General features: G+C 46.3%; 3 protein-coding genes across 4 annotated transcripts; 1 reads left to right on the top strand and 2 right to left on the bottom strand.

Moving 5' to 3' along the window:
• The first annotated feature begins 35,612 nt into the window (after positions 1-35,612).
• Positions 35,613-44,683, top strand: LOC127334950 (protein NRT1/ PTR FAMILY 4.3). Its single transcript, XM_051361513.2, has 5 exons — positions 35,613-35,987; positions 36,093-36,310; positions 42,083-42,520; positions 43,461-43,576; positions 43,670-44,683. The coding sequence occupies exons 1-5, from the start codon at positions 35,882-35,884 to the stop codon at positions 44,535-44,537; spliced, it is 1,746 nt and encodes a 581-aa protein (XP_051217473.1). The 5' UTR covers positions 35,613-35,881; the 3' UTR covers positions 44,538-44,683.
• On the bottom strand, positions 39,978-41,930 carry LOC127334951 (uncharacterized). Of its 2 annotated transcripts, none has more exons than XM_051361514.2 (2): positions 40,521-41,930; positions 39,978-40,284 (listed from the first exon to the last, which is right to left on the bottom strand). In XM_051361514.2, exons 1-2 carry the CDS (start codon positions 41,764-41,766, stop codon positions 40,247-40,249), a joined length of 1,284 nt encoding a protein of 427 aa, XP_051217474.1. In that variant the 5' UTR covers positions 41,767-41,930; the 3' UTR covers positions 39,978-40,246. The 2 variants fall into 2 exon arrangements, with proteins under 2 accessions (XP_051217474.1, XP_051217475.1); XM_051361515.2 differs by having other exon boundaries at positions 39,978-40,276.
• Positions 44,684-44,845: 162 nt separating the features above from the next.
• LOC127334952 (immune-associated nucleotide-binding protein 9-like) lies at positions 44,846-48,685 on the bottom strand. The gene is made up of 5 exons (XM_051361516.2): positions 48,185-48,685; positions 47,253-47,527; positions 46,956-47,120; positions 46,805-46,873; positions 44,846-45,257 (listed from the first exon to the last, which is right to left on the bottom strand). Exons 1-5 carry the CDS (start codon positions 48,435-48,437, stop codon positions 45,018-45,020), a joined length of 1,002 nt encoding a protein of 333 aa, XP_051217476.1. The 5' UTR covers positions 48,438-48,685; the 3' UTR covers positions 44,846-45,017.
• Positions 48,686-72,089: the final 23,404 nt, after the last annotated feature.

Here is a 72,089-nt window from a genome sequence, read left to right as displayed (position 1 = left end):
TATGAAGGTAGCTTTCGAGTTTGTCATGAAGGATGTCACGAGGCATGATAAGTGAAGATGATATTTTCCGCTCTCTACATAAGAGATACCTCTAGGCCCCTGGAGTTATCCGATCCAGAAATGCATGCACTATAAAAAAAACCTTACCCGGCGGATTTTTTTGGATGCAAAGCAAAAAAGTACCTACAAAATGTTTTTGACCGACGACTGTTATTTCTCAGCAACTATCAAGTCCGGAGGCCAATTTTACACCGTGATGTAGTTGATAACGGCACAAAATTGTGTTGTCGTAGGTGCCAAGAGTGACACTCTTTTATGCCGTACTACGGGAAAAGAGGCATTAATTATTGCACCGTCCATTGTAACCTCGGTTAGTTGTGGGTGCCATGAATGAGAAAGATTTATGTTGTTTAGTTTCCATATTTTAAAGTGGTGCTTTTGTTCGATGATGTTGTATGTTGTGCACCAGATAATGTTTGCCATTAGGGACTTCGAAGGGAATCATCGTTAAGTGTGGCTGGAGGTACGTGGGGGTCAACGTGACAACAATATGTCGCATCTTTCAATCTTATCTTAACAAGGGGTACGACGTACAATATCCTATGTACATAGCCACGAGGAGACCGTTAATTATTGGACGTGCGCGGCATGTGATGGGAGAAGGTAGTGGTTATAAGGGGTATGGAACACTGCTTCTGGGAGCACCTTTATTCAGGGCTCTCCTCACTTCACACACATGTAGGAGTAAACATATTAAATCCTAATAAATATAGTACACATCCTAGCGGTAAATCTATTACTCCCCAAGAATTCTTTACCCCCACCGACTTTCAAGCACTTCATAGCATTAACACTACCCCGTTTCTCTTTACATTTTTCTTTACCATTACTTTATTGTCTCTTTACAATCACTTTGTTTACCTTGAATAGAATTAAGAATAACTCTGAAATATAATTTACTGAAGAAATAAAATCATTACCAATCAGATCCACTATAGATTTGATACTTTTACTTTTGAAAACTAGCTACACACGATCTGTGATATTGTAGTCAACGTTACTAAATAATCTGTTGTATGTTAATGTACTGAGGCATTTAAATCTTGGTGCCTCCTACGAGAGCGTGCGGCGGATGGGTATACGTCGCAAGGCTTAAGGCATGATGGCTTTGGATGGCTTTGTTTTTGTTTCCGCTGCCATTTCAATTTGGTGTTTCGCCTAACGAGGCATTATGTATAACTTGGTGATGCATGTAAAATGCATACATGAATTTTGTAGTTTATTTTAAAATATTTATTATCTTGTAATTTTATTTCATTTATTGGTACTAACCTATTAATAGCTTCGAAACTGCACAAACTCCTTGTTTTACACTTTATTGTGTAGGAAAAACATAAATATAGAAGGAAATCCCTTATTATAGCGAAATCCGGAGTTTCCTGAAATCTGTCCCTGCAGAATACTTTTTAAAGATCTCCCAGAAAGTACCCAAGGTAGCCTCAAACGGAAACATGCTAGAAAGGAAATTTGTGTAGAATTTTCATACCTTCCGTTTGAAGTAAAGAACACCTCAAACAGAGTTCTTATGCAAAATCTGGACGTGTATTACTGAAGGATACACATGTAGTTTCGGGACGCAAAAATTTGTGGGGTGGTTGACTCAAACTCTTTCCATACTTGAGATTTGGCCAAGTCATAACTTTATGGGATCATAAAGAACAGAAGGGAGTTTTACGAAAGTTCTAGAGGTGTCCAAAAGCTCTTGGATCAAAGAGCATCTATCCTATGGCCAATATTGCATCTCCACATCTATATATTAAGGGGAAACCCTACTTTTGGAGCGGCGCATCCATTGTGACATAAATCCTCCTCATTAACAGCCGCCAAGGAGGAGGAGAATCTTCTCCACACTAGAACCAAGTCCAAAGAGAAGAAGGGGCAAGGGGTTGCTGCTCCCTAAGAGCTGTCGCCCCTCCAGGAGCCGCCGCCACGGGGATCGCCATCGCCATCTTCCATTGGGGCAGCACCTCTTCATCAACATCTATGGCACCTCTTCATCACCCCCTACCTTAATCTCTTGTCAAAAATTATGTGTGATGCAATCTATTGTTTTCCCATGATCTATTATGTCTCTATGTCTTTGGTTGAGTAGTGATTTGTTTATGACAATTGTGATATAATTTGTTGTTGGTTGCATACAATTATATGTTATCTTCTATGATGATCTTGTTGTACTAATATATGAGTTGACACATATGTTTGGGGATGCACAATTTTGTCACCGTTGCATGTTGATAGGATGATGGATATCCGAAGTTTGACAGAAACTGAATCCCAAGTCATAGAGATACATGTTGTATTAATTCATGGTTAATCAACAGAAGTATTATCATGGGTCCTTAGATCTTAAGTGGATCACCCAAGGTTTATCAAACTCAGGGAGGAAGAGGTCAAAGATATTCCTCTCAAGCAACCCTGCAATCACGATACAAGAAGTCTCTTGTGTCCCCAACACACCTAATACACTTGTCAGATGTATAGGTGCACTAGTTCGGCGAAGAGATAGTGAAATACAAGTGGTATGAATGAATATGAGCAGTAGTAACGGCGCTAGAAAAGTGCTTGCTGGCGTGCAGTTGATGGTAGTAATATTGCAGGAAGTAAAGATGCAGCAGAAGAGTAAACAAGCGATGATTGCAGTATTTGGAAACAAGGCCTAGGGATCATACTTTCACTAGTGGACACTCTCAACATTGATCACATAATAAATAAATAACTTCTCCTCACTTGTGCTACACATACTCTTGTTTGATAATGAACACCATTCGTTGTGTAGGGCTACAAGAGCTCCCTCAAGCCGGAGTTAACAAGCGCCACAACATTCGGCATTCATATTTAAGTAACCTTTAGAGCATAATAGATCTTTGCAACTTAAACCGAGTACTAACATAGCATACACACTATCACCTTTACACTATGAAGGGGGAATAAATCACATCAGTACTATCATAGTAATAATTAACTCCATAACCTACAAGAGATTATGATCATAACCTACGCCAAGTACTACACGATGCACACACTGTCACCATTACACCGTGAAGGAGGAATAGACTACTTTAATAACATCACAAGAGTAGCACATAGACTAATAGTGATACAAAGCTCATATGAATCTCAATCATGTAAGGCAGCTCATGAGATCATTGTATTGAAGTACATAGGAGAGAGATTAACCACATAGCTACCGGTACAGCCCTTAGCCTCGAGGGAGAACTACTCCCTCCTCATGGGAGACAGCAGCGGTGATGAAGATGGCGGTGGTGTCGATGGAGAAGCCTTTCGGGGGCACTTCCCCGTCCCAGCGGCGTGCCAGAACAGAGACTCCTGTCCCCCAGATCTTGGCTTCGCGATGGCGGCGGCTCTGGAAGGTTTCTCGTACCGTGGCTTTTTCGTATCGAAGATTTAGGTCAGGGACCTTTAAATAGGCGAAGGGGCGGAGTCGGAAGGCTGACGAGGCGGTGACACAATAGGGGGGCGCGGCCCAGGCCCTGGCCGCGCCACCCTGTCATTTGGTGGCCCTGTGCCCCCCCCTCTGCTGGCTCTCGGGTGTTCTGGAAGCTTCGTGGAAAAATAGGATGCTGGGCATTGATTTCGTCCGATTCCGAGAATATTTCCTTACTAGGATTTCTGAAACCAAAAATAGCAGAAAACAGAACTGGCCCTTCGGCATCTCGTCAATAGGTTAGTTTCGGAAAATGCATAATAATGACATATAATGTGTATAAAACATGTAGGTATTGTCATAAAACTAGCATGGAACATAAGAAATTATAGATACGTTTGGGACGTATCAAGCATCCCCAAGCTTAGTTCCTACTCGCCCTCGAGTAGGTAAACGATAACAGTGATAATTTCTTAAGTGACATGCTACCAACATAATCTTGATCAACATTATTGTAAAGCATATGAAGTGAATGAAGTGATAGTAAAGATAATGACTAAACAACTGAATCATATAGCAAAGACTTTTCATGAATAGTACTTTCAAGACAAGCATCAATAAGACTTGCATAAGAGTTACTCATAAAGCAATAAGTTCGAAGTAAAGGCATTGAAGCAACACAAAGGAAGATATAAGTTTTAGCAATTGCTTTCAACTTGTAACATGTATATCTCATGGATAGTTGTCAACATAAAGCAATATAACAAGTGCAATAGGTAAACATGTAAGAATCAATGCACACAGTTGACACAAGTGTTTGCTTTTAAGATAGAAAGAAGTAGGTAAACTGACTCAACATAAAGTAAAAGAATGGCCCTTCGCAGAGGGAAGCAGGGATTAAATCATGTGCTAGAGCTTTTCAAGTTTTGAAATCATATAGAGAGCATAAAAGTAAAGTTTTGAGAGGTGTTTGTTGTTGTCAACGAATGGTAATGGGTACTCTAACTACCTTATCAACCAGACTTTCAAGAGCGGCTCCCATGAAGGACGTTATCTCTACCAGCAAGGTAGATCATCCCTCTTCTCTTTTGTTTACACATGTACTTTAGTTTCATTATTTATGGATGACACTCCTCCCAACCTTTTGCTTACACAAGCCATGGCTAACCGAATCCTCGGGTGCCTTCCAACATTCACATACCATGGAGGAGTGTCTATTTGCAAAATTAAGTTGCTTACTGATAGATCAGGGCAAAGCATGTGAAGAGAATTATTAATGCAAGTTAATTAATTGGGGCTGGGAACCCCATTGCCAGCTCTTTTTGCAAAATTATTGGATAAGCGGATATGCCACTAGTCCATTGGTGAAAGTCTGTCAGAAGTAAATGACAAGATTGAAAGATAAAACACCACATACTTCCTCATGAGCTATAAAACATTGACACAAATAAGAGGTAATAGCTTTTGAATTGTTTAAAGGTAGCACATGAAGTATTTGCTTGGAATGGTAGAGAAATACCATGTAGTAGGTAGGTATGGTGGACACAAATGGCATAGTTTTTGGCTCAAGGATTTGGATGCACGAGAAGAATTCCTCTCAATACAAGGCTAGGCTAGCAAGGTTGTTTGAAGCAAACTCAAGTATAAAACGGTGCAGCAAGACTCACATATGAACATATTGTAAGCATTATAAGACTTTATATCGTCTTCCTTGTTGTTCAAACACCTTAACCAGAAAATATCTAGACTCTAGAGAAACTAATCATGCAAACCAAATTTTAACAAGCTCTATGTAGTTCTTCATTAATAGGTACAAAGTACATGATGCAAGAGCTTAAACATGATCTATATGAGCACAACAATTGCCAAGTATCAAATTATTCAAGACATTATACCAATTACCACATGCAGCATTTTCTGTTTCCAACCATATAACAATGAACGAAGCAGTTTCAACCTTCGCCATGAACATTAAGAGTAAAGCTAAGAACACATGTGTTCATATGCAACAGTGGAGCGTGTCTCTCTCCCACACAAGCATGAATTTATTCAGAGAATGAAAATAACAAAACGAAAATAAAAGCGCACAGACGCTCCAAGTAAAGTACATAAGATGTGACCGAATAAAAATATAGTTTCAAGAGAAGAAACCTGATAAATTGTTGATGAAGAAGGGGATGCCTTGGGCATCCCCAAGCTTAGATGCTTGAGTCTTCTTGAAATATGCAGGGATGAACCACGGGGGCATCCCCAACCTTAGACCTTTCACTCTTCTTGATCATAGTATATCACCCTCCTCTCTTGACCCTTGAAAACTTCCTCCACACCAAACTCAAAATAAACTCATTAGAGGGTTTGCATAATCAAAAAATCACATGTTCAGAGGTGACACAATCATTCTTAACACTTCTGGACATTGCCCAAAGCTACTGGAAGTTAATGGAACAAAGAAATCCATCCAACACAGCAAAAGAGGCAATGCGAAATAAAAGGCAGAATCTGTCAAAACAGAACAGTCTGTAAAGACGAATTTGTTTGAGGCACTGGACTTGCTCAGATGAAAATGCTCAAATTGAATGAAAGTTGCGTACATATCTGGGAATCACGCCCGTAAATTGGCAGATTTTTCTGAGTTACCTACAGAGAACCCTGCCCAAATTCGTGACAGACAGAAATCTGTTTCTGCGCAATAATCCAAATCTAGTATGAACCTTGCTATCAAAGACTTTACTTGGCACAACAATGCAATAAAATAAAGATAAGGAGAGGTTGCTACAGTAGTAACAACTTCCAAGACTCAACAAAACAGTAGCAAAATAAAAACATGCGTTATCTCCCAAGAAGTTCTTTCTTTATAGCCATTAAGATGGGCTCAGCAATTTTAATGATGCTCGCGCAAGAAATAAGAGTTGAAGCAAAAGAGAGCATCAAAAAGCAAATTCAAAACACATTTAAGTCTAACCCACTTCCTATGAAAAGGAATCTTGTACACAAACAAATTCATGAAGCATAATGCAACAAGCATAGAAAGATAAAACAAGTGTAACTTCAAGATTTTCAGCATATAGAGAGGTGTTTTAGTAACATGAAAATTTCTACAACCATATTTTCCTCTCTCATAAAGATTTTCAGTAGCATCATAAACAAACTCAACAATATAACTATCAAATAAAACATTCTTATCATGAGCTATATGCATAAAATTATTACTCTCCACATAAGCATAATCAATTTTATTAGTTGTAGTGGGAGCAAATTCAACAAAGTAGCTATCATTATTATTCTCATCATCAAATATAGGAGGTATAGTATCATCATAATAAACTTTATCCTCCATAGTAGGCGGCACCAGAAGACCACTATCATTATAATCATCATATATGGGAGGCATATCATAATCAACATAAACTTTCTCCTCAATACCCGGAGGGCTAAAGAGATCATTTTCATCAAAACCGACCTCCCCAAGCTTATAAGTTTCTATATTATTATCAACAATGGTGTTCAAAGCGTTCATACTAATATTACTACTAGCATGCAAATAAGATTCCATAGGTTTTTTAATTTTCGCATTAAACCATTCATGTCTTGACTCAGGAAACAGTTTAAAAAGCTCACAGATGTTTTCCATTATGCCTTACTAGTGTTTTACAAGAAACAAAAAGATGCAATTGCAGGATCTAAAGGAAATAGCTTCGAGCACACACACAACGGCAACAGAAAAGTACTTAGTTACCTGGGACCGGAGTATGAGTGCCTTTTACCTTTCCTCCCCGGCAACGGCGCCAGAAAAGTGCTTGATGTCTACGGGTGCTTCTATTCTTGTAGACAGTGTTGGGCCTCCAAGAGCAGAGGTTTGTAGAACAGCAGCAAGTTTCCCTTAAGTGGATCACCCAAGGTTTATCGAACTCAGGGAGGAAGAGGTCAAAGATATCCCTCTCAAGCAACCCTGCAATCACGATACAAGAAGTCTCTTGTGTCCCCAACACACCTAATACACTTGTCAGATGTATAGGTGCACTAGTTCGGTGATGAGATAGTGAAATACAAGTGGTATGAATGAATATGAGCAGTAGTAACGGCGCCAGAAAAGTGCTTGCTGGCGTGCAGTTGATGGTAGTAATATTGCAGGAAGTAAAGATGCAGCAGAACAGTAAACAAGCGATGATTGCAGTATTTGCAAACAAGGCCTAGGGATCATACTTTCACTAGTGGACACTCTCAACATTGATCACATAATAAATAAATAACTTCTCCTCACTTGTGCTACACATACTCTTGTTTGATAATGAACACCATTCGTTGTGTAGGGCTACAAGAGCTCCCTCAAGCCGGAGTTAACAAGCGCCACAACATTCGGCATTCATATTTAAGTAACCTTTAGAGCATAATAGATCTTTGCAACTTAAACCGAGTACTAACATAGCATACACACTGTCACCTTTACACTATGAAGGGGGAATAAATCACATCAGTACTATCATAGTAATAATTAACTCCATAACCTACAAGAGATTATGATCATAACCTACGCCAAGTACTACACGATGCACACACTGTCACCATTACACCGTGAAGGAGGAATAGACTACTTTAATAACATCACAAGAGTAGCACATAGACTAATAGTGATACAAAGCTCATATGAATCTCAATCATGTAAGGCAGCTCATGAGATCATTGTATTGAAGTACATAGGAGAGAGATTAACCACATAGCTACCGGTACAGCCCTTAGCCTCGAGGGAGAACTACTCCCTCCTCATGGGAGACAGCAGCGGTGATGAAGATGGCGGTGGTGTCGATGGAGAAGCCTTCCGGGGGCACTTCCCCGTCCCAGCGGCGTGCCGGAACAGAGACTCCTGTCCCCCAGATCTTGGCTTCGCGATGGCGGCGGCTCTGGAAGGTTTCTCGTACCGTGGCTTTTTCGTATCGAAGATTTAGGTCAGGGACCTTTAAATAGGCGAAGTGGCGGAGTCGGAAGGCTGACGAGGCGGTGACACAATAGGGGGGCGCGGCCCAGGCCCTGGCCGCGCCACCCTGTCATCTGGTGGCCCTGTGGCCCCCCTCTGCTGGCTCTCGGGTGTTCTGGAAGCTTCGTGGAAAAATAGGATGCTGGGCATTGATTTCGTCCGATTCCGAGAATATTTCCTTACTAGGATTTCTGAAACCAAAAACAGCAGAAAACAGGAACTGGCCCTTCGGCATCTCGTCAATAGGTTAGTTCCGGAAAATGCATAATAATGACATATAATGTGTATAAAACATGTAGGTATTGTCATAAAACTAGCATGGAATATAAGAAATTATAGATACGTTTGGGACGTATCAGACACTCAAATACTTATCAAATTATACTATAGTGATGCCCTGCACTTGGGGGTTATCACGCTTGGCCATGTTGGACATGTTTATATGAATTTAAATTTTAGGCAATGTAGTTGGTGTAAACTTGGATATCAGTTAGGTTTTCTTCACTGACACATTGATCATGGGATCCCGGTTGGATGCATAACCGGTATTTTGCACAACTAGTTTGGAGTCCCCACACATCTTCACTGGGGGAAGATCTTCTCTAGGTGATCTCTAGACCTATTTGTGGAACATCTACACCTTGAATTCTCACTGGAACCTTGGAAAGTCCACACATTCGATGCTCGACGATTGACACCTAACTTCTTTTTTTGCGGGGGACGCCTAACTTCTAGGAGATGTTGAATCTCCAAGAATAAGAAGTTTGATATTCTTGGTTGCAGCCTCCTCGTGTTTGATGCTCAGCTAAACACAAATGAAATCATTGTCTCTATGTATATGATTCGATATATGAGAGATAGGAGGGGATGAAGTGGATATGTAGATCACAAGAATCCTTGGAATTTTGTTCTAGTTCCACCAACCTTGTCCGTGGGAGGTAAGACTCTATTTATAGGTTGATGTAAGGATCTAGTCGTTGATAGTCATTGTATAAAATACTTGTGTACCAAGAATGTGTAACTGTCATGTACTCCCTCCGGTTGGATTAAATTGATGTGAGCTTACCAAAGGAAAACAACTACACACGTACTAACTCCGCGTCGATTAAAGAAGACCAGAGGGAGTAATATCTAGTTCTGATATCCGAGGTTATCCTCTGCGTGGACGTTGTCCTCTCTGATGAAGATGCAACTATGATTCAATCATCTAAAACCTCTGTAACAACCATGTGTTATAACTCTTGGGTGTCAACTTTTCATAACACGAGGCAATAATCTCAACACTGGTTTACTTCAGTCCGTGGCCGTGATTCAACCATGTGTTCAAACTAGGGTCTCAAGATATTCAGCTCAGACTGATACCTTCAAAGATGATTTTTGGGGGTTTAGGTATATTGTGTATATGGTATGTGCTTAAATAAGCATGCACAACAAATTTCAGATGATACCTTAAAGATCAAAACTGATAGTACGATTGTTCTTGTCACTCAAAGCTATAAAATAAAACTACATCTTCATATAACTCGGCTCCAAGTCTGTTGGTACGCTGGATCCTCTTGTTTCTTCAAGTATGTATTCGATCCTTCATGTCTTCAAACGGTACTACTTTCATCCCCGATGGTTCATCATGTGCGCTGAGGCACTCCTTATATAGGTAGCCTTTGCATCTAGTTCTTCAACTTCATTGTCACCACAACAGATAATCATCAAGGGCGTTCTGTTGAGTTCTTGTGTTGTCAAGAGGATGCACCTTGAGTCATTCATTGATTGTTGTGTTTGTATTATCGTTGCTACGTCATATAGATCACAAGGGTGTCAGTTTAATCGCTTAGATCTAGAAAATAGTTGTGTCTTGAGATCTTCATCTTGTCAGTCCTACAACATATAGAACACAAGAACACTAGTTGAATTGCCTGCATCAAACACATAGGTGCGTCTTGAGATCTTCGCTAATTATTGTTTTCTACTGCATGTTGATACAACAAATAGACCTCATCATCGCCATTGAGTTGCTTGTATCAATAGAATAGTCGCACTTTTGAGTTCTACATTGACCGGTAACTTCAATGTCATTAAGGATAGAACATATATACCTCGTTAGCACCATTGAGTTTCTTGTATATCAAACGGAAGGTTGCGCTTTTGAGTTTTAGGTTTTGTGTTGTTTTCAACGTTGTTTCGGCTTTTACAACCGATGGTCCTCATAAGCATCTGTTTATTTGCTTGAATCAAGCATATTGTTGCGCTTGTGAGCTCCTCTTAAGTAGTTGTATTTCACATATCATTGTTACATTAGAATTTTTTTGAGGACACTAGTTGGAGTGCTTGCATCAAGGAGATGGTTGCACCTTGAATACTCCATGTGGTGATGTCTCAACGACATCATCGCTACATCGGATGGTTCTCACACGCGCATGTTGAGTTGCTTGAATCGATCATATGGTTGCACTTGTGAGTACCTCATCGATTGTAGTTTTTAAAGATACCTTTGTTGCAGCAGATATACCTCAAGGAGCGTCAAATGGGTCTTGTCTTAAAGCAAGTGATTTTATCCCATGAGTTCATCATATAGTGATGCTTCATCGTTGGCCTTCCACCTGGTATGTTGACATAGATTGGCGTATGATGCTTAAGTAATTTTTGTGGTCTTGTTTTACTGGTACACCAACCATTTTGTGATTGTGTGCTCGTAAATACTAGATAGAATAGACAGTCTCTTAATTGTGTTGTCACCAATCATCGAAAACCAATTGGAGAGGACACTATATTCACTTTCTACAACCTTCTTTGTCCGCCCCTCCTCTTGCCTCTTCTTCATATTTCTTCTCACGCCTTAAAGTCTCCTTTTACCAATCACTCTAATCTCGGGTTACTACTCTCCCGTGATCTTCCTCTAGTCAAATTTTTGCTAACAACTGATCAGTGTTATCGAGTTCTGTTCGTTGTTCCCGTTCCTATGGATCATGGTGCATGACCGCTCTGATATTGTCATTGGGCAATGTTCTTGATGAATAGCTTCCATGTGTTATATTTTTCAGTAATTCAACACTGCTCGATCCAGGAGTGGAGGAAAGTTTGATGCCTATTCGATCGAGGATGGCAAGATAAAAAAAGAAAAGAGAATTGTTTTAGGTTTAAAAATAATAGACATTTTATACATGGTGGCATAGGCAAGTAATTTTCATTAACTCTAGTGGTCAATGCCTCTTTAGAAAACTATCTATCAGTTGTAATTTATCAATTTCTATATGGATGGTCTGGTAATTTGTTTTTATGGGGACTTCTAGCCTACGTCCCTATTTTTTTAGTATATTGCTTTAAGGATATCAGAACAATTAGTTGTAATTTATCAACTTACTAAATCAATGGTTAAATATTTTAGTACATATTAGATAACCTATTTACGATCAGATAAGATCCATAGGTTGTAATTTCCTAGAGGTTCCACTGAACATTGTGATGAGGACATCCCTACCTCACTACCACCTCCGTCATTACCAATTGAAGATGAACCTGCTGTGAAGCTCAAGTCCAATGAAGTCAGGATTGGACCAATGACACGAGCTCGTGCGAAGCTACTTAAACAACAGGTGAACTTGTTCCTAAAAGATACCTTGATTGATGAGAACTTTATACTACCTAAGTCCTATTACTTATGTATCATCAGGTATGAAGAGGAGACAAGCATCGCACGAGGAGGAGAGGAGCAGCTGGACGTGAAGATGGATGTGGAACTGGACAAGGAGCTGGACATGAAGATATCTCATGGACGCGCGAGGGAGGAGAGGGAGGCATGCGCGAGAGGAGAAGAAGAAGTCCAGGCCGGCCCAGCACCCGGTCAGACCGGCCGCCACGCCGGCGCGCCCGGTCGCTGGCCCGGTCCAACCGGGCGGCAGACCGGATTCGGCCCGGCGCCAACCGGGCTTTTCGCTGACTACAACCGGGCAGGGTACTGAGCCACACGTCCCGCCACCCGGTCGTCATCTGGTCCCTGGCCCGGTCCAGACCGGAGCGGCCGGTCCCAGGCCCGGTCGACCGGCCCCCAGACCGGCCATGTCCGAGTCTGTCTCGACCAGATCTATTCTGGGTCGGTTATTCTTGTATCTTTTCGACCAGAAGTTGTCCTGGACGCCTATATAAGTACCCAGGACACCCCCCTAGCTTCTTTAGAGCACGTTTAAGATATACCCTAGTTCTTAGTTGTTTGCTCTGCAAAACTATTGAATTCCCTACACCATATTGCTTGATATTGTGTAGATCCTGTTAAAGTCTTGTGTGATCTGCTGTTCCATTGGGAATTAGAAGGTTGCAACTTACCGCTTCGTGGTCGGTGGCTACGTGCGCAAGTGTGTGGAGTTGCGAATATCTTGCAGGGTTGAGAGCTATTGCATTGGCGACAGGGACCAATCGAGAGATCGCGTTGCGTCATACAAGTTATCATCCACTACATCGTCGTGTTCCTCCGCTGCTATCACCCCGTGATCATCATCACCACCGTTGCTTACTGAGAAGATCGGGCCACCCCTTATCATCTTGGTATCAGATTCTCGGGTTTCCTCAGTAAGCCATCCACAATCCACCCTATAGTTGAGTTGTGAGTGTTTTCCTATCCAGAAAAGGCCAAAAACATTAGGGTTAGGATTTGCCATAGCTTTAGATTGCACTAATTTCAAGTTTTAGGTGCTTTTCGTAGTTATTTTTGCGTATCTCTTTCTTCCATCTAGTATTATTAGGGTTTGAGTCTCCGTTATCATCTAGTTTTATCTTAGTGTGTCAGTTTTTGTTACTCCGAGTCCACATAGCATACAGTGTGCTTGTTCCCAACCATAGACACAGCCTATCGATATAAGTGACTAGGAACTTCCCCAGAAGAGACAAGTTTTACCGCTCGACAGGCTGCTCATTAGGGTTTTGGTGCTTTGCATATCTTGTTGGCCGTGTTATCAAGGAGTGTGTCATAAAAAAATAGAAAATAGAAAAGAAGCAAAAAGAGCTACATAGCTGCGTTACACAAAGAAAAATACAAAAAGAAAAGTGAAGTGCTAGTGGAATCAAGTGAAGGCCTAAGTTTTCTTTAACTGCACCCGAAGTTGACCAATCTTGTGCCTGTTCGTTGAGCTTTGCTAGCGTCTCTCGAGTGCATTGCAACCTTTCATCCATATAGTTGCATTGCCACATTTATCGCCTTGTGTGAGTATCTTTGGTTGTCTACGGTCAGCGCTAGACCTTGTTATTGGTGCAAATAGGTAGCCTACATACAGCCACACATATACCCTGCTTTGTCGTGTGATTGTTCTTATACCCTTGATATTCGCTTCGCTACATCTGTGCACTAGTGTTATCACCAGATTTTGGCCAAATCAGGAGATGGACCGTGCTTGAGATGGGCTTAGAGAATATACACGTGAAGCGTCTCTGAAGCGGCCTTGCACGAGAATTTGGGCTAAATTGCCCGTGTATCTGTACATTATAGTATATTATGGTAGTTTAGAATTAAAAGATAGAGTTTAGCCCGTACACGGTTAGGTGTATTTCCAAAGATAGAAAGTCTACGGACTATAAATATGTATCTAGGGTTATTGAGAAAGGAGGACAATCACGTTCACAACAAACCAATCTAGGCGCATCACCACCCCTTGTTTCGAGGGTTTCTCCCGGGTAAGCATCATGCTGCCTAGATCGCATCTTGCGATCTAGGCAGTACAAGTTTATTCGTTCTTGTAGTTGCTCGTGCTGAAGCCTTGTTGATGGCGAGCAACACCCTTATCTTAGATGTTTTGGGGTTTACGTCGACGTGTTATGTTATGCTTGCTTAGCTACGTTGCCCCTCGATATCTAGCCGCCCTTACACCTATTTTAGGTGTGAGGGCGGCATCTTGCTTTATCTTTGTTTAGTAGATCCGATCTGTTATAGTCGTTCCTTGTTCTACAAGGATTAGTTTAATATCTGCATGGTTAGGCCTTACAAACGGGTTGAACAATCCGGTAGTGCGTAAGATGTGGTTTATTAAACCCTAAAGGGATTGTTCTGGGGATCAACTTCATGTTGGTTTTTAGGCCTCGTTAGGGTTGGTTTTCCATCATCTTACGTATCTGCTAGGCTCAATTACGCGTAGGATGTTCCGGTTATGCAGTGAAAACCCTAGACTATCGTAGATTAGCTTAGCTTGATATTGATAAAGCATGATCCCCGTGTCATTGTAAATCTAACGTGAACCACGGGGCAATCGGCTCTTTGAGCCGATCCACAGAACAACTTAAGAGCCGATCGGGGCTCGTATTTAATGTTTACGTGTTTGCCATGCAGGAAACTAAACGAAGCAATCCATCACCTTCCTGACCAGGTATAGATCAGGTGGCACGCCCTCGCAACCGCCAGGACGTGTGCCAGAGCATTTGCGGGACGACGTTGAGGGACCAGGGCCCACCAGCAGTCTTGGCAGCCTCCCGGCTCTTCGTGTTGCTCGCCGCTGCTCGCCGGTGGGTTTTGGCAGGCAACACATTCTGGCACGTCCAGTGGGACAATCTGCGACAACTACGTCAACATCTGCAGCTGAGATGTCGGGCGAACCAGTCAAGTACGAAGATCTGCCTGAAGAGCACAAGAAGAAGTATGATGAGCTTAAAGCACTCTTCGAAGCCGATCTCATCGGCTCTTTCGAGAAAACCCGTTCACATGGCATTAGGTTCAAAGGATTCACACCTGAAGGCGTGCTCGATGGAGTAGATCTGTCTCTTCCTTCGGAAGAGCGCACCAGAGCCCTGCGCCAGGAAACCAATTATATGGTGGCTCATTCTCTACATCGTCATTCTGAGAGCCTGGTGAACGCTTTTGAGCGTGTTGCGCTGCGTGTGGTCCAGGAAATCATGAAGCATCAGTATTCTCCGTCAGGACCTACCTTAGGGACTCACCAAGGAGAAGTACCGTTCCACACCAGACCACAACTGCCATTCGCGCTTGCAGCTCCACAGCAACAAGGTTCACCGGCATACGTCGTCTACAAGGTTGGAGGTGATCCTGGCGATTACCAATTCTTGTATGAGCCGCCCAAGGAGATCCCACATGGGTACGTGTGCACATACGTGCCGGACTGCAACAACTGGGCGCACACGGACCAGATTACAGCAGGAGGGATTGCTGGAGCAGGAGGGAGTTCTGGAGCAGATGTTGAGAAACAGGCGTGGCTAGCTAAATATGCCACCGGAACGAGTCATGAAAGCTCAACCCCTGCAGCTCATACCATGGACCAGATCAGTGCAATCTTGAGAGACCAGTTCGGTATCCTGCCAAAGAAGAGAACAATCGGCTATTCCAAGCCGTATCCCAACGAGTTTGACCTGATCCCGCTGCCGCCCAAGTATCGGCTCCCTGACTTCACAAAATTCAGTGGAGCAGAAGGGTCTAGCTCAATTGAGCACGTGAGCCGATATTTGGCACAGTTGGGCATGGTTTCAGCATCAGACCAGCTGCGTGTAAGGTTCTTTGCGCAATCTCTCACGGGTCCAGCCTTTGGGTGGTACACCTCGTTGCCACCAGATTCAGTTCGGACGTGGAAGCAGCTGGAAGAGCAGTTTCACATACAATATCACTCAGAAGCTACCGAAGCTGGCATTGCCGATCTGACGCAGGTGCGGCAAAGACGGGGAGAAACGGTGTCTGAGTACATTCAATGTTTCAGAACTGTCAAGAATCGATGTTATTCGGTTCGTTTATCTCAGAAAGAAGCAGTCGAGCTGGCCGTGGCAGGCCTCGCAGCGCCACTCAAGGATCTGACTTTCCAAGTGGAGTACAATTCACTGGCGCATATGGTCCAGAAACTGACATCGTATGAGCAGCGCCACCCAGAATTGTACCAAGACAAGTTCAAGCGCCCGATAGGCCTGGTCGAGGCAGAAGAAGTTGAAGACTCTGCAGAAGATCAGGAAGTCGCCGTAGCTGAATGGACTCGGGTAGCAGTACCCGTGTCCTGCAAATGGGTGAAGCAACCAGGGCCTGCAAAAGGGTTTGACTTTGATATAAGCAAAACTGAGCAGATTTTCGATCTGCTGCTAAAGGAAAACAGCTGAAGTTACCCGAGGGCCATAAAATCCCTGCGGCACAAGAGTTGAACGGGAGACCATACTGCAAATGGCATCACACGTTCACCCACGCCACCAACGACTGCAAAGTATTGCGCGGACAGATTCAAATGGCGATAGAACAAGGCCGATTAATCTTCGGTCAGTTTGCCATGAAAGTGGACACGCATCCGTTCCCTGGCGTCAACCTGGTGGAACTCAACCATGCCACGAAGCGGCAGCCAGGTTTCTCGTTCGATATCAACATGGCAGGGCTTGTGAACCGCCATGGCAAGGATAAAGCAGAAAGCAGTCACTCCCGTGGCCAGGATAAAGAGGAGGCCGATCCACGCGACCGGCCCCAATATGATGACAGACGGTACCTGACCGAGGAAGAAGTGAGAAGCGTGCGGTATCAATGACCACTCTCCGCGCATCTCCTTAACAAATATGAGCATCAGGATGACCGACGTCGGCGATATGACATGGATGATGAAAGATATCGTCGGTCTGATGCAGTCAACAGGAAGTATCGTCGATATAATAGTGACGACGAAAGATATGAGCGTCACGCCAAGGGGAGGTCAAGAGAGCAGGAAGACGTGGACAGACACTGGGATTGTCCTTTCTTTAAGCACTGCTGGGACTCAGGAATGAGCCGATTGCCTACGATCGACAACTGCCCAGAATGTAGACAGCAGAGGAAGGGAACAAATGAAGTTTCAGTGTTCAAGCGTCTAGGGCCCCTCCCACGTCAGAGCAGACGAGATGAGTCATCTCGAGATGAAGATTTCGAGGAGTCAGAAGATGAGGAAGAAGATAGATACCACCGGCCAAGGTGGTGCCCTGATGGACTCAGCCATTCTCAGAAACGTAGGGTGCAGCGGCTACGAAACTTGGAAGAAGCCGAGGCGCAGTACCTGTACACGTTGAGGAAAGCACGGCCCGATCTGGCCGCAAAAATTCAGCAAACGTTGAAGACGGAGACGCGCCCGCCAAAGAAAGTGTGGCGCCCCAAGCAGACAAAAGCCGATGCAGAGGCATCGGCTGATACAAACATGGTGTTCATACTCCCGTCAGAGTTTGCTCCAAAGGACGAGGAAGTGTCAGTAGCACAGTTTGACTGCGGTCCACGGCCAGTTATCTTTGAAAAGCCACGAGAGAGGAGCTACAGGCACCTGAAGGCCCTATACCTAAAAGGTTATATCAATGGGCAGCCTGTCAACAAGATGTTGGTTGACACGGGAGCAGCAGTCAACATAATGCCATACTCCATGCTGCGACATTTGGGACGCTCTAACGAAGATCTAATCAAGACCAACGTCACATTAAGCGATTTCAATGGCCAAGCGTCAGAAGCACAAGGTGTTCTGAACGTAGATTTAACCGTGGGCTGAAAAACGATCCCTACGTCGTTCTTCATCGTCGACAGCAAAAGCACTTACGCTGTCCTGCTAGGAAGGGATTGGATTCACGCTAACTGCTGCATTCCATCCACAATGCACCAATGCATCATACAGTGGGATGGAGATGAAGTGGAGGTCGTGCATGCAGATGATTCGGTCGAGGTCTCCATAGCCGGCATGAATATTTGGGACTCGGCAGACCAAGAGCCGCTCTCCGGAATCAGTTTGGACGGCTGTGATCGCATCGAGGTGTCAAAAAACGGGGTGAGGCTGGTCTTATCCACCGGCCTGACGGAGTAGCGAGACTAAGATCAATGGACGTACGTGGCAAGGCCGATCCCTGCGATCGGCCCCAAAAAATAAAAAGCAATGAGTTTACCTCAAGCATGTCACGTGGTCATAGTAGAGCACCAATAAATTGTAAACCCTCATTGAGCATTACAATGATAAAGGAGGCCGATTCCAGCAATCGGCCAAAATTATCCTCAACATGCATTTTGCCTGTGTTCAGCATTGATCTAACAGGCGACGGAAAGCTAGGATACGGGTTTACATCAGCTGATGAGATAGAAGAGATTGACATTGGTCCTGGGGATAAGCCACGACCAACATTTATCAGCAAAAAGTTAGATCCACATCTGAGGGACCTGATGATAGCTTTGCTGAAAGAGTACCCAGATTGTTTTGCATGGGATTATACAGAGATGCCTGGGTTAGACAGGAGCATCATTGAGCATCGGCTCCCTCTGAAGAAAGGATTTCGGCCGTTCCAGCAGCGAGCACGACAAATGAAGGCCGAAATTCTGGTGGAAGTCAAGAAAGAGATCGAGAAAATGCTGAACGCCGGATTCATCAGGCCATGCAGGTACGCTGAGTGGATTTCTAACGTCGTACCTGTAGAGAAAAAAGATGGCCGATGGCGCGTCGCCATAGATTTTCGGGATCTCAACAGAGCCACTCCAAAGGATGAGTACCCAATGCCGGTAGCAGAGACACTGATCAATGCAGCTGCTGGTCATAAGGTTCTAAGTTTCATGGATGGCAATGCCGGCTATAACCAAATGTTCATGGCTCCAGAAGATATACACAAGACTGCATTCAGAGTACCAGGCTCGGTAGGCTTGTTTGAGTATGTAGTCATGACATATGGGCTGAAAAATGCCGGCGCAACGTACCAAAGAGCCATGAATTACATCTTTCATGATCTGATCGGCAAATTGGTGGAGATTTACATTGATGACGTGGTGGTCAAGTCTGTTGTGGTGGAAGGGCACTTGGAGGATTTGCGACATGTCCTGGACCGAACTAGAAAGTTCGGACTAAGAATGAATCCAAAGAAGTGTGCTTTTGGTGTGACAGCCGGTCAATTCTTGGGTTTCTTGGTTCATGAACGCGGAATTGAGATCGGCCTGAAAAGCCAAAAGGCGGTGCGAACAATGAAGCCACCTACCACGAAGAAAGAACTCCAGTGTCTCATCGGCAAAATCAACTTCGTTAGACGATTCATCTCCAATCTGTCAGGGCGAATCGAGCCATTCATGGGCTTGGTGAAAATTAAGGCTGATGAAGATTTTCGCTGGGGGCAGAGCAATAGCAAGCATTTGACGAGATCAAGGCATATCTAACAAAGCCACCTGTGTTGGTTCCGCCACAGAAGACAGGCCATTCTACATTTACTTGTCAGTAGCTGACACCTCCATCGCCTCAGTGGTGGTGCAAGTTTACGATGGTCTGGAGAGAGTAGTTTTCTACCTCAGCAGAAGGATGTTGGATGCAGAGACGAGGTACCCTGAGATCGAGAAGTTGTGCCTCTGTTTGTTTTTTACCTGCACCAAAGATTCAGCATATCTTGCTGTCAGCAGAAATTATCGTCATATGCAAATCAGACGTCATCAAGCATATGTTGTCGGCTCCTGTGTTGAAAGGCCGACTTGGTAAATGGATGTTTGCATTGTCGGAATTTGATATCCGGTATCAACCTGCAAAAGCAATCAAAGGACAGGCGTTGGCCGATCTTATCGCTGAACGGATAAACACTGATATAGCAGCACTCTCTGTGCGTGCATGGGCCATGTTCTTCGATGGATCGGTCTGTGAGGATGGTTGTGGCATCGGCGTGCTACTCGTGTCGCCTCGGGGGGCAACATATTCCTTCTCCATCAGGTTACCTATCCCTTGCACCAACAATGTCGCTGAGTATGAAGCAATTTGCAAGGGAATGGAGTTGCTGTTTGAAGCCGGGGCAGAAGCAGTGGAGATCTTTGGAGATTCCAAATTGGTGATTTCTCAACTCACGGAGGAATACAAATGTGAGAGCGAGTTGCTCTTCCCATTGTGGATGCAATGCCGTGAGCTGATGGCACAGTTCAGGTATATAAATTTCAATTGGATCCCAAGGTCGCAGAATACCGAGGCGAACGATCTCGCACAGATGGCATCAGGATACAAAGATGTAGCCGATGGAAGCGATGTCCAGGTGCAGTTCATGGAACTAGATGACTGGAGAGCCGATATTTTCAATTACTTGAAAGATTCGGCTCGGGGGGCACCTAAACGGATAAGATACAAGGCCATGAAGTACGTCCTAATTGGGGATGACATGTTCTACAGGACTTTGGAAGGGTTACTTCTTAAATGTTTGGGGCCAGCCGAGTCCAATCGGCTCTTACACGAGGTACATGAAGGTGCCTGTGGAACGCATCAATCGGCTCATAAGATGAAATGGCTGATCAGGCGATCGGGATTTTATTGGCCCACCATGCTTGAGGATTGTTTTAAGTACTATAAAGGGTGTCAAGCATGTCAGAAGTTTGAGAGTATTCAGATGGTACCTGCATCAGTGATGAATCCCATCATCAAACCTTGGCCATTTCGAGGTTGGGGCATGGATATGATCGGCAAAATTCATCCTCCATCGAGCAAAGGCCATGAGTGGGTTCTGGCCATCACAGATTACTTCACTAAATGGGTGGAGGCTGTCCCTATGAAGTCAGTAGCATCGAAAGATGTCATCAATTTCGTGTTGGAGCATGTCATTCATAGATTCGGGATTCCCCAGACTATCACGACCGATGGAGGTTCGATCTTCGTTTCTAAGGAGTTTAGAAAGTTCTGCGAAGATACGGGAATCAAGCTGATCCGATCGTCTCCATACTATGCTCAAGCAAATGGGCAGGCTGAAGCATCCAACAAGAGTCTGATCAAGCTGATTAAGAGGAAAATCGACGAGCATCCCAGACGTTGGCACGAGGTATTGTCAGAAGCGTTGTGGGCTTATCGCATGTCGTGTCACAGAGCAATAAAAACCTCGCCATATCATCTGGTCTATGGACAAGAAGCTGTGCTGCCCTGGGAAATCAAGGCTGGGTCGAGACGGATTACGTTTTAGAATGATTTAACTACTGAAGAGTATGCAGCCCTGATGAGTGACAGCATTGAGGATGTAACGGAACTCAGACTATGGTCGCTTGAGAAAATCAAGGAGAATAAAGCCAAGGTGGCTCGCGTGTATAATAAGAAGGTGAAACCAAAGGAGTTCCAAGTTGGTGATCTGGTATGGGAAGCTGTACTGCCGTTGGGGACTAAGAATAAAGTATATGGTAAATGGTCTCCAAATTGGCATAGCCCGTACAAAGTCGATCAGGTTTTGAAGGGTAATGCATACATGCTCGAGCAGTTGGATGGTGTGAAGTTCCCAGTGGCTGTCAATGGCCAGCATCTCAAGAAGTATTTCCCAAGTATGTGTGATGATGGGCAGTAAAATATGGAGGCCGATGCACGAAATCGGCCAGTAAATTTTTTTTGGGAAACGGCCGATGCACAGACATCGACTTTAGAATAAAACAGCCGATGCACAGACATCGACTTGAGAACAAAACAGCCGATGCATAGCCATCGACTTTAGAGTTACAAAATATTATGGTTAGATATCAAGATACAATCTGAATTCGAGGAGTTTGCTCGGATATCTGTCTAATTTGGTATTTTGAGTTTGGCCTTATGGGTGTTTGATGGTGAAAGACCGATACGTTGCTATCGGTTCTTGGTGCGTTGACTTGTTTTGACAATCGGGAGATTTGAAATTGAACAATTGAAGAATCAAATTGGAAGAACAGTTTTCATTGATTCGAAAAGGGATTTCTTACAAGGAAGAGCCGATGGCTCTCAAAAGGATCATCCGATGCTTAATGCACTACCACTACTTCCTAATCTACGGGCCATCGCTGCCCTCGTCGTCGCCGTCATAGCTGCCGTCGGCGCTGCTGCCGGCGGGCTCCTCGTCGCTGCTGATGAAGCCGCCGGCAGGGGCTTCATCCTCCTCGTCGTCGTCATCATCGTCGTCGTCCGACCCGGCGCGGAAGCGCTTGGCCGGTGGGTACCCCGCGGAGGATGAGTCCTCCTCCGTCTCCTCCGCCTCCCCGTCCTCCTCGTCGGAGGAGAGGTCCGCTTCCCATGAGAAGAGGTCGTCGTCGCTCGCAGCCTCCAGCTCCCCGTCCACGAGGAACCGGAGGTCTTCTTCCCCGTCGGTGAGGTGCTCGTCGTCCTCCAACTCGATGGAGGAGTCCCAATCTCGTGCGTCCCAGTACTCGGGGGCGAGGGCCTCGTAGATTGCCATCAGGTTGACCTCCGGCTCTAGCTCGCTGGAGGAGGAGGAGTCGAAGGAAAGGCCGGAAAAGGCAGAGGAGGAAGAGGAAGCCATAGATGCAGAGAAGGGTTTTTTGCCGATGGCTAGTACGGAGCAGGGGAATGAGGAGATGAACTGCTCAATGCGGTTAAATAAAAGGGGATATAGTGGGAATTTAATGCTTGAGCAGTTTTCGAGGATGCGGTGCCAAAACTGTCAATCGTGCAGAAGTTGAGAAGACAAGGTATCATGATGGAAAGATACTGAAGCGATTCTGCTCTGCCACGACATGACCCTACGAAGAAAAAACAGAGTGGTTTTGAAATTATCATTGCCAAAACCAGGGGGGCATGTGTTATCACCAGATTTTGGCCAAATCAGGAGATGGGCCGTGCTTGAGATGGGCTTAGAGAATATACACGTGAAGCGTCTCTGAAGCGGCCTTGCACGAGAATTTGGGCTAAATTGCCCGTGTATATGTACATTATAGTATATTATGGTAGTTTAGAATTAAAAGATAGAGTTTAGCCCGTACACGGTTAGGTGTATTTCCAAAGATAGAAAGTCTACGGACTATAAATATGTATCTAGGGTTATTGAGAAAGGAGGACAATCACGTTCACAACAAACCAATCTAGGCGCATCGCCACCCCTTGTTTCGAGGGTTTCTCACGGGTAAGCATCATGCTGCCTAGATCGCATCTTGCGATCTAGGCAATACAAGTTTATTCGTTCTTGGTGTTGCTCGTGCTGAAGCCTTGTTGATGGCGAGCAACACCCTTATCTTAGATGTTTTGGGGTTTACGTCGACGTGTTATGTTATGCTTGCTTAGCTACGTTGCCCCTCGATATCTAGCCGCCCGTACACCTATTTTAGGTGTGAGGGCGGCATCTTGCTTTATCTTTGTTTAGTAGATCCGATCTGTTATAGTCGTTCCTTGTTCTACAAGGATTAGTTTAATATCTGCATGGTTAGGCCTTACAAACGGGTTGAACGATCCGGTAGTGCGTAAGATGTGGTTTATTAAACCCTAAAGGGATTGTTTCGGGGATCAACTTCATGTTGGTTTTTAGGCCTCGTTAGGGTTGGTTTTCCATCATCTTACGTATCTGCTAGGCTCAATTACGCGTAGGATGTTCCGGTTATGCAGTGAAAACCCTAGACTATCGTAGATTAGCTTAGCTTGATATTGATAAAGCATGATCCCCGTGTCATTGTAAATCTAACGTGAACCACGGGGCAATCGGCTCTTTGAGCCGATCCACAGAACAACTTAAGAGCCGATCGGGGCTCGTATTTAATGTTTACGTGTTTGCCATGCAGGAAACTAAACGAAGCAATCCATCATCTTCCTGACCAGGTATAGGTCAGGTGGCATGCCCTCGCAACCGCCAGGACGTGTGCCAGAGCATTTGCGGGACGACGTCGAGGGACCAGGGCCCACCAGCAGTCTTGGCAGCCTCCCGGCTCTTCGTGTTGCTCGCCGCTGCTCGCCCGTGGGTTTTGGCAGGCAACAACTAGTTGTTCCTACAAGTGGTAAGCAACACTAATTTACTTTGGAATGGTAAGATCTCCTTTTCTTATCAGTTTTTGAGTGAGTTGTGAGAATACCACCATATATTTTGATTTAGTGCACTAACCTACTAATCATGTCTGCTAGTGATCATAAGCTTGTAAACCAGGAAAACAAGGATTCCGCAGATATCATCACATGGAGGGAGTTTGAAGCTCTTCGGAATGAGATGCGACGTGAATTCCGCGCTTAGGACGATGTGCTTAATGAAAAGGTTGAAGCGATCAACCAAAAGCTGGATGCTACTAATACGACCGTCACCACAATGGCTGATCAAGTGACGGATATACAGCGCAGTCTTGCAGATATGCGCCTAGCTATTGAGAATTTGACTGCACAACAACAACAAGACGATGATGAAGATCCTGAGCTTCAAGATGACGCACACAATGCTCGTGGTGCGCCACGTGGTAATCGTCCTCGTGGTTGGGCTTGATGACCCACAAGTATAGGGGATCGCAACAGTCTTCGAGGGAAGTAAAACCCAATTTATTGATTCGACACAAGGGGAGCCAAAGAATATTTGTAAGCCTTAACAGCGGAGTTGTCAATTCAGCTGCACCTAGAAACAGACTTGCTCGCAAGAGTTTATCAGTAGCAACAGTTTATAGCAGTAGCAGTAGTGAAATAACAGCAGCAGAGTAACAAAGACAGCAGTAGTGATTATAGTAAACAGCAGGATTAAAATACTGTAGGCACAGGGATGGATGAACGGGCGTTGCATGGATGAGAGAAACTCATGTAACAGTCAAAGCAGGGCATTTGCAGATAATAATAAAACGGTATCCAAGTACTAATCAATCAATAGGCATGTGTTCCATATATAGTCGTACGTGCTCGCAATGAGAAACTTGCACAACATCTTTTGTCCTACCAGCCGGTGGCAGCCGGGCCTCTAGGGAAACTACTGGTAATTAAGGTACTCCTTTTAATAGAGTATCGGAGAAAAGCATTAACACTTCGTGAACACATGTGATCCTCATATCACAGCCTTCCCCTCCGGTTGTCCCAATTTCTGTCACTTTGGGGCCTCGGGTTTCGGACAGCAATATGTGTATACAACTTGAGGTAAGATCATAAAACAGTGAATATCATCATGAATCAATAACATGTTCAGATCTGAAATCATGGCACTCGGGCCCTAGTGACAAGCATTAAGCATAACAAGTTGCAACAATGTCATAAAAGTACCAACAACGGATACTAGGCACTGTGCCCCAACAATCTTATGTCTATTACATGAACAGTCTCATCCAATCCCTACCATCCCCTTCAGCCTACAGCGGGGGAATTACTCACACATGGATGGGGGAAGCATGGATGGTCGATGGAGAGGCGTCGGTGGTGATGATGGCGATGATCTCCTTCAATTCCCCGTCCCGGCAGGGTGCCAGAACGGAGTTTATGATCCCGAGATTGAGTTTCGCGATGGCGGCGGAGTTCTGGATGTCTTCTGGAAAAGTGGTCGAACCCCCTCGCGTTTTTAGGTCGAGGGCTTTAAGTAGTCCAGAGGGGAGCGTCGGGGGCTGGCCGAGGCGGCCCCACCATATGGCGGCGCGCCCCCCTCCTTGGCCGCTCCGGCCTATGGTGTGGAGACCGTGGGCCTCCCCCTGGCCTGCCCTTCTGGCTCTGTGTGTCTTCTGTAAAAATAGGCCCTTAGCAATTATTTCCGGGGATTTTCCTGAAAGTTGATTTTCTGCACAAAAATAAGACACCAGGGCAATTCTGCTGAAAACAGCGTTAGTCCGTGTTAGTTGTATCCAAAATACACAAATTAGAGGCAAAACAATAGCAAAAGTGTTCGGGAAAGTAGATACGTTTTGGACGTATCAGGGCTCCCCTTGGCCGCAATGGTCGTGGACATGATGAGGAAGATGGTTTGGGAAAGCCTAAGTTTTCCATACCCAAGTTTGAAGGAGGAGCTGATGTTGAAGAATATCTCACTTGGGAGCTCAAGATTGAGAAGTTATGGAATTTGCATCCACATTACACTGAATATAGGAAGATCAAGCTTGCTTCTTCCGAATTTGATGGCTATGCATTGCGTTGGTGGGATGCCTTTGTTCGTAACCGAGACGAGGATGGTGAGCAACCTATACGCACATGGCGTGCTATGAAGGAGGCAATGACTTCTCGCTTTGTGCCCACAAATTACTTGCGGAATATATTTGATAAGCTAACACTATTGAGGCAAGGTGTGAAAACTGACGATGAATACTACATGGAGATGGAGATGCTTATGCAGCGTGGCCGTGTCCGTGAGTCTCTCGAGATGAGAATGCAGCGTTTTCTCAACGGTTTGAAGTATGATATCAAAGGCATTGTTCGTCACTACAGTTACACCAATATGAATCAATTGTTACATCATGCAAGAGAAGCTGAATCACAGTTGGCTGAAGAAGCAAAGGTGAAAGGTCGTGCTACGGGAGCTGGGCGTTTCACACCCCGCGCGCCCTCATCTACGGCGCCGGCGCCTTCGACGCGCTCCGCCCCTTACTCTACTCCGCCTAGCAAGCCGGTCTCCAATGTATCTAATGCAAAGAAGTCCGAATCTGCTGCAAGTACGAGTGGTTCTAGCATGTCTACAGCGCGCAACCGTGATATGCTTTGTCATACATATGGTGGCAAGGGTCACTTCAAGAGAGATTGTCCTAACCGCAAAGTCATGATTATCAATGAGGACAATGAGTATGAGACTGGAGATGATGTTGATCCTAATGCTCCAGAAGATGATGACTATGACACTGATGGTGAAGATGCATATCTGTCTGATGCTCGCACCATTGTTGTGTCGCAGCGTGCTCTTAATGTGTTGCATAGTGCATCTACTCAGCGCTGCAGTTTGTTCCAAACCAAAGCTTTAGTTGGTCCTGATAAAGCTTGCAAGGTCGTTATTGATGGCGGGAGTTGCCGCAATTTAGCAAGCAAGGAGTTGTGCACCAAGCTGAAGTTGAAGTACTTACCGCACCCGCATCCATACTATATTCAGTGGTTGAGTGACAATGGTGAGATGAAGGTAAACCACATGGTGCGTGTTGAGTTTGAGATTGGACCGTATAAGGATTGCATTGACTTTGATGTGGTTCCTATGACGGTGTGTCACCTACTATTGGGTCGGCCTTAGCTTTATGACCGTTATGTGCAACACAATGGCTGTGCCAATACATATCACTTGGAGTACAAGGGCAAGAAAATTAACTTACAGCCTATGTCACCACAACAAATTGTCAATGAGTCTCGTCAGAAGATTGAAGTTAACTTGGATGATGCTCCTTTAGATAGGCGAGAGAATTGTAATATTGTGAGTGATATAACGAAAAGTGAGCGAGTGAATTCCTTAGTTTCATTAGCCACCAAACAAGACATGAGAGAATTTAGTGAGGATCCTACGGCCATGCCTCTTGTGCTTTTGTACAGGGGTACGGTTTTGGTTTCTAACGACATGACCCCTCTTCCTCTTGGTGTTTCTAATGTTTTGTAGGAATTCAGCGACGTGTTTCCGGAAGAGGTACCCGCAGGACTTCCACCATTGCGAGGTATTGAGCATCAAATTGACTTGATCCCCGGAGCTTCGCTGCCCAATAGGGCGCCATATAGAACGAATCCCGAAGAGACGAAGGAGATACATAAGCAAGTACAAGTGCTACTCGACAAAGGTTATATCCGCATAAGCCTTAGTCCTTGTGTTGTTCTTGTTATTCTTGTTCCTAAGAAAGATGGTACATGGCGTATGTGCGTAGATTGTAGAGCTATAAACAACATTACTATTCGATATCATCACCCTATTCCCCGTTTAGAGGATATGCTAGATGAATTGAGTGGTGCTGTTGTGTTCTCTAAAATTGATTTGTGTAGTGGTTATCATCAAATTAGGATGAAAGAAGGGGATGAATGGAAAACAGCCTTTAAAACAAAATTTGGTTTATATGAGTGGTTAGTAATGCCTTTTGGTTTGACTAATGCACCTAGCACTTTCATGAGACTAATGAACCATGTTTTGCGTGAATTTATTGGCAAATTTGTGGTTGTATAATTTGATGACATATTAATCTACAGCCGCCATGAATCTGATCATATTATACATATTCGACATGTTTTGCAAGTGTTGCGTGATAATAAACTCTATGGTAATCTTGAGAAGTGCACATTTTGCAAAGATAAGGTCATATTTCTGGGTTATGTTGTCTCTAAGCATGGAGTAGAAGTAGATGTGTCTAAAATTGAAGCTATTCAAAATTGGCCTACTCCCATGAATGTGAGTCAAGTAAGAAGTTTCCATGGTCTAGCTGGGTTTTATAGAAGATTTGTGCCCAACTTTAGTACTATTGCTGCACCTTTGAATGATTTGACTAAAAATGGTGTTGTCTTTGAGTGGGGCTCAGCCCAAGATCATGCTTTTGATGAACTTAAGAGATTGTTAACTTCGGCACCGTTACTTGCACTTCCTGATTTCAATAAGCAATTTGAGATTGAATGTGATGCTAGTGGTATTGGAATTGGTGGTGTGTTGATGCAAGAGGGTCGCCCAATTGCATATTTTTCTGAGAATCTTCCTGGTGCTAAGTTGAACTATCCTATATATGATAAAGAATTGTATGCTTTAATTAGAGTTCTTGAGGTTTGGCAACATTATTTGTGGCCAAAAGAATTTATCATACATTCTGATCACGAAGCTTTAAAATATCTGAAAGCCCAATCTACTTTGCATAAGCGTGTAGCTAAGTGGGTTGAGTTCATTGAGTCTTTTCCATACCTTATTAAGCATAAGAAGGGAAAAGATAATATTGTTGCTGATGCTCTATCTAGGAAGAATATGCTATTAACTCAACTTGATGTTAAAATTCCTGGATTAGAAGTACTATGTGATTTGTATGCTACTGATTATGATTTTGCTGAACCATATCGCTTGTGTGCTCTTGGTAAAGCATGGGATAAATATCACATACATGATGGGTTCTTGTTTCGAGCTAACAAACTATGTGTTCCAGAATCGTCTGTGCGTTTGCTCTTATTGCAGGAATCACATGCTGGAGGTTTGATGGGTCACTTTGGGCGTGAGAAGACGCTACTCATGCTAGCTGACCACTTTTATTGGCCAAAGATGAGGCGGGATGTGGACAGGTATGTGAAGAGGTGCATTACTTGCAACAAGTCCAAGTCCAAGCTGAAGCCTCACGGTTTGTATACTCCGTTACCGTCACCTACTTCACCTTGGGAGGATATTAGTATGGACTTTGTGTTGGGTTTGCCGCGTACTAAGAGAGGCCATGATTCTATATTTATGGTAGTGGACAGATTTTCTAAAATGTCACACTTTATTGCCTGCCACAAAAGCGATGATGCGTCGCATATTGCTAACCTGTTTTTCAGGGAGGTTGTACGACTACATGGAGTCCCGAAGACTATTGTTTCTGATCGTGACGTGAAGTTTCTGAGCTACTTCTGGAAGACGCTGTGGAGAAAGCTGGGGACGAAGCTACTGTTCAGTACTACTTGTCATCCCCAAACTGATGGTCAAACTGAAGTGGTGAATAGAACCTTGTCACAACTGTTGCGATCCATGATCAAGAAGAACCTGAAGGAGTGGGAAGAGTGTTTGCCGCATGTGGAGTTTGCTTACAACAGGGCGGTACATTCTACCACGGAGCTATGTCCTTTTGAGGTGGTGTATGGTTTCAAACCCATTACTCTGCTTGATTTGTTGCCTTTACCCATACATGAGAGAGTCAATATGGAGGCATCCAAGAGGGCAGATTTTGTGAAGAAGATTCATGTGAAGACTAAAGAGTTGATCGAGAAGAAAGGCAAGAGCAATGCTGCAAGGATGAATAAGAAGCGTAAGGAGATGTTGTTCAAGCCTGGTGATATGGTCTTGGTACATTTTCGCAAGGATAGGTTCCCGAAGCTGCGAAAGTCTAAGTTGAAGCCTCGTGGTGCTGGTCCTTACAAAGTATTTGCCAAGATCAATGATAATGCATACTCGATAGATCTTCCAAGTGATGAGTTTGGTGTCAGTAATTCTTTCAATGTTGCTGATTTGACACCATATGACGGAGAAGACCTTGGAGCGTCGAGGTCGACGCCTTTTGAAGGCGGGGGGAGATGATGAGGACATCCCTACCTCACTACCACCTCCATCATCACCAACTGAAGATGAACCTGCTGTGAAGCTCAAGTCCAATGAAATCAGGATTGGACCAATGACACGAGCTCGTGCGAAGCTACTTAAACAACATGTGAACTTGTTCCTAAACGATACATTGATTGATGAGAACTTTATACTACCTAAGTCCTATTATTTATGTATCATCAGGTATGAAGAGGAGACAAGCATCGCACGAGGAGGAGAGGAGCAGCTGGACGTGAAGATGAACGTGGAACTGGACAAGGAGCTAGACATGAAGATATCTCATGGACGCGCGAGGGAGGAGAGGGAGGCATGCGCGAGAGGAGAAGAAGAAGTCCAGGCCGGCCCAGCATCCGGTCAGACCGGCCGGCGCGCCCGGTCCCTGGCCCGGTCCAACCGGGCGGCAGACCGGATTCGGCCCGGCGCCAACCGGGCGTTTCGCTGACTGCAACCGGGCGGGGTACTGAGCCACACGTCCCTCCACCCGGTCGTCATCCGGTCCCTGGCCCGGTCCAGACCGGACCGGCCGGTCCCAGGCCCGGTCTACCGGCCCCCAGACCGGCCGTGTCCGAGTCTGTCTCGACCAGATCTATTCTGGGTCGGTTATTCTTGTATCTTTTCGACCAGAAGTCGTCCCGGACGCCTATATAAGTGCCCAGGACGCCCCCTAGCTGCTTTAGACCACGTTTAAGATAAACCCTAGTTCTTAGTTGTTTGCTCTGCAAAACTATTGAATTCCCTACACCATATTGCTTGATATTGTGTAGATCCTGTTAAAGTCTTGTGTGATCTGCTGTTCCATTGGGAATTAGAAGGTTGCAACTTACCGCTTCGTGGTCGGCGGCTACGTGCGCAAGTGTGTGGAGTTGCGAATATCTTGCAGGGTTGAGAGCTGTTGCATTGGCGACAGGGACCAATCGAGAGATCTCGTTGCGTCATACAAGTTATCATCCACTACATCGTCGTGTTCCTCCGCTGCTATCACCCCGTGATCATCATCACCACCGTTGTTTACTGAGAAGATCGGGCCACCCCTTATCACATTGGTTTCTGACGGGGACTTAATGGACAATACGGTTACACTTAGCCCAACGAATAATGATGGTACATCATTTTGATGAACCTTATGCTTTTAAATGGACACCTCATGCATCTTTTCAGTAAATTCTATGCATGGAGACCGATATGGGCCCACTAGCAGGATTCTCCGTAAAATACTACAAAAGATAAAGATATTTATGCGGTTCCTTTATAGAATTTTTTTTCTTACTAAGGAGAACCTAGTAAGAGGAAAATGAAAAAAAAAAAATATATTTGTGGCAGCAATAAAACAATTGAACATTTATTTCTCTCATGTGTTTTCCCTCGTCTTGTATGGCAGATTTTCCATAACACTTATAATTTACGGCCACCAACTAATATCATAAATATATTTGGAAATCATTTAAATGTGATTAGCATAACAACAAATGCTCAACTTTGTGAGAGTTTCAACTTTGCCTCAGGCTATCTAGATTTGTACGGATGATGACGTTTTTAAGAGCATGTATAATGGCAAAGAAGAAGTGCCTTCCCTTATCCCTTCATGTCATTTAGAGAAAGCAATATAAATTAAAATAATTATCTCTTATCGTCTTCCCTAGCAATCAATGTAGATTAATTAATTTTTGTTAAGAAATTAATTTGCTAAGGAAAGACATATGGTACAATACAAAATCAGTCTTCTCTTATTTTCTAAGGGATTAACTCTTAGTTTTTTTTTCGATAAAGGGAATATATTAATATCAAAATATACCAATTACACCCAGCCTCTGCAACAACGCATCACCCTAATGGCGCTACGGATGCACACAGCCAAAAAATAGAAAAGAAGACTAAGAAACAAAAGTTCCGCTACAGTATCTCGGGCCTAACAACAGCAATACATCCACCACCAAGACAACATCTGAAATACAGACTCTCCAAAAACGACGCCTTCAAGAAGGGAACAATGCTCTAACACCGTCATCGCCCGATCAAAGATCTTAGGTTTTCACCCTGAAGATAGTCTCCGCTCTCAAAACAATGCCTCCAACAAGGTCATTGCCAGTTAAGGTTAAGGCCAGACCTTGGGTTTTCACCCTGAAAGGTAGGACCCTGAACTTCACCTGTGTTGTCGCCCCCAGTTTCATACCGCTGCTGTGAAGCCCGGAACACCAAGCAAGTCCCTCAACAGCGCGGAGACTTGAACCTCCCTTAGCTAGTCCTCCCATCCGGCCTTCATGAAATTCTCTTCTTCCGACTTTCATCATGGATCCATAGTCATTTGATGTCAATACAGAAAAAGAGCTTCGTGTCGCTCCCTCCAGAACCAATCGGTCGGAATAAAAGCATGGGTGTGCGCGACCGAATACCATCTGATCCAGCAAACTACAGGCAAAAGATGCGCTTATGCATTCGCCGGTGGAGCCTTCCGGAACTCAACACTCCGGCTAGATGAAAAGGATCATCATCCGGTAGGTCTTCATCTTCGCAGAAGAAGAACCCTAGGACCACCACCTTCAAACCCGAAGCAGACGAACAGGCCCCCACGCCGCCATCCGCTGACCAACAATGATGAAGGAGAATTTGGTGGACGGCGGAAGCCGCAACCACACCATCCTCGCCCCGCACATCACCACCCCCTTCCTCACACCGCCAACAGAAGTCGACGATGGATCTCGGCGGGCACAAGATCCAACAGCCGTCGCCACCACCATCCATCGCCGGAGGCCGTGGTGGAGGAGATGCCGCCGTACATCCAGGGACGCCGCCCTAGACGCGGAGCACGCCGAAGCCGGAGGTCGCCGCCCCAGCCGCCATCGCGGGTCGCCGCCTCCAACAACCCCCCGGGCACTTTGGCGTCGGGGCCCGCCGCCATCGTGGCCAGCGTCGACGGCAGCGGTGGAGGGAGAGAAACGGAGGGAGGGGGCGGCGGAAGGAGGGATTGACTCTTAGCTAAGAGAAGACAACATTCTCTTCTTATTTCTCTCTCCTCTAACTAAGAAAAATCTGATGTGGCAATGCTAAGAGAATGCTGACATCACCCATTATAGATGCCCTAAGACTAGTCACAATGGAAAGTATCATACACTAGTATCATGCACATGATACTAGTTTATGATACTACCCCCACAATGCATAGTATCATAAGATAGTATCATAGTATCATTATATTTAATGTTTTGTAGAATCTCAATGCAAATATGTGTACAAGATGTGTTTGTCATTAAGTTTTCTAGTGTTACGTGCTATGATACTCTCACCTCATTAAATAGTGTGCCACATCAGATTTTTACCAACATGGCATGCATGATACTACCTATGATACTCCCATTGTGGCTAGTCTAACAATATATCAGAGTTGCTTATTTCCCGCAGGTTATCCATAAGACCATTCATTGGATCACTTTGCGGTCCTACCTTATCATCATGGACAAACGGAAGTCTACGGATACTAGGTGCAACTGTTTGTGATAATTTTCGCTAGTTCATTTTTTTAGTATCCAATTTATGTGATCCGTAACTTGTAATACCTGAATAACAACTTTGCAATAAAAAGGCCGTGCGCCCCGTTTTGAGAGAAAAAAAATGTTTTCTTTACAAACTAAAACCCTTTTGCTGTTCTTGGCCAGGTGCTCTTTGATTCCTTACGTGTATATCAAGCAGTTGGGCCAGGAACTGTACCGGTACACCAATGGCTGCTCAACAACTGAAGCATATGAACAGAGGCAGATGCCCCAACAGTAGGAATCGGTGCACTGAAGCCCCAAAAGCATGCCCAGAAACAAGCCACAGTGTCCGGGCTCCAATGGCTAAAACACAAAGGTTGGATCACCTCACCTCACGCATTAGCTGTGCTCCGTTCCCCAAAGGCATCGCACTTTCCAGCATACAACGCCGCATCAGATAAAATAATCTCGTCTCCGGCCGATCTCCCCTTATCCATCTTTAGCCACGGCGAGCCGGCCGGACCCCCCACCCGGCGATCGATCGATGATGATTCACTCCATCACCTGCCGGATCGCCTTCTTTCTGAAGATTTGGTTTCTTCTTTTCTGGCAAGATCGAGACAAGTCGGGAGATCGCCGCGATGAGCTCTTTTTGGCCTATCCATCGTCGTCGTTCTGGCATCGTTGCATACAGCTAGCCAAGCTGGTTGCTGGTACCGAGAAGCGCGTGTGTGTTTTTCCTGAGATAATGCCTGGACATTTCTATTTCAGAAGATCGTGCGTGTTAGGTACCCACTGACACTTCTCTATGCCCACACTGTTTGTTTAGTGTATAAATGAAATTGTCGGAGCAGCTTGCTAATGGAGTCCTGAACTAGCCGTGGCTTGTGAACTTTGAGCTATGGAAGACGTTCAGATTCTAGTTCGAGCCGGTGTGTACTATCGATAACTAGATAAAACTAAATAAAAAAAGATTAAATAAAAAATAAATGATAAGCTACGAAATGCAGTAATTCTTCTTTATTCTTATAATTTGTTGCAATTGAACTCAGCCGAATAAATAGATCATGATACAATCATTTGAATGATAAACAAAATTCCAACTATGGAACATTTTCAACCGCCGAGTTGAACGGGTGTCACTGGATCAAAGCATGTGCCTGTCGAATCTATGCCTTGTGATCTCTGTTGGGCTAGGGAAAACAAAAGCATGGGATCTTTTCAGCAGCAACAGATTTGCGCTGCCGTCTTTTGGAACAGCACGCAAAGAATCATGGGGGATGGGGAGTACTCCTACTTGGTCGATCTCTGTGTGGCTTAGCATGCAACTTGTGTACCAAAATCTATTAGTAGATACCTCCAATACGAATCATTCACATCGTTCATAATTGGCATCCGGTTTGTCTCTGCTAGTAGGAATGTGGTGTTGCAATTGCACGGAATGGTCCTCCCTCCATTGACATTCTTGGTTCTGGGTACGTAACGTAGCTAGGGTACCTGCCTCAGCTCTCCCAAGAACAATATTATCTTGGGAACCAATTCTTGCATGGGTGTGGTAGTACCGTGTCGCTGTCTTGCGCCTGAAATGAGGACAAGTAGGCACACATTCTGCTGTATTTTAAGGGGTCAAGCAGTTTATCTTGTCGAGTGGCTGTGGTTTTCACTCTCAGGAAGAAATCACCAATGACTGTCAAAACTTTGGTCAGATAACAGGTCCTCTTTATCTATCTGAAAGTTTCTGCTTCAGTCAATTCGGAGCTTAAAAACAACATATATTTGGTTGACACGGAACCTGATTGCAAGAACCAAAGGTCGATCGAGCTGCCCAACAGTTTGACCAAGGCAATCCATGCATATCCACAACTTCTTCCCTGCCTATTTCATGCATGTGCACACGCCTTTCCACCCTCCCAACTGAGCCTCACGCGGCCGAGAATGGCACTGCACATCGGCACTGCGCTGCCACTATGGATCGATATCGACCTCGAAATTCCGACGCGAGCAGGGGGCAGGGCCCGGCCGCACTACCTTCCTCTTTCCGCATCCATTCACAAGGGCAGGGTCATCGCCGTGCGGCGCCTATAAATAAAGCCTCCGCCACCAACTTGCCATTTACCAACGCAGCTGAGCTGAGCTGAGCTTGCCATTCCTACGAGTGCTACTACCTAATCGGGTTGACCCCCTAGAAAGCAAAGTCAGGGAAGCATGGATGTGGAGAGCTCCGCCGCGCAGGAGGTCTCCGTCGACTGGCGGGGCCGCCCGTGCGCGCCGGGCCGGCACGGCGGCATGCGCGCCGCCGTCTTCGTCCTAGGTACGTACGTCGTACCTATATAATTAATTACGGACGAGCCGTCGAGCAATGTCCCTGGCGTGTGGTGCTGAAGCGTGGAATGGATATGCTCGTCTACCTGTGCAGGGATCCAGGCCTTCGAGATCATGGCGATCGCGGCGGTGGGGAACAACCTCATCACGTACGTGTTCGGGGAGATGCACTTCCCGCTGTCGGAGGCGGCCAACGTGGTCACCAACTTCGTCGGCACCATCTTCCTCCTCTCCCTCATCGGCGGCTTCCTCTCTGACTCCTACCTCGGCTGCTTCTGGACCATGCTCACCTTCGGCTTCGTCGAGCTCTCGGTACCCCTCTCCACCAAATCAAGCTTAACCTATCTTAATTAATCCTGCATTCGTCTGGCTTCTTTGATCATTATCTTTCAGTCTCATCAATCAATTGATGCACAGACTAGGAGCTTAATTAGCCTGATTTTAGAAAAAAAAATCTTTTATTGATACTTGACGATCGATGAGCAGCTAGCAGTAGTGAGTAGTGACCAATCGGGCCCGTGCGCGCGTGTTCCAGGAGGAATACTGAGCGTGCCAGAGTGTTTTTCCTTTGTGGTTTTGACTGTTGTTTTCACAGAAAGGGAGATGAACTTGAATGGATAATCAATTGGCCTGATTGCCAATCACCATGCACGGACCAGATATGTTGCTCCTGGTTTCAAAAAAGGTGTTTTAATTTGGACAGGTTGAATTCAACGCAGCATGGCGTGGTCACCCGGTGCTACACGCGGCTAACGGCGCTAATTATTTGTTTTATTTGAAAGAAAGCGAGTTGAACTAGACATGCCAAAAGGAATTTTGTTGTTGTTGGGACTTGCCTGAAAACAACTTGTCCACATAAAGTGGTGCTAGTGTTACTCGCCTACTTGGCACTAACTATCCGTCGTAGGCGCTCCTTTCTTTCCAAGTAGAGTACTTGTATTAGCATACAACTTTTGCAATTTACCTTAAAACCCTGCATTAATGGAATGATGGAATCAAAGAAACCAGCCACAGTTTAATCGTGAAAGAGGAAATAGAGAGAGAATGATTGCCCACACACTCGTGGCTTTCCTGTCATCTCATATATATAGGCAATGTACAAGATATACATGGAAAGAATCAATGCTAATCCTCTACCATAATGGCCCGATTATATGCAATATCTCGAGCACTAAATATGGAAGAGGATAATAGAATATGCCAAGAGCATAATAGAATATGCCAACCGAATATATGATTCGGTTTGCCTAACATCCCCCCGCAGTCGCAACGGGAGATTCTCGGACGCTGAGACTGGATCGAAAGTCCAAGAATAATGGTGATGGTAGGCCTTTGGTGAAGATGTCCGCGAATTGTCGAGACGAAGGCACATGCAGAACGCGGATGTGCCCCAACGCAACACGATCTCGAACGAAATGAAGGTCGATCTCAATGTGTTTGGTGCGCTGGTGCTGGACTGGATTCGTGGACATGTACACAGCACTGACATTGTCGCAGAAGACAACTGTAGCACTGAGCAGGGGTCGGTGGAGCTCTTGGAGAAGTTGGCGGAGCCAACTAGCTTCAGCAACGGCGTTGGCAACGCCTCGATACTCTGCTTCGGCGCTGGAACGGGAGACGGTATGCTGACGCTTGGATGACCACGAGATGAGGTTGTCGCCAAGGAACACGCAATAGCCAGAGGTGGAGCGACGAGTGTCCGGACAGCCAGCCCAGTCGGCATCCGTATAAGCGACGAGGCGATCCGTGGACGAAGGAGTGAGCTGTAGTCCATGGTGAAGTGTGCCCTTGACGTACCGAAGGACTCGTTTGACCAACAACAAGTGTTGATCACGCGGGTCGTGCATGTGGAGGCATATCTGCTGCACGGCATAAGCGATGTCGGGGCGCGTGAACGTCAAGTACTGGAGGGCACCAGCAAGACTTCGGTACTCCGAAGGATCGGCGACAGGAGGGCCAGCCTCAGCGGCGAGCTTGGGCGATGTGTCCACGGGAGTCGACGCAGAGTGGCAGGAGCTCATGCCAGCACGCTCGAGTATCTCGAGAGCGTACTGAGTCTGAGAGAGAAACATCCCCTGAGAGTCACGTCGAACGGCAAGGCCGAGGAAGTGATGAAGCTCGCCCAAGTCAGTCATGGCGAACTCGGCGCTGAGGGCGGTGATGACTCGCTCGAGTAAGGTCGATGTAGAAGCCGTGAGGATGATGTCGTCGACGTAGAGGAGCAAGTAAGCCGTGCCGAGTGTACCATGGAGGATGAAGAGCGAGGTGTCGGACTTCGAGCAAGTGAAGCCGAGAGTGGTGATGAAGGTCGCAAAGCGATGATACCACGCACGAGGGGCTTGCTTCAAGCCGTAGAGGGCGCGGTTGAGGCGGCACACATGGTCAGGACGAGTGGAGTCGACGAAGCCAGTGGGTTGGTGGCAAAAGACCACCTCGTCAAGACGCCCATGGAGGAAGGCGTTCTTGACATCGAGCTGGCGAATCTTCCAGTTGGAGGAGAGAGCGATGGAGAGGATAACCCGGATGGTAGCTGGTTTAACCACCGGGCTAAAGGTCTCGTCGAAGTCGATGCCGTGCTCCTGGGAGAAACCGCGCAGTACCCAGCGTGCCTTGTAGCGATCGAGGCTGCCGTCCGGTTTGAACTTGTGGCGGAAGACCCACTTGCCGGAGACGACGTTGGCGTTGGCGGGAGGACGCACAAGGTCCCACGTGTCGTTGGCGAGTAAGGCGCCGTACTCAGCAGTCATAGCCGCCAGCCAGTTCGGGTCTTTGAGAGCACCACGAACAGACTTAGGGACCGGTGATGGAGCGATGACCGTAGTAGTGTGGAGGTTGAGGCGCGGGCGTGGACCGATGACCTTGCCAGCCTGACGACGGGTGATCATCTGGCGGGCAGGTGGTGGGGACGACGGTCGAGGAGGTGTCGTAGGCGAGGAAGACGCGGAGCCACAAGCCGCGTCATCGATGTCGTCGCTAGAGGATGCAGAAGCAGCGGAGAACGCGGGCTCTTGGTCCGGCGTCTGCTGGGCCGTGGAGCCGGTCGAACGGCCCGAGGAGGCCGACGCGTGGGCCGGCGAGGAGCAGGCCGAGGGAGCCGGCGTGTGGGCCGGCGAGCGGGCCGAGGAGGCCGGCGTCCGAGGCGTCGAGGCAGCAGGCGCAGTGGAGACTGGGGGCGGTCCAGTGGACCGGCGCGCCCCAGCAGGCCGACGCAGCCCAGTGTGCATGGGTGGCACAGGGACCGAGTCGGGTATGTCGATCATGTCGTCATCCATAGGTGATGAAGACTGCTGCAGGTTAGACACGGAAAAATCTTGGGCAAAAGGAAAGCGAGTTTCGTCAAAGACCACGTGGCGAGAAATAATGATGCGACGAGACTCGAGATCCATGCAGCGGTAACCACGATGATTAGAGGGGTAACCAAGGAACACACAGGCTGTCGAGCGAGGCGACAGTTTATGAGGCATGGTGGAGGAGAGGTTGGGGTAACACAAACATCCGAAGGTACGAAGAAGTGTGTAGTCTGGTGGTTTAGAAAAAAGAGCGAAATAGGGACATGGTGCGGTGGATGCTTTGGTAGGTAGTCTATTTAGGACATATGTTGCTGCGTGTAGTGCTTCAACCCAAAATTTAGGGGGCATGCTTGCTTGAATGGAAAGTGTGCGGACTATATCATTAACAGTGCGAATTATGCGTTCGGCTTTACCATTTTGTGGGGAAGTGTATGGACACGAGAAGCGCAAAAGAACCCCATGTGTGGTGGAGAGGTCCTGGAGGGCGCGGTTGTCGAATTCACGTCCATTATCGCACTGGATGGCTTGAAGGGGGAGAGAGAACTGTGTAGCGACATAAGTGCGAAAGTTAGATAGAATAGAGAAAACTTCAGATTTTTTACGGAGGGGATACGTCCACAAGTAATGAGTGAAATCATCTAAAATGACAAGAAAGTATTTGAAGCCAGAAACACTCTCAACGGGTGAAGTCCACAAATCACAATGTATTAATTCAAAAGGCCTAACAGTACGAGTTGTAGAAGGCGAAAAAGGTAAACGGATATGACGACCAAGTTGACAAGCATGGCATAAACTAGAGTCCTTGTGCACTTTATTAATGGGGAGCGAGGTGGACGAAATAAGACGTCGGAACGCGTCGGGGCCAGGGTGACCAAGACGCCGGTGCCAAAGCGTGGAGTCGGCGGTGACGGCGGTGAGGGCGTGCGGCAAGGCGGTGACTGGATAGAGGTCCCCCGAGCTACTGCACCTGAGAATCACGGCCCCTGTCCTGAGATCCTTCACAGAAAAACCCCAAGGGTCAAATTCAACCGAACATAAATTGTCAAGAGTAAACTGACGAACAGAGATTAGATTTTTGACTATGCGAGGAGTAACAAGAACATCACGAAGGGTGAGAGGACGAGACGAGGTAGGAATGGAAGTATGACCGGAGTGAGAGACAGGAATGGAAGAACCATCTCCGACCATGATATGTTTATGTGGAGGATTAGAAGACAGAGAATTGAGGTTACCGGCGTCCGAAGACATGTGCGCGGATGCTCCAGTATCCATGACCCACTCCTGGGGAGCCTGCAAGCTCATGGTGTTGAAGTAGTTTGCGAGGGCGGAGGGATCCCATGTCGGTGTCGAGGGAGCGCCGTAGGCCTGGTAGCCGTTGTAGGTGAACGTCGCGGGCGATGGGGGCACGTACGACGGAGCAGGCATCGCCATGAAGCCTTGGGCTGGGCGTGGTGGCAGGGCATGGGGGCGCGGGCCGAGGAGGCCGGCGCCATGGCTAGGACCAGCCATCGGGTGCATGTAGATGGCGCCGGTCCAGGGGTGCTGCAGGCTCGGGAAGGCGGGGGCGTGGCCAGCCCCGTAGGACTTCTTCTTGCCCTTGTTGCGGCCAGAACCGTTTCCAGGAGCGCCGTAAGCCGGGGCCGGGGTGCCGAAGACGGGGCGCCCAACGTGAGGCTGCGGCGGTGGAGGAGCAGGGCCGCCGCGAGGACCCCCAGCAGGAGGGGTGGCGTAGTAGACCGAGGGCGAGGACGAGCGCGTGGAGGAGGGCTTGAGTTCCTGGAGAAGAAGCATGTTGCGGAATTGCATAAAGGTGGGGAAGGGCGTGAGGAGGGGCGCGAGGTTGCCGATGTCCTTGTAGTGGTCGTTGAGACCCTTGATGGTGTTCCACACCAGGGCGTCGTCGGAGACCGGGGCGTTGACGTCGGCGAGGGCGTCGGCGGCCGTTTTCTGCTCAAGGCAGTAGGCGGTGACGCTCTTGTCCCCTTGCTCGATGTTGCGGAACTTCTGGCCGAGGTAGCCCGCGCGCGCCTGCTGGTTGTCGCGGAAGAGGGCGGTGATGGCGCCGAGAACGGCGAAGGCCGTGCTGCCCGCGGCCATGACCATGTCGGCGATGTCCGGCGTGATGGAGCCGTACAACCAACGCATGACGGTGGAGTCCATCCGCTGCCACTCCTCGTCGACCGGAGGAGTAGCGGTGGAGAGGTGATGAGCGAGGGCGTATTGGGTGACGGCGATCTGGAGGAAATTCCGCCACTTGGTGAAGTTCGAAGCCTTGAGGTCGAGGGTGACCGGTATGAGGCTCTTGGTGTTCTGGACGGCGGTGGCTTGAGCCCATAGGGCGGCGTGGGGATGAGGCTGGACGCCGGCGTCGGACATGGCGGCGGCGGAGGGTGGTGGAGAGGTGTCGCGGCGCACAGCCCGGGGGCGGCGGCGGTAGTGGAGGTGGATAGGCGCGGAAGATCGTTTGGCTGATACCATGAAAGAGGAAATAGAGAGAGAATGATTGCCCACACACTCGTGGCTTTCCTGTCATCTCATATATATAGGCAATGTACAAGATATACATGGAAAGAATCAATGCTAATCCTCTACCATAATGGCCCGATTATATGCAATATCTCGAGCACTAAATATGGAAGAGGATAATAGAATATGCCAAGAGCATAATAGAATATGCCAACCGAATATATGATTCGGTTTGCCTAACAAATCGGAAACATATGCTTTTGCAAGTTCAGACCTTTTTGATTTGCAATGGATGCTTACCAGTATCATCGTTCTGTGTTTTCTTCAGGGCTTCATACTGCTGTCAGTGCAAGCGCACCTGCCGCAGCTGAAGCCGCCGCCGTGCAACATGGCGTCCATGGACGGCAGCTGCGAGCAGGCCAAGGGCTTCAAGTCCAGCATCTTCTTCGTCGCGCTCTACCTGGTGGCGCTCGGCAGCGGCTGCCTCAAGCCCAACATGATCGCGCACGGCGCCGACCAGTTCGCCGGCGGGGCAGACAATTCCAAGAGGCTCTCTACCTACTTCAACTCGGCCTACTTCAGCTTCTGCCTCGGCGAGCTCATCGCTCTCACGGCGCTGGTCTGGGTGCAGACGCACTCTGGGATGGACGTCGGTTTCGGTATCTCTGCCGCTGCCATGGCCGCCGGGCTCATCAGCCTGGTCTCCGGTGCGGCCTTCTACCGGAACAAGCCTCCTCAGGGCAGCATCTTCACGCCTATTGCGAGGGTAAGAAATCTTACACGAGTAATTAAAACACACTGGTCTGAAAACATGTACACTTGGTATTGTCTTTTTTACTTAGCTAACAGTACTCACGGAGGTTACCCTGCATCCTGACTAATTTTATTCATTCTAAAATTGGAGATGGTTGATCTCTTAAGCAAAGAAATTGGGCATAGTTTGGACTTTGGAGTGTTGTGCTAGTGGCAACTTGCTGTATGTCAGTATGTTAAACATCTCCTTGTGCTACACAAGTCCATTCCAGAGATTTCCAAGATACTGCCGTATGCAAGAACTTTTGTTATAGCCCTCTTGTACCGTATGATTAGATTAGATATTCTTGAAATAGTAGGCTGATTTCTTTTTGTCATCATTCAGTCAGAGCGGTTGCTGCATTATGCCCATCTTGTCATATTCTACAGTTCTGCATTTTGGGATCATATGATAGGTAGACGTAGTTTACCTATTTGATCGCCGATCAGATCTAGTCAGATACCTAGAACGGATATGCTATCTGCAAGTTGTGCCTGCGTTGCATTTTCAAAAGTTTATGATTAGTTACTGTCTGTTAGGATGTCAGTTCTAGGCAGCTAAGATTTTGATCATATTGATAAGGACAGAAAGACAGAACTGACTGCGGGCTGTGTAAGTTGTCACGTGCTGATTTGCAGTATATGCATTTGCTTTACTATTTTGGCATGGGTTCAATGATGACAAGCAAGTAATGGTAAATTATTGAGTCGTTCTTCGTGCTGATATTGTAAACTAAGTTAAAACTATTTTGGCACAGAAATGTACTTATGGACTTGCAGAAATTCAAACCATGATAAAATTGATTGCAGTTGTCACGGCAATAGCATTTGCTTCAGTTTCTTTCCAGTTGCTGCTGATACTGATTAAGTTGTAACACTGACGAAGTTGCTGCGGACTGTGATAAATTGTGCAGGTGTTCGTCGCTGCCTTTAACAAGAGGAAGGAAATCTGCCCTAGCAATCCTGCAAACGCCGGAGTTTGTGAGCCGGCACGCCTGGCCGGCAACTTCAGTCATGGCAACAAATTCAGGTGAGCATTGAGCAGGGCCAAAATCCAGCATATCAGCCTTGGCAGATTGCTCTCAATCCGAGTTGTTATACCTGACACTCTGAAACTATATAGGTTCTTGGACAAGGCGTGCATCAGGGACGCAGCGCAGCAGGGGGCCAGCAACACAAAGCCGGAGAGCCCGTGGCGGCTGTGCACGGTAGCCGAGGTGCAGCAGGCCAAGACTCTCCTCGCCGTGACGCCCATCTTCGCCTGCACCATCGTGTTCAACACCGTGCTCGCGCAGCTGCAGACCTTCTCCGTGCAGCAGGGCAGCGCCATGGACACCGCGATCTTCGGGGGATCCTTCCAAATCCCACCAGCGTCGCTGCAGGCCATCCCCTACGCCATGCTCCTCGTGCTCGTCCCGGCCTACGAGCTCCTCCTCGTACCGTTCATGAAGCGGCTCACTGGCACGCGGTCCGGGATCACGCCGCTGCAGCGCATCGGCGTGGGCCTCTGCACCGTCGCGTTCTCCATGGTCTCCGCCGCCACCGTCGAGCGCCGGCGCCGGGACCTCGCGGCGTCCGGGACGCAGATGTCCGTGCTGTGGATCGCGCCGCAGTTCCTCGTGTTCGGCGTGTCGGAGATGTTCACCGCCGTGGGGCTCATCGAGTTCTTCTACAAGCAGGCCTGCGCCGGCATGCAGTCCTTCCTCACGGCGCTCACCTACTGCTCCTACGCGTTCGGGTTCTACCTCAGCTCCGTGCTCGTGACCACGGTGAACAGGGTCACGGCGAAGCACGGCGGCGCCGGCTGGCTCGGCGACAACGACCTCAACAAGGACAGGCTGGATCTCTTCTACTGGATGCTCGCCGTGCTCAGCTTGATCAACTTCTTCTGCTACCTGCTCTGTGCAAAGTGGTACAATTCAGGTGTGGATGGCTCTGATGCTGCCTCTGCTCAGATTGCAGCAGAGGGTAATGGCAAGGAGATCAGCTGAAGAACTGCACCATAAAAAGACTGTAACTGTGTATGGCTATAGTTATATGTAGAAATGCATGAGAAAAGGTGGATGATAGTAGTAGAGGTATTAGGTTAAGAAGGTCTGCTTTGATAAGGAATAGGAAGTACAGTATACTTATGCTAGTTATGCAGCAAAACACTCTTCAGGAAACTTAACTTCCACATTGTTAAGCAAGCGCAAGAAATAGTAGATCCTCAACATGCAAATATGCAGTGTAATAGTAGGAAATAAAGACTTATCGGAAAGCAAGTTCATCCTCTTTCTGAAACAAGAGTCCAGCCAAATATTTGAGACAACAGAATAAATATAAGATGCATAAATCACAGATATTTTTTTAGGTCCGGTAACAATGTAGCAATCAATTTAATCAAAAGTGTCCCATCAAAAGTAACAAAAGATTCCAGTTAACAACTTGAGACGTTCGTCAGTTCTGCAAATTTCCCAGTGCTCATCATCCTACAGAATGATGCAACGCTCGTTCTTTAATTTTTCGTTTTCTCGAGCAACTGTGCTATCATATTCAACTTTCTTGAGGCGTTCCTCGGCAACTTTCCTATCATTTTCAGCCTTCTCTAGGTTTACCTGCAGACTACGGATCTGGTCTGCCATTATATTCACCGCATACTGCCTTGCTTTCTGCTCTTCTTGAAGCTGTTTTTCCAGCCTCTCAATTGTGCAGTTGAGCTTTTCCTCCACCTATAAAATGTTTTTTTAGATAGTTAAATATAAATGATAAAAATTGAATTGTATTTCATCGGTATAACATCATTGTAGTTGAAGGGGGGTACTTTTTGGCTTATCTTCAAAGCAGAACATTGGCAAGAGAACATATGGAGCATACTTACACTATAACATATAGTTGGACATGGAAGGATCATAACCAGTGAACTTCTCAAAATAAATCATGTTTGGAACTGGAGGTAGTAAATCTGAAGTCTAAACACACACTTGGTCTACAAATTGTACTCTATGGTGAAAATCCTTGATTTGGCATTCACGAACTGTTGTGGATTAGGCAACTAACCAGTGAACTTCTCAAAATAAATCATGTTTGGCACTTGGTCTACAAATTGTACTCTATTGTGAAAATCCTTGATTTGGCATTCACGAACCGTTGTGGATTAGGCAACATCAACACATGTATGTCATGTTCTACCTGTGGTGGCATTGCTTTTTAAGATGCATCAATGCATTTTTCCCAATAAAGTTGGGGGAGGCTAGATATGAAACCCAACGAAAACATAAGGAACATTGATTTTTAAAACGATGGAAAATTGCTTCCCATGGTCTAGCCTTCACAGGATGGACTAAATGTATTTCTTAGGTAGACTCTCTGTGTATGATTATTAGGCCGGAGGCCAAATCCAAAATTTTCGAGATTATTAGGCCAGAGGTACTTATTAGCCTCGGTTAAACGTTGGGCCCATCCCTTTAATTCCATTTGTATCCTTGATGCCCCAGGATTGGATGACATGGTCCCTTGATTGGCTGAAGGGGAGGATGGAATTATTGCTACCTCACGACTGGCTAAAAAAAAGAAAATGCTAAGTGCAATTCTACATCCAATAAAATTTCACATTGGTCTTAGCTAAATGGCCCTCCGGGCTTACAATCCCATACGGAGGGACTAGTGTCATAGGTTTCCGTTGCCACTTTTTTTCTCCTAATCATGGTTAGTCCAAAGAACAATGCCATTGTAGTTAATTACAGCTATGAGCAGGGTTCCGCTAAGCCCTAGAGTCATGGAAGGAACATGTTCAACAGGTCACAAGCTTCACTTTTCCCCTAGTGCAATGTATTAGTGTTCATATGAGTCAAAGGACTTCTAGAGATTATTTAATGTACTTTGGTATCTTCTTAGAGGTAGTTTTGCTAAATGAAACTAGTTGGTAACAAACAATGTCGCTTTTGCAACATCAAAATTTTCTACCCAGCTGCGGGGTAATCTTTTCTTGATCAATTTGTGATTGAATTCTTTACTCTAGCAACATGAGGGTCTAGAGTCTATAGGAGCTAGTAGGAAGAATCAATTTTTTGTATATTCAGTTCTATCTACTCCCTCCGGTCCATAATAACTATTGTGGTTTTAGTTTAAATTTAAACTAGTTTGAATTAAAACCACAACAGTTATTAAGGATCAGAGGGAGTACCTTTTTCTCCTTGGATATGGTACAGTTGCATTGCATGATGCTGAGGCTGAGGTAGCTCGTTTCTTTCATTAATCAATATAAATGGTATCTTACCATCTTGGTGATATGCATAAGGTATTCATCGTATATCTCTCTCTGTGGCTTGAACATTTGATGCGCTTCCTATACCAACAGAATGATAAACACAGCTGAGCAAACTGAAAGCCAAGAGGCCAGAGGTAATAATACTAAAAGTTAAAAGAACCTGGATGTTTAAGAACATCTCATTGGAAAATGGTCTCTCATCATTAATTGATAAGACAAAGTCCAGAGCATCAAACAAACTGTTGATCTGTGATTGGCGGAGCTCAGAATCACTGGTCTTGTTGTCAAAGAGAACAACTCTATTTTCAAATCGCCTTAACATGTCCTGAACAAAGAGCATGATCATGTAAACAACACTCGATCAGATTGGATCTGATTCCTAATATAATAACACAGCTTTTGCAGGACATGATCCCATCAAATGCAAATGGAAACAGTGGAAATATATGAAATTGACCTGAAGAAATGGTGTGGCACTATCAGATAACATTTCTTTCAAACCAATCATCCCTCCTACTTCATCTCCATGTGTAAGAACTAATATTGCGTGATCAAGGATTTTATCGCCAAAAAACAGTTTAATAGACTCAATTGTATTTGCATCTTCACAAGAAAACCGAGACGCAGCTGAAAAAACCAGAAGTACTGCGTGTATCCCATCCTTCGCCATGTCCATACACTTAGCTATCTCCTTCTGAACATCTTCAGTGGTGGATTCCATATCAAAGAAACCTATCAAGGAAAGAGCACAACAGTTAATCATTATTTGAGGAATTCATGAGCTGATGTGTGTTCTCAAACATACAATTAAAGAGTCACCAAAAATTCCATTTAAAGAGCTCTTTCTCTCCTACCGCAAAAGATATGAAATCTTATTGTAAAGACTATTTGCAATTACTGTGAATTCCATAGTCATATCTTACACAGAAGATATCAAAGCAGCATCTTAATTTTAACTAGAATAAAAAATGGAGTAGAACAGAAGGGGAAAAAGAGCTCCATCCGTTTGTACATTTGCTCTTTGTTAGGCATCTTGTAGATAATTTCTTGTTAGTACAAATTCAGCATCAATAGTGGTTTTTCTCATGTAAATAATGAAGCAACAAAATTCATCTAGAATAGCTATGTTGCACAACAACTCCAAGTCTTCTATGCATAGTCACATCACATCAAGATACTTACAAATCACTACAGGCTTCCACGTCAAACATCAACGTAGGAACCTTTTTCAGATCATAGAGCTTGACAGATAACATTTGCTACTGGAAACTTATAAATTTTCAAAAGAACGACCTAGACATCAGTCATTACTAAATTACTCCATTTATCAAAGAATAAAAAGTTAAATACAGAAGGAAAAGAACACTTATTATGGCCGAGAATTCTCACCAGGAGTGTCGATGACATTCAGGGTGCGGGACGCACAGCCCTCGTGAAAGGATTTACTTCTGTTCTGGCAAGTCTTGGTGACGCCGCGATAGGAGAGCTTCGATGCAAACGCTTCGTCCCCGAGGATGCTGTTTGCGGTGGCACTCTTGCCAGAGCCAATTTTGCCGACGAGAGCAAGAGTAATATCGCCATGGGAAGGGCAGGGCGTGGCAACACCGCCCGGTCGCCGTCGCCGTCTCCGCCCTCCGCCCATGATCAATCGTTGCCTAGGAAATAAAGGCACCACCCCTCAGCAACGAAAGCTCAACACTATCGGAACGAGAAAAGAAACAAACATGGAGGGAAGATAACAAGGGACCTTCCGGTGGAATGAAGCTGCCAGATCAAGATGGATGGTAAGCAGTACTACTTGAGACGGCGCAAGTAGCGGACCGGATGCAGGGTTGAAGGGCATATAAGTAGGAAGGGAGAGAGTGTTCATTGACTCGGATGCGGGAGACGAGACCCAAACGGCGCTAGGAAAATCAATGCACATCGCGCGCTCTCGAGGATACCGAGGGGTCCCTGCTTTTCTTTTGGGCTGCCGCTTCGTTATACGCCGAGATTTTCAGGTACCCTCGAGAAATGAATTAACAGGGTCCAAATCACGCCCACTTTGCTTTTATACGAGTACTTAGAAAAAAAAAATTACCTGTACTGAATAAAGAGGTGGATCTCTAAATCACGTTCGTTCTTGTCTCGATATAATGTGTTTTATTACTTAATTTTTTTAAGCATTATACACACGGTAATGACCAGAATGACACAACCACACAAGTCTAATAAAAATAAAATTAAAAAATAAAAAGTGCAATACAAATAATCATCAAAAGCGATACAGAACCAATCCAGAGATCACGTGCCATCCGTGTTGGATATATCCCTTGTCATGTCGTGCAACCATGTAAACATATTTATAAATTGGTCTCGATGTGTAAACATGTTCATAAATTGGTCTCCATCCTTCACAGGTTGTAGAGACGACCATGGAAGAAATAATTTGCTTCGCATCTGCTGTACAAGGCCAGATTCATTGCCAGCCGCATGACACGAAGAACTTTCAGCATACAGAGTAACTGGTGTCACCTGCAATAAAACATCGAGTACGCACATTCCGAAAATCAAAAACAAGCTCAAGGACTTCAGCTCCCATCGGGAGTGCCAACAAAGTGGCATTTCATTCACGAAAGCAAATGCTGGCAACATTGCCAACATGGTTCATTACAAAATAGGCAATTAAAGCCATTTTAAAGCATTATTTACAGGACAATAATTTCAAGGTGCTTGGGTTTGTGTCGAGACACTTGGGGCAGTTTCGGCGACTATTTGCTTGTGTGCCTCCACTAACTCAAGGAGGTAGCACGCACACTTGAGGTCGACAACAGCGCCATCTTTGTCCTTCGGCAACGCCTTCGTTAGCAACTCTATATCATCCTCGAAGCCGCCATATCCCATCAAAATCTGGATTGCGCTCCATAGATACGCGAAGTGCGTTTGAATATCTCGATGGTATCGTCGGTGTCAACAAAGAACGCGTCCACTAGCTGCCCCAAGGTCTTGTCCTGGTCTAGCTTCGGAAAAATCAAGGCGAAAAGCCTCGACAAGGCCGCCTTTCTCTTCTGCAGCAGTCGAACGTGTTCGCTGGAGTCCACGGCGAAGGAGATGGCGTCGGACGCGGAGTCGGCCTGAGGCTTGCTTACGCGGTCGGCGAGTATATCGGTAGCCTCTAAACAAGATGAAGACATAGGCAAAGAGTCAACGCGATTCAAGAAGAAAGGAAGGCAGAAGTTGTCAAAGTGACTTACCCAGCAGAGCCTCAATAGATTTACGGAGGTTGCCCTTCTTTTCCTTTGCCTGGGTCTGAGCCTCCGCCTTCTTCTCCTCCTCCTCCTTCAACTTCGCCTTTATGTGGCCCAGCTCCTTTTTCAATTTAGTGGCTTCTCGTCGGGCATCGGATGCCAACTTTTCGCTTTCTCAAGTTGCTCGGCTGAAGACTTGGTGGCCTATCGAAGCTGAGCATTTTCGGCTTCAAGCTGGATGAATTGGGAGGCGAAGTCCCTCACAATAGCCAACGTAGCTTGGATAGCCTATGGCAAAGAACACAGTTAGACACTTGAACGTCCATCAAGCCGACACTCGGCTACGAACAGCCAAATGTAGGCTCGGGGGGCTACTTGGGTGAGGACCATCGTCAAAACAAAGAAAAATGCAATGACACTTAGTGTCCTTTAGGAGTCGAAGACGGTGAAGCAGCTGTCGAAGGAGCTTCCTTCCTCTTCTTGTGCGCCCTCTTTAGCGGCGAAGGTGCAACTGGCACCCCTTCTGGCAGAGTTGGCCCTTTGACTCTGGCCTTGATCTCCTTATCAGAGCTGGTCTTCGCCTTCTTCAAAGGTGGAGGAGCTACCTCTCCTTCGTCACTATATGAACAGATACGACTGCATCAGTGACACGGGTGAAAAATCACTAACGCTGTGTTTGGATGCGTAGAATTTGAGTGTGGAATTGGAATTTAGGGCCAATTGGCCCAATTCGGCTGTTTGGGTTGGCTTAGAATTGAGGCCTGGAAACTAGAGGCAAATTCCGAGCGGTCACAGCCCTTGTACCTTTTCACTTGCCTCGTTTCCAAGCTCTCCACCTCGGAAAGGCGTGGAAACGCCAGAGACCAAACGTCCGACCCGACCATCGCTCTCCTCCTTCCCCGCACCTGCTCCCGACCCGACCGGCGACCGGCGTCCGGCGGCGCCGCGCAGTTCAGGTCTCCCATGCCGCCGGCACCGCGGGCCCTGCAACAGCCGCCGCCGCCTACAGCAGCCGCCGCCGCGGGTCCTGCAGCCGCCGCCGCCGGCCCTGCAGCCGCCGCGGGCCTGCAGCCGCCGCGGGCCCTGCAGCCGCCGCGGGACCTGCAACCGCCGCCGCCGGCCTGTGATCGCCGCCGCGGGACCTGCAACCGCCGCCGCGGGACCTGCAACTGCCGCCGCCGGCCCTGCAACTGCCGCCGCCCTGCAACCGCCCCGTGCTCCCGAACTAGCCTGTAGGAGATCCGGCCGACCCCCTCCCGTCCCGATGCTCCGCCTGGTGGCCGCTGCCGCCTGGAGGCTGCACCTTCAGATTCCGGCCGTCGCCTGGAGGGGATTCCGGCCCGACTCGAGCGGGCGGCCCTGGCACTGGCAGCTTCGTCCTGCCGGCTGCCGGTCTGTGGACAAAATTCATCAAATTCCATAGTTTGTTCATCCAAACAAGATTTGGAATTGGTTCCAAAATTTGATTCCAACAATAATTTCCGAACACATCCAAACAATAGAATTGAATTAGAAGCCAATTCATTTCCATCTTAGATTTGGAATTTTAGTCCAATTCAATTCCACACTCAAATTCTATGCATCCAAACACAGCGTAAGTAATTTAGTGACATGAACAAGTAAAGATGCTTACGACTCGAACAACAAGCCATCTTCGTCGGCGAAGACACCCGATGGTTTCTTCGGTGGTTGAGCAATCGACGCCTCGGGAGCTGCACAACCAAAAAGAGCACGATCAACATCATCGTCGTTTTGGCCGCTAGGACTCGACTCTCCGCTATATCGGTCAGTCCATCAACGGGCGCCTGATACGTCTCCAGCGTATCTATAATTTCTTATGTTCCATGCTAGTTTTATGACAATACCTACATGTTTTATTCATACTCTATATCGTTTTGATGCATTTTCCGGAACTAACCTATTAACAAGATGCCGAAGTGTCAGTTCCTGTTTTCTGCTGTTTTTGGTTCCAGAAAGGCTGTTCGGACAATATTCTCGGAATTCGACGAAACAAAGACCAAATATCTTATTTTCCCCGGAAGGGTCCAGAACACCGAAGGAGAGTCGGAGGCGGGCAGCAGGGGGCCCACACCATATGGCGGCGCGGGTGGCCCCCTGGCCACGCCAACCTATGGGGAGGGGGCCCCGTAGCCCCTCCGACTCCGGCTCTTCGCCTATAAAGTCCCTCGCGACCTAAAAACCCGATACGAATTGACGAAACTCCAGAAAGACTCCAGGGGCAATGCCGCCATCGCGAAACTCCGTTTCGGGGGACAGAATCTCTGTTCCGGCACACTGCCGGGACGGGGAAGTGCCCCCGGAAGTCATCTCCATCGACGCCACCGCCTCCATCATGCTCCGTGAGTAGTTCCCCCAATGGACTACGGGTTCTAGCAGTAGCTAGTTGGTACTGTCTCTCCCATGTACTTCAATACAATGAATCTCATGAGCTGCCCTACATGATTGAGATCCATCTGATGTAATCGGTGTTGTGTTTGTTGGGATCCGATGGATTGTTACATTATGATTAGTCTATCTATATAAGTTTGTGAAGTTATTGTTGCTCCAATCTTGTTGTGTTTAATGCTTGTCACTAGTGCATGAGTGGCATGATCTTAGATTTGAGCTCTATAATTATTGCTTAGATTGTATCTACAAGTTGTTTGCACATGTCTATGTCCGGAACCCGGGGCCTGATACGCGTAAAGCACACGTCCGTTGGGAACCCCAAGTGGAAGGTATGATGCGTATAGAAGCAAGTTTCCCTCAGTAAGAAACAAAGGTTTATCGAACCAGTAGGAGCCAAGAAGCACGTTGAAGGTTGTTGGTGGCGGAGTGTAGTGCGGCGCAACACCAGGGATTCCGGCGCCAACGTGGAACCTGCACAACACAACCAAAGTACTTTGCCCCAACGTAACAGTGAGGTTGTCAATCTTACCGGCTTGCTGAAAACAAAGGATTAAACGTATTGTGTGGAAGATGATGATTGTTTGCGAAGAACAGTAAAGAAAAATTGCAGTAGATTGTATTTCAGATGTAAAGAATAGGACCGGGGTCCACAGTTCACTAGTGGTGTCTCTCCCATAAGATAAACAGATGTTGGGTGAACAAATCACAGTTGGGCAATTGACAAATAAAGAAGGCATAACAATGCACATACATATATCATGATGAGTACTATGAGATTTAATCAGGGCATTACGACAAAGTACATAGACCGCTATCCAGCATGCATCTATGCCTAAAAAGTCCACTTTCAGGTTATCATCCGAACCCCTTCCGGTATTAAGTTGCAAGCAACAGACAATTGCATTAAGTATGGTGCGTAATATAATCAACACAAATATCCTTAGACAAAGCATCGATGTTTTATCCCTAGTGGCAACAGCACATCCACAACCTTAGAACTTTCTGTCACTGTCCCAGATTTAATGGAGGCATGAACCCACTATCGAGTATAAATACTCCCTCTTGAAGTCACAAGTATCAACTTGACCAGAGCCTCTACTAGCAACGGAGAGCATGCAAGAACATAAACAACATATATGATAGATTGATAATCAACTTGACATAGTATTCAATATTCATCGGATCCCAACAAACACAACATGTAGCATTACAAATAGATGATCTTGATCATGATAGGCAGCTCACAAGATCTAACATGATAGCACAATGAGGAGAAGACAACCATCTAGCTACTGCTATGGACCCATAGTCCAGGGGTGGACTACTCACACATCGATCCGGAGGCGATCATGGCGATGAAGAGACCTCCGGGAGATGATTCCCCTCTCTGGCAGGGTGCCGGAGGCGATCTCCTGAATCCCCCGAGATGGGATTGGCGGCGGCTGCGTCTCTGGAAGGTTTTCCGTATCGTGGCTCTCGGTACTGGGGGTTTCACGACGAAGACTATATGTAGGCGGAAGGGTAGGTCAGGGGGCGTCACGAGGGGCCCACTGTAGGATAACGTTGCATAGAAAACAAAAAAATTCCTACCGCGAACACGCAATCCAAGCCAAGATGCAATCTAGAAGACGGTAGCAATGAGGGGGTATCGAGTCTCACCCTTGAAGAGATTCCAAAGCCTACAAGAGGAGGCTCTTGTTGCTGCGGTAGATGTTCACTTGCCGCTTGCAAAAGCGCGTAGAAGATCTTGATCACGATCGGTTCCGGCGCCACGAACGGGCAGCACCTCCGTACTCGGTCACACGTTCGGTTGTTGATGAAGACGACGTCCACCTCCCCGTTCTAGCGGGCAGCGGAAGTAGTAGCTCCTCTTGAATCCGACAGCACGACGGCGTGGTGTCGGTGGTGGTAGAGAAGTCCGGCGGAGCTTCGCTAAGCGTGCGGGAAGTGGAGGAGCAGGGCGGCTAGGGTTTGGGGAGAGGGGGCGCCGGCCACTATGGGGTGCGGCCACCTTGGTGGTTCTTGGGTGGCCGGCCACTATGGGGTGCGGCCACCTTGGTGGTTCTTGGGTGGCCGGCCCCCTCCCCTTGGCCCCTCATTATATAGGTGGAACCCCAAGTGTTGGTCTCCAAGTCTTCGAATAAGACCCGAACCAAAAACCTTCCATATGGTGGGGAAACCTACCCAAGCTAGGACTCCCACTAGAGGTGGGGTTTCCACCTCCCATATGGGGGGGTGGTGTAACATCCCAAGTTTCAACAATATTAAACAAGGAAGACAATCTCCCCAAACTCAAAATTTGCAATTAACAAAAACTTTTTCTATGCATATAGTGCCACATATAGATTCATGCATTTGAGCGAATTTCTTTTGTGCAATTTCCATGATGAGTGTTAGTATGATTAACAATTGCTATTTGAACCCTAACAAAGATCATCAAACCCTAAATTGAGGAGAATTGAAGAAAATGGGAAAAACCCATATTTCACTTACATACACAATATGCCAAATTGCAAATCCTCACCCTAGGCCATAATTGCTTGCTCCCTTGCTTGTAAAATACTTCAATATGATAAACTAACACAATTGCATCATTGGAACAAGAATCAAACACAAGGAAATCTCAAATTCATCATACATATGATAATGGTCACTTGTCACCAAAATATTTTCTTCACTACTTTACCCCTCTGATTTTCTCAATTCTTAAACTAAACTTGGTCAACCAAAGCCATGTCATCCAAGACCATGTCAAGGTGAGTAACTTTGATGTTGACCACCATGGCTAGAGTTGACTAGGTTGACCAGTATAAAGGTGACAAGTAGTGATGCTGAAATAAAGAGAAGATCATGTCACATTTGCCATTTTGCAAAACAACTCCAAATTGAACCCCACCACCACCATTCTAACCCATAATTAATATGTTTAAGTTCCACCAAAAAGAATTTCAAAATTCAAATAAAAATCTCATGCGGCCATTTCATCGAACACTTGGCAGGCATTATTCCAGATTTGTGTTACACTCTATTACACTCTGGTTTCTTGCCTAAACCCCTTTAACTTGTGATCATTACACTCTCCTACATCCCCTGCATCACCCCAGTACCTGCCTTGGTCGATTAAAGTGAGAGAAAGGGGAGAGAAAACCCTAAACTAAGGCATGCCGTGGCCATGCCGGCCACCTTTGGCACCTCTCTCTCTAGCCTCTCTCTCTCAGCACCACCTTGTCCTGGAGCATCTCTGCAACACGAGGACCCCGACGGTACACCGCACCAGCTCGCCAAGGCTCAGCATTGGCCAGAACGCGCGCGTCCAAACCGTGCCAGAGCGTGCCAGTCGACGCGGTGAGCGCGCTCTGGACACGCCAGTACGTCGCGCGCTCGAGCAGCCTACGCCTCCCCTGCAAAGTCTACCACTGCGTCGAGCACCGCCTCCCCACCCTCTACCCCCTAGACACACTCAAGCGACTGCGGCCGCCTCGTCACCGTCGTCCTCGTCGGAATCTTACCGCAAGGACTGCCGCACTCGAATCGACCTCCTGAGCGATCCCGTCGTCCTCTCGCTGCGCCAGCTACTCCTCGAGCATCGCCAGGACAACGCCTACACGCTGCCGTCCTTGCCTTGCCCCTTCGAGCACCCCAAGCACCGCGCCATGGCCGTTCCTCCACAGCACCTCTCGGCCACCCCCGCCCGCTATAAATAGGGGAGCTCAGCGCTCAACTTCTTCACACCATCTGCTCTCCTCTCCTCACTGATCACTCTCCCCACCTCAATTTAACACCACACCGCCGGAGCTGCTCCAATCGCAAGACGAAGGCCGCCGGAGACCTGAGATCGACGCCGTTGATCCACGCCGCCCCGAGCCTCGCCACTGCTACCAGGAGCTTCAGCACCCTCGACAACGCCACCTCGTCCTCACCAGAACCCCGCGGGAACGCCGGTAGGCCCTCCGACCCCCTAGGCTTGCCGCCAGTGAGCTCGTCGCTCGTCGGAGACGACGACGACCACTGACCGTCGGATCGCGTTCTAATCCTACGGCCTAACGCGCGCGTACCGTTTCGTGTGGTTAAGTGTCGCCGACAGGTGACCCCCACCTCGTCAGTGCGGCCCAAGCGCACCAGATGCGTGTTGGGCTGCGCAGTGAAATGAATTCCTGTTTCGGCCCAGTAGCGTTTCCCGCCTAAGCCCACGATTCAAATTCGGATTTAATCTTAATTCAAATTGTCCTGCATATGGTTTAGTAAAATTTGAATAGTTTGAAATCTGCCAAACCAAATTTAGCAACCTTTATACCGTTGGAAAGCCCATGAAATTACCTATCCAATGCCACTGGTCCCACCTCCAAATTCATAGTAGATTTAAATTGATAAAAAAGACAAGACAGGGACTTTTGAACATTCAAACTTTATTTAAAATTTAACCAGAATAGATTTTGAATTGATTCCAATTCTAATAAATCACAAATGATGTCCTCTAATTGATTATGCAATAATATTGACATGTTGTTTGTATGATCATGGACTAGATCAAATAAAATGTCTATGTAGTCAATTCTAGAGCAAATGAAATTGGAATTCAAATTCAACCACTAATATGAGAGCTACCTCTGATTTAAATCTTGATCCTAAGTAATATAACCAGGGGGAATGACTTAGGCTAATGAACCCTTGAGAATTATTACTTAGGGATTTTAATTCATTTAAATGTTAAGTATTAAAACTATGGGAAGTGTAACACTTCAATTAAATTATACTCACATATAATAGATATGAAATGTTGACTTTGGGTCAACCTATATTTCATACCTTATTATTATATGAAGAGATTAAATCTTAATAAGAGGTAATGAGAAGAAATGAATTCCTCTAAGGATCTACATACCAAATTTAGGAAATAGGAATAATGAGAGGAAATTATTCTTCTTTCAAATAAAGACTAATCAAATAATCCACCATGCCATGTGTGATTGATGATAGGACTAGTGTGTGAACTCTTTTGAGTGTTTCTAGTTTAGTATGTGAGCTTGGTTTAGTATTTATACCTCGTATTTGTATATAGACGCTAGTAACAAGGAATACCAAGAGGAGGAGGCCTATTCTCAGGAAGAAGAAGAGAACTTCGATGACTACCCAGCTCAAGGCAAGCTAACCCTTGCTAAACACAAGTGCTTAGCTCTACAAGAGCAAAGGCACCATCACACTTTACTTTTATGTATTACCTATCACATGTTTTTACTTACATTTACCCTTGCTTATTTATTTCAAAGTACTTTTTGATTTATAATTCACTTGGTCTAGATTAGAACAATATTGAAGTTAGCTTAGCACAAATCAAAGCTAGTTAGCACCCCTCATATAGTTGCTAGTGCTAATCAATTAAAATTGACTACTCTAGATGGGAACATGGTGAAGTGAAATGACTTTGAAAGAAAGTAAAGTGGAGGTGGATTTGAACAAGAGAAGATGGTGATTTTTGATAAAATTGACGATTGGGTTTGAATGCGATACCCTTCCAATTATACAAGTACCCCCACAATACCTGATTATGGGTAGGGCTTAACTAGAAACTTGTGTATTTTAGTATGGGTTCCCTCTAAACAAGCATCATAGGGGTTACGCCGAGGCTGCCTCCGTTAAGTGTGGATTGATGTTAGAATGAGGTGAATGTACGGCCCAAGCCCTGTGCAGTTCCCGGGTTAACTGCGGTTTCCACCGGGAGGCCAAGCTCATGGGGAGAGGTGCTCATACTAGCATATATAAGTGAAAGGTTATGGTTGATGATCCGCGTACTGTGTTACGATGATTCGGGGTTATCCCCGACGGATGTAATCAAAAGTTGTGGCACAAGAGTACAACCTCTGCAGAGTGTTAAACCTATTCGAATAGCCGTGTCCACGGTTACGGATGATTGGAAAGGCCATACTATCTCCGTTATCATTAATATGTTTTGATCCTAAAAATGAATGGTGAATTGAAAGGTGATATGGTGGTGAATCAATATGAGTTGTGGCAATGACACTAATGTTCCCACTTGAGTTAGTCTAGCACATGATAAGGCTTTACTAAATGTTTATCAAACTAAAACTTGGCTTTATGCAAATAAACCTAGAGCTTAGCACCCCCTTATTACACTTAATGAGTAATTATCGTAGAGTTAGTTTGCGTGTACTTTAAAAGTACTCATGGCTTTGCCCTGGCTATTCAAATGCCAGACTATGAAGGAGAGCACCAGTATCAGGATGAAGGACAACAGGACGTCTACGATAACTAGGATCGTCTTCTAACGTCAGGCGTTGCATGTGGAATAGATAGTCCACTACTACTTCGCTTCCGCTACTATTTGTGATGTTGAACAATATATTCGTGTAATATTGGATCATGTGATCTATGGTTGTAAGACAATATGTGTTGTAATAAATGATGACTCTATGCTACTTACTATTATGTCTCGCAAAAACATTATTCCTGGGATTGCGATGTACGGCATAATAGGCATCTGGACTTAAAAATCCGGGTGTTGACAAGTTGGTATCAGAGCCATTGTTTGACCTTAGGAGACCCTAGTTAGAATGGACGCTCAAAAACTTAGTTTCAAATTCCATGATTTGACTAGTTATGAAAACCTTATTCACCCCCTTACCTTGAAGAGTCCATTACAAACTTTAAATTCATGCCCTTCTTATAAGTGAATTAAAATTTGGAACACTTGCACTTCTCTAACTTAATCATCTAATCTCTACAGATGGATCACGTCGTTGATGCGCAGCCCTTTCTCCAGACTGAGTTCTATCAGTTGGGGAACGGTGGAGAGATCATCTTTGAGAGGGACCTCTTCTCCCTCTCAGAGTTCCTCGGGCGCCCACCACCGGAAGTCTTTGGTGGAATGGTCAATGACCAGCCCGGTGGTCAACCCGGTGGGTGATCATGGTGGACCTTCGTGGAAGGTTCACGCTCCCAATGAGCGCAAGGATCCAGTTCTCCTTCCGGGAGAACAACTGGGCGGATGGTCTCGCAAGGGGACTTCAGGAAGGGCTCGCACGTCTGTGCGGGCAAAACTTCATGGACTTCGAGGATAGCCGCTTTGTGCACTATGCAAGGCACAACTCCCTCGGAGTGCCAATGAACCTGCCGTCGCACCCGCAACTTCGCCACCATGTGGATCATCTCGACTTCATGTTGAATGAGACCCGCATCGACCTCGACAACTCCCGCGAATACGCCAACCACACTCACATCCAGTTGGCGCAGCAGGCGGAGACCATCAAGGTCATCGCCGGAGAACGCAGGGCACTCCGCCGTGCCAACCAGAAGAAGGATCACGCCATCAACCGCCTCAAGGCCAGGATCGCCACTCTGAAGGCGACCATCGCCGCCCAAGCTGAGCAGATCCAGGAGCTGGAAGGCGAAGGTGAAGGGGAGAACATCCAGGGGGACGGCTACTCCTACGTCAGCAACGACGACGACTACGAGGAGGAGGAAGACAACAACCTGGAGTTCCACCCTTACGAGGATGGCCACAAGCACCTTGCTGCCGGGGTAGACAATGTCTACCCTATCAATGTCGATGGCGAGTAGTCCCGTCTGAGCACTTGCGTCCCGTGTTATGTATCGGTCCTTTGTACCCGCCCCATGTATCGTAGTTTGTTGAAAGGGTTCTTCAAACCCTCCGGAACATTTGGCTTGTAATATTTGCTACCTCCATGACTATGTTTGTGTGTGTGTAATATTATTATTATTATGAATCAAGTTTTAAGTTGTGTGTAATTTTATCCCAAAATGAGCCATAGAAATTTCCCTCTCATCTCATGATCCCTATCACTGTTCAGATGGCACCCCCAACTCGCAGCGAAGCCGCAATGATGCAAATGCTGCAACAGATGATGGCAGAGAGAGAAGCTGAGAGAGTTGACCGTCAAGCCAACCTAGCTGCACTTCAACAGATTGCTCAGGGCAATCAAGGCCACGGAAACCACGACCACCCAGGGTCGAAGCTGAAAAACTTCCAAAACACCAACCCACCGGTGTTCAGTAAGACAGAGGAACCCCTCGATGCTGATGATTGGCTCCAAACTATGGAGAACAATCTCGAGGTTGCCGGAGTGGAGGACAACGAGAAGGTGTTGTTCGCCACCCACTATCTGGCTGGACCTGCACGTGCCTGGTGGACAAGTACCCGCGCACTAAATGCGGGGCAAATGATGACTTGGGAGGACTTCAAACTCAAGTTTAGCAAGTATCACGTGCCCCCGGGCCTGATTAAGAAGATGAGGGATGAATTCAGGGAACTGAAGCAAGGCAGAATGACCGTGGTAGAATACCGCGACAAGTTCCTCACTTTGTCAAGGTACGCCCCGGATGAGACGGACACCGTCGAGAAAAGGAAGGAGAGGTTTCTGAATGGACTGCATGATGAGATGCGGTATGTGATCAATATCCCCTTTGCTGACTTAGAAGCCCTCGTTGACTCCGCCATTCAGATGGAGGAAGATACACCAAGCCAATGAGAACCGCAAGCGCCGTATGATGAACCAGAGTGGGCCCAGCAATAACCACAAGTATCGCCGACTCAAGTGGAGGGTTCGCCCCAAGAAACAACAAGCCCCGATGCGAATCCACGTCCGAGTTATCGGAACCGGAGTGGAGGAAACCCAGTCGGGGAGGACACAACAACCACAACAACTACAACAACAACAACAACAACTTCAACCGCGCTCCACCCCGCGCCCCCAACAATAACTCCAACACCGCTCCAAGGACTGGGAGCAACGCTGTTCCCATCACCCCCAAGGACAAATCCACCTACAACTGCTACGAGTGCGGAGTGGCTGGGCACTTCTCCTATGAGTGCCCCAAGAAGCTCGCCAAGACTGCCGCCAACACCTCAGGCCCTGCGCAGCAGCAGCGTCGTGTCACCACCAACAAGAAGTTCGCCCCCAACAACCCGAACAACCGCAACGGCCGCCTCTACCACATGAATGCAGAAGAAGCTCAGGAAGCCCCAGACGTGGTGCTGGGTATGTTCTCTGTTAACTCAATACCCGCAAGAGTGCTGTTTGATTCTGGAGCATCGCATTCATTCATTACCGAAGATTTTGCATGCACTAGTAAGATTCAACCCATCAGTTTGAAGCATGTCATGATAGTTCAAATACCTGGATCAACCACTAAAGCTAGAAAAATTTGCAAAGATGTGCCAATCAGAATACATGAAATAGAATTCTATGCAAATTTGATTGTTCTGGGAGCCAAAGGTTTGGAAGTAGTCCTGGGAATGGACTGGATGGCGAAACATCATGGACTGATTGATTGTGCCAAGAAGGCCATCACCATGACTAGTAGCACCGGAATAATAGTCGAACACCTATCTGAAAAGATGCCCCGAAAGTTCACTTGTAACCAAAGCCTAGCCAAACCCACCTTGGATCAGATCAGGGTCGTTTGTCGATATCCTGATGTGTTTCCGGATGATCTACCCGGTATGCCCCCAGATCGGGATATCGAATTTATCATCGAGTTAATCCCCGGAACCGGACCTATAGCCCAGAGAGCCTATAGCATGAACCCGGCAGAGTTAGTGGAACTGAAAAAGCAACTGGATGATATGCTATTCAAAGGTCTGATTCAACCAAGTGCGTCACCTTGGAGATCGCCAGTTTTGTTTGTGGATAAGAAGGACGGTGCCACTCGTTTGGTTACGGACTACCGTAAGCTTAACGATGTCACCATTAAGAACAAGTATCCGTTGCCCAAGATAGAAGATCTGTTTGACCAGCTGACCGGAGCCCAAGTATTCTCGAAGATTGATCTGCGGATTGGATACCATCAGCTGAAGATTCGTGCCACAGATATCCCAAAAACTGCCTTCACCACCAGATATGGATTGTACGAGTACAATGTCATGTCATTTGGATTGACCAATGTCCCCGCTTACTTCATGAATCTCATGAATAAGATCTTTATGAACTTCCTGGACAAGTTTGTCGTTGTCTTCATCGACGACATCCTCATATACTCCAAGTCCAAAGAAGAACATGAGCAACATTTGGAAGTGGTCCTAGATACCCTCCGGGAGCATCAGTTGTATGCCAAGTTCAGCAAGTGTGAGTTCTGGTTGAAAGAAGTAGGATTCCTGGGTCATATCTTGTCAGCCGGAGGAATTGCCGTTGACCCTGCAAAAATCAAGACTGTTGAGGAATGGAAAGCCCCAACCACTCAGACCGAAGTCCGTGCATTTCTCGGATTGGCGGGATACTACCGCCGATTCGTTGAAGGATTCTCAAGCATAGCAAGACCGATGACTCAATTGTTGAAGAAGGACTGGAAGTTCGAATGGACCGATAAGTGTGAAGAGAGCTTTCAACAGCTCAAGCTAAGATTGACAACAGCCCCAATACTGGTTATGCCGGACATTACCAAGCCCTTTGATGTGTACTGTGACGCCTCCAAGATTGGTCTTGGATGTGTGCTGATGCAAGAAGGCAAAGTAATATCTTACCTATCAAGACAGCTGAAGCAGCATGAACAGAATTATCCAACCCATGACTTAGAGCTAGCAGCGGTGGTGTTAGCACTGAAAGTATGGCGTCATTACCTCATGGGTAATCGATGCGAGGTTTACTCAGATCACAAGCGCCTGAAGTATATCTTCACGCAGAAGGAGCTGAATATGAGACAGCGCAGATGGATAGAGTTAATCAAGGATTACGACATGGAAATCCACTATCACCCCGGCAAGGCCAATGTGGTAGCGGATGCTCTGAGTAGACTGCCGTGTCAGTTGAACTCCATGTTAGCAATTGAGCAACCCAGCCTGTTTGAAGAGTTTGAACAGTTTAGGCTTGAACTGGTTAGCGAAGGATACCTCGCCAGCATTGAACTCCAACCCACCCTGATTAGCCAGATCAAGGAAGCTCAGAAAGGAAATGCTAGCATTGACGGAATCAAGAACCAAATAGCCACCGGAAAAGCACCGGGATTCACCGTAGATGAAGAAGGAGTGATATGGTATAACAAGCGCCTTTGCGTGCCGTCAGACTCAGAATTGAAGCAAGTTATTCTGAAAGAAGCTCACCACACCCTGTACTCCATTCACCCCGGAGGAACCAAGATGTACCAGGATTTGAAGGAACAATTCTGGTGGCATGGAATGAAGAGAGAAATTGGAAGCTACATCGCCAAGTGTGACATCTGTCAAAGAGTCAAAGCAGAACATCAACGCCCCGCAGGACTGTTGCAACCCCTACAGATTCCCGAATGGAAGTGGGATTCCGTAGGAATGGACTTCATCACCGGACTGCCCAAATCAAGTAAAGGGAACGATTCCATCTGGGTAGTGGTCGACAGACTGACCAAAGTCGCCCACTTCATCCCCGTCAAGACCACCTATCAAGGACCGAGACTCGCAGAGCTATATATCTCAAGGATAGTCAGCCTGCACGGAACCCCGAAGTCGATAGTATCCGACAGAGGATCCCAATTCACCTCCAGATTCTGGCAGAAAGTACATGAAGGACTCGGAACTCGTCTGAATTTCAGCACCGCCTGTCACCCGCAGACAGATGGACAGACTGAAAGAGTCAACCAGATACTCGAAGATATGTTGAGAGCATGTGTGCTAGAGTATGGATCTAAGTGGGAAGACTGCTTGCCGTACGCAGAATTCTCGTACAACAACAGCTACCAAGCCAGCTTGCAGATGGCCCCCTTCGAAGCACTGTACGGAAGGAAGTGCCGTCCCCCTCTGAATTGGTCGGAAGTAGGAGAGAGTCAAGTCTTTGGACCAGATATTCTCCGAGAAGCCGAAGAGAAGGTTCACAAGATCCGCGAGTACCTCAAGACAGCCCAATCAAGACAGAAGAGCTACGCCGACAAAAGACGCCGAGAGATGACCTTCGAGATCGGAGATTTCGTATATCTCAAAGTGTCCCCTCTTAAAGGAATGCAGAGATTCCAACTTAAAGGGAAGCTTGCACCCCGATATGTCGGACCTTTCAAAGTCCTGAGCCGCCGAGGAGAAGTGTCTTATCAACTGGAGTTACCGGAAGAAATGTCAGCGGTGCACAATGTGTTTCACATCTCGCTACTCCGGAAGTGCTTAGAAGTGCCTGAGAAGACCGAGGTTTTCAAGAACATCGACCATCGAGCTGTGGATATCAACTCAGATCTGACATACCGCGAAGTACCTATTCGCATCCTGGAAGAAGCTTTCAGAACCACCCGTACCCAAAGTATCAAGTTTCTGAAGATCCAATGGAGTAATCACACCGAAGAAGAAGCCACTTGGGAGAGAGAAGACTTCATGAGGACTGAGTACCCAGATCTCTTTAGTACCTAGTTTTCTCGCAGATCTCGGGACGAGATCTTTTGTAAGGGGGAAGGGTTTGTAACATCCCAAGTTTCAACAATATTAAACAAGGAAGACAATCTCCCCAAACTCAAAATTTGCAATTAACAAAAACTTTTTCTATGCATATAGTGCCACATATAGATTCATGCATTTGAGCGAATTTCTTTTGTGCAATTGCCATGATGAGTGTTAGTATGATTAACAATTGCTATTTGAACCCTAACAAAGATCATCAAACCCTAAATTGAGGAGAATTGAAGAAAATGGGAAAAACCCATATTTCACTTACATACACAATATGCCAAATTGCAAATCCTCACCCTAGGCCATAATTGCTTGCTCCCTTGCTTGTAAAATACTTCAATATGATAAACTAACACAATTGCATCATTGGAACAAGAATCAAACACAAGGAAATCTCAAATTCATCATACATATGATAATGGTCACTTGTCACCAAAATATTTTCTTCACTACTTTACCCCTCTGATTTTCTCAATTCTTAAACTAAACTTGGTCAACCAAAGCCATGTCATCCAAGACCATGTCAAGGTGAGTAACTTTGATGTTGACCACCATGGCTAGAGTTGACTAGGTTGACCAGTATAAAGGTGACAAGTAGTGATGCTGAAATAAAGAGAAGATCATGTCACATTTGCCATTTTGCAAAACAACTCCAAATTGAACCCCACCACCACCATTCTAACCCATAATTAATATGTTTAAGTTCCACCAAAAAGAATTTCAAAATTCAAATAAAAATCTCATGCGGCCATTTCATCGAACACTTGGCAGGCATTATTCCAGATTTGTGTTACACTCTATTACACTCTGGTTTCTTGCCTAAACCCCTTTAACTTGTGATCATTACACTCTCCTACATCCCCTGCATCACCCCAGTACCTGCCTTGGTCGATTAAAGTGAGAGAAAGGGGAGAGAAAACCCTAAACTAAGGCATGCCGTGGCCATGCCGGCCACCTTTGGCACCTCTCTCTCTAGCCTCTCTCTCTCAGCACCACCTTGTCCTGGAGCATCTCTGCAACACGAGGACCCCGACGGTACACCGCACCAGCTCGCCAAGGCTCGGCATTGGCCAGAACGCGCGCGTCCAAACCGTGCCAGAGCGTGCCAGTCGACGCGGTGAGCGCGCTCTGGACACGCCAGTACGTCGCGCGCTCGAGCAGCCTACGCCTCCCCTGCAAAGTCTACCACTGCGTCGAGCACCGCCTCCCCACCCTCTACCCCCTAGACACACTCAAGCGACTGCGGCCACCTCGTCACCGTCGTCCTCGTCGGAATCTTACCACAAGGACTGCCGCACTCGAATCGACCTCCTGAGCGATCCCGTCGTCCTCTCGCTGCGCCAGCTACTCCTCGAGCATTGCCAGGACAACGCCTACACGCTGCTGTCCTTGCCTTGCCCCTTCGAGCACCCCAAGCACTGCGCCATGGCCGTTCCTCCACAGCACCTCACGGCCACCCCCGCCCGCTATAAATAGGGGAGCTCAGCGCTCAACTTCTTCACACCATCTGCTCTCCTCTCCTCACTGATCACTCTCCCCACCTCAATTTAACACCACACCGCCGGAGCTGCTCCAATCGCAAGACGAAGGCCGCCGGAGACCTGAGATCGACGCCGTTGATCCACGCCGCCCCGAGCCTCGCCACTGCTACCAGGAGCTTCAGCACCCTCGACAACGCCACCTCGTCCTCACCAGAACCCCGCGGGAACGCCGGTAGGCCCTCCGACCCCCTAGGCTTGCCGCCAGTGAGCTCATCGCTCGTCGGAGACGACGACGACCACTGACCGTCGGATCGCGTTCTAATCCTACGGCCTAACGCGCGCGTACCGTTTCGCGTGGTTAAGTGTCGCCGACAGGTGACCCCCACCTCGTCAGTGCGGCCCAAGCGCACCAGATGCGTGTTGGGCTGCGCAGTGAAATGAATTCCTGTTTCGGCCCAGTAGCGTTTCCCGCCTAAGCCCACGATTCAAATTCGGATTTAATCTTAATTCAAATTGTCCTGCATATGGTTTAGTAAAATTTGAATAGTTTGAAATCTGCCAAACCAAATTTAGCAAACTTTATACCGTTGGAAAGCCCATGAAATTACCTATCCAATGCCACTGGTCCCACCTCCAAATTCGTAGTAGATTTAAATTGATAAAAAAGACAAGGCAGGGACTTTTGAACATTCAAACTTTATTTAAAATTTAACCAGAATAGATTTTGAATTGATTCCAATTCTAATAAATCACAAATGATGTCCTCTAATTGATTATGCAATAATATTGACATGTTGTTTGTATGATCATGGACTAGATCAAATAAAATGGCTATGTAGTCAATTCTAGAGCAAATGAAATTGGAATTCAAATTCAACCACTAATATGAGAGCTACCTCTCATTTAAATCTTGATCCTAAGTAATATAACCAGGGGGAATGACTTAGGCTAATGAATCCTTGAGAATTATTACTTAGGGATTTTAATTCATTTAAATGTTAAGTATTAAAACTATGGGAAGTGTAACACTTCAATTAAATTATACTCACATATAATAGATATGAAATGTTGACTTTGGGTCAACCTATATTTCATACCTTATTATTATATGAAGAGATTAAATCTTAATAAGAGGTAATGAGAAGAAATGAATTCCTCTAAGGATCTACATACCAAATTTAGGAAATAGGAATAATGAGAGGAAATTATTCTTCTTTCAAATAAAGAATAATCAAATAATCCACCATGCCATGTGTGATTGATGATAGGACTAGTGTGTGAACTCTTTTGAGTGTTTCTAGTTTAGTATGTGAGCTTGGTTTAGTATTTATACCTCGTATTCGTATATAGACGCTAGTAACGAGGAATACCAAGAGGAGGAGGCCTATTCTCAGGAAGAAGAAGAGAACTTCGATGACTACCCAGCTCAAGGCAAGCTAACCCTTGCTAAACACAAGTGCTTAGCTCTACAAGAGCAAAGGCACCATCACACTTTACTTTTATGTATTACCTATCCCATGTTTTTACTTACATTTACCCTTGCTTATTTATTTCAAAGTACTTTTTGATTTATAATTCACTTGGTCTAGATTAGAACAATATTGAAGTTAGCTTAGCACAAATCAAAGCTAGTTAGCACCCCTCATATAGTTGCTAGTGCTAATCAATTAAAATTGACTACTCTAGATGGGAACATGGTGAAGTGAAATGACTTTGAAAGAAAGTAAAGTGGAGGTGGATTTGAACAAGAGAAGATGGTGATTTTTGATAAAATTGACGATTGGGTTTGAATGCGATACCCTTCCAATTATACAAGTACCCCCACAATACCTGATTATGGGTAGGGCTTAACTAGAAACTTGTGTATTTTAGTATGGGTTCCCTCTAAACAAGCATCATAGGGGTTACGCCGAGGCTTCCTCCGTTAAGTGTGGATTGATGTTAGAATGAGGTGAATGTACGGCCCAAGCCCTGTGCAGTTCTCGGGTTAACTGTGGTTTCCACCGGGAGGCCAAGCTCATGGGGAGAGGTGCTCATACTAGCATATATAAGTGAAAGGTTATGGTTGATGATCCGCGTACTGTGTTACGATGATTCGGGGTTATCCCCGACGGATGTAATCAAAAGTTGTGGCACAAGAGTACAACCTCTGCAGAGTGTTAAACCTAGTCGAATAGCCGTGTCCACGGTTACGGACGATTGGAAAGGCCATACTATCTCCGTTATCATTAATATGTTTTGATCCTAAAAATGAATGGTGAATTGAAAGGTGATATGGTGGTGAATCAATATGAGTTGTGGCAATGACACTAATGTTCCCACTTGAGTTAGTCTAGCACATGATAAGGCTTTACTAAATGTTTATCAAACTAAAACTTGGCTTTATGTAAATAAACCTAGAGCTTAGCACCCCCTTATTACACTTAATGAGTAATTATCGTAGAGTTAGTTTGCGAGTACTTTAAAAGTACTCATGGCTTTGCCCTGGCTATTCAAATGCCAGACTATGGGTCTGTTTGTTTGGGCTGCAGCTTTTGAGAAGCAGCTGTAGCTGGTGGGCTGTGAAAAAGCAGCTGTGAGAAGCAGCTGTTGGAAATAGAAATTTGATGTTTGGTAGGAGTGCTTTTTATGACTGGTGTTGTTGGTTTTATAAGTAAAATGTCTGAAAAGCCCTTGAATGCTGAAGATGTCGTACATATATGATTTGGAACAAATTAACTATTTCTAATTGTTTTACTACAAAAATTACCACTTTTAATAACCAAATTATCTCAATTTACCCTTTATTGCTAAAATAATTTTAAATATGCTTTGTATTGGAAAATTTTATAGTGTTCTTTACATCCAACAGATCCACCTAACAGGCTCGCTAGTATACATCAAATCTGAATCCAAGCGTACATCCAACAACAATACATCCATCAATTACACATGTGTACAGGCTGATGAACGCTTGAGCACAGCAGACACGGCTGGACCAGAGGACGACAGGGACGAACTACCATTACCGATGGTGAGGATGGGGGCAAGCAGCGAGCTCCACTTCCAACGGGGTTGGAGCAGAACCTGCCGGAGAAGCACATGGGAACAGCAGCGGATGAGGTATGGCGAGGCGGCGGCGCCTGTATCCGGCGGCCGACGGGGACGAGATCAAGGTCAACGTCCTGAGCGGATGAAGATGGCGCCGATTCGAGCAGGTCCTGGCCCGATTCCTTTGGAGGAGAGGAGCGGCACTGCGGGGAGGAGGAGGTGCCCTGCTCGGCGGGTATCACAGCAACGACGGCGCGACGGAGCTAGCGAATGAGGCCGTCGATTCGGCGCAACGGCGGCGCGACCGGTGGGGTCCCATCAGTACTCGCCGGAGATGCACACAGGCAGACGGCGGTGCACGAGGAGCTCCTGCACCGCGTGCTCATCCTCCTGGTCGGCCGTGCCGCCGCTGCTCGCTCCCACGAGCTGTAGGAGGCCGCGAATGGGGCGGGGGAGACGAGCTTGCAAGCGGCGTGGGCGGAAACGGCGCGGGGAGGAGGCCTTGGATGGCGGCGGGGGCGGGGGACGGCGGCGGCGGCGGTGGCTAACCCTAACTGTCTGCCATGGAATAGAACGAGGAGGGGGAAATGAGTTGGGGGTGTCGGCCGGGACTGGGATTGGGATGGCAGTTTTTCCATAGTTTGTAGAAAGTGCAGAGGACATTTCGGTCATTTTCAACCCGGGAAGCGGGGGAAGCTCGGGAAGCACCTCCCAGGCTGCTTTCGCTCGCGACGGATTATCCAGTGCATTTTGCCACAGCGCTTTTTGCCAGCGCTTTTTCACTTTGTGGTGTTTGTTTGGGCTTCTGCTTTTCAGCCCCAAAAGCTCCAAAAGCAGAAGTAGAAGCCCAAACAAACACAGCCTATGAAGGAGAGCACCAGTATCAGGATGAAGGACAACAGGACGTCTACGATAACTAGGATCGTCTTCTAACGTCAAGCGTTGCCTGTGGAATAGATAGTCCACTACTACTTCGCTTCCGCTACTATTTGTGATGTTGAACAATATATTCGTGTAATATTGGATCATGTGATCTATGGTTGTAAGACAATATGTGTTGTAATAAATGATGACTCTATGCTACTTACTATTATGTCTCGCAAAAACATTATTCCTGGGATTGCGATGTACGGCATAATAGGCATCTGGACTTAAAAATCCGGGTGTTGACAGGTGGCCGGCCCCCTAAGGGGGAGTCCACTTGGGACTCCTCCCCCACTAGGGTTGGCCGGCCATGGAGGTGGAGTCCCATGTGGACTCCACCTTCCTTGGTGGTTTCTTCCAGACTTTTCTAGAACCTTCTAGAACCTTCCATAGAACCTTCCGCATCATTTTAATTCACATAAAATGACATCCTATATATGAATCTTATTCTCCGGACCATTCCGGAACTCCTCGTGATGTCCGGGATCTTATCCGGGACTCCGAACAAATATTCGAACTCCATTCCATATTCAAGTTCTACCATTTCAACATCCAACTTTAAGTGTGTCACCCTACGGTTCGTGAACTATGCGGACATGGTTGAGTACTCACTCCGACCAATAACCAATAGCGGGATCTGGAGATCCATAATGGCTCCCACATATTCAACGATGACTTTAGTGATCGAATGAACCATTCACATACAATACCAATTCCCTTTGTCACGCGATATTTTACTTGTCCGAGGTTTGATCTTCGGTATCACTCTATACCTTGTTCAACCTCGTCTCCTGACAAGTACTCTTTACTCGTACTGTGGTATGTGGTCTCTTATGAACTTATTCATATGCTTGCAAGACATTTAGACGACATTCCACCGAGAGGGCCCAGAGTATATCTATCCGTCATCGGGATGGACAAATCCCACTGTTGATCCATATGCCTCAACTCATACTTTCCGGATACTTAATCCCACCTTTATAACCACCCATTTACGCAGTGGCATTTGGTGTAATCAAAGTACCTTTCCGGTATAAGTGATTTACATGATCTCATGGTCATAAGGACTAGGTAACTATGTATCGAAAGCTTATAGCAAATAACTTAATGACGAGATCTTATGCTACGCTTAATTGGGTGTGTCCATTACATCATCTATTTATATACTAAAAGCAAAATAAGGGTGTTTTTCGAGGCACCAGGTTAATCCACATATGCTTAAAATATATAAACCGGTGATTTTAATTTTAACGTTTGAGATTAAAAGATAGGAAGTGTTACGTACAACAATATAGGTGTACAAAAATAGACTGGCACGTAAGCTCCAGATAGTTAATTAGGCAAGAGTTCTGTTAGAATAAGAGAACATATCTCATGGAAAGAAAGAAAAAGAGGAAGTCAAAAAAAAAAAATTGGGTACCATATGAGGTCCGTGTCACGTGGAAAGAGGCTCTAAAATTTTGATCTTTAGAGTTTGGATTCAACACTACACACGTCCCAAAGAGCAAAAAACACCACACGTTTATATGTCCATCCATATTTTAATAATACAGTAGTACACTTACGTGGCAGCCTAATTTTACGTTGATCTCTACGCGGTTTGGTATCCTGAAGTCCAAAACTATTTACACACTTTGCATCCGGTCATATCACTTGGACCTGACAGTGTTACGTGCTAGGCAGAGTACAAATTAATTTAACACGTAGATTTTTAATGTCCCAATCGAAGCCTCTTTTCCCAAACCTAGCTGGTTAGCTATCACGTATGAGCAGTTAAATCACTTATTCAATCTGTGCAGTCCTAGAAAAAAAAGCTATTATATCCGTATGTCCAAAAAAAGAAACTATTTAAT

Source organism: Lolium perenne, chromosome 2 (genome assembly GCF_019359855.2).
Source record: "Lolium perenne isolate Kyuss_39 chromosome 2, Kyuss_2.0, whole genome shotgun sequence".
NCBI lineage: Eukaryota > Viridiplantae > Streptophyta > Magnoliopsida > Poales > Poaceae > Lolium > Lolium perenne.
The sequence above is the reverse complement of the archived record's forward strand: the minus strand, read 5'-3'. Positions and strand labels throughout refer to the sequence as shown.

What these genes read in the sequence shown, in the direction of transcription:
- LOC127334950 (XM_051361513.2), top strand. Translation starts at nt 35,882, where the DNA reads ATGGATGTGGAGAGCTCCGCCGCGCAGGAGGTCTCCGTCGACTGGCGG. An exon ending in CGCCGCCGTCTTCGTCCTAG is followed by an intron (nt 35,988 to 36,092) that starts GTACGTACGTCG and finishes CTACCTGTGCAG; the next exon opens with GGATCCAGGCCTTCGAGATC. An exon ending in TCTTCACGCCTATTGCGAGG is followed by an intron (nt 42,521 to 43,460) that starts GTAAGAAATCTT and finishes TAAATTGTGCAG; the next exon opens with GTGTTCGTCGCTGCCTTTAA.
- LOC127334951 (XM_051361514.2), bottom strand. Translation starts at nt 41,766, where the DNA reads ATGGTATCAGCCAAACGATCTTCCGCGCCTATCCACCTCCACTACCGC. An exon ending in GCACATGTCTTCGGACGCCG is followed by an intron (nt 40,285 to 40,520) that starts GTAACCTCAATT and finishes TTTTCTGTGAAG; the next exon opens with GATCTCAGGACAGGGGCCGT.
- LOC127334952 (XM_051361516.2), bottom strand. Translation starts at nt 48,437, where the DNA reads ATGGGCGGAGGGCGGAGACGGCGACGGCGACCGGGCGGTGTTGCCACG. An exon ending in GTGCCACACCATTTCTTCAG is followed by an intron (nt 47,121 to 47,252) that starts GTCAATTTCATA and finishes CTCTTTGTTCAG; the next exon opens with GACATGTTAAGGCGATTTGA. An exon ending in AGATGTTCTTAAACATCCAG is followed by an intron (nt 46,874 to 46,955) that starts GTTCTTTTAACT and finishes CTGTTGGTATAG; the next exon opens with GAAGCGCATCAAATGTTCAA.